Source organism: Fistularia commersonii, chromosome 11, assembly GCF_037954325.1.
Source record: "Fistularia commersonii isolate RoL2024-O1a breed Wild chromosome 11, RoL_Fcom_v1.0, whole genome shotgun sequence".
In the NCBI taxonomy this organism is placed as follows: domain Eukaryota; kingdom Metazoa; phylum Chordata; class Actinopteri; order Syngnathiformes; family Fistulariidae; genus Fistularia; species Fistularia commersonii.
Window position 1 is genome coordinate 13582342 of NC_141294.1, and position 69228 is coordinate 13651569.

The 69228-nt window shown below is 52.8% G+C and overlaps 3 protein-coding genes and 1 long non-coding RNA gene across 5 annotated transcripts in view; 1 reads left to right on the forward strand and 3 right to left on the reverse strand.

Moving 5' to 3' along the window:
• hacl1 (2-hydroxyacyl-CoA lyase 1) overlaps window positions 1-2933 on the reverse strand; it is a 4635-nt gene extending 1702 nt beyond the window's left edge. Inside the window, exons 1-14 of the mRNA XM_086155070.1 lie at window positions 2765-2933; window positions 2491-2595; window positions 2373-2413; window positions 2202-2282; window positions 2050-2122; window positions 1907-1984; window positions 1735-1829; window positions 1545-1657; window positions 1295-1430; window positions 992-1097; window positions 772-855; window positions 588-689; window positions 338-492; window positions 86-244 (exon numbers count right to left, since the gene is read on the reverse strand). Of these exons, the coding sequence (XP_086011196.1) occupies window positions 86-244; window positions 338-492; window positions 588-689; window positions 772-855; window positions 992-1097; window positions 1295-1430; window positions 1545-1657; window positions 1735-1829; window positions 1907-1984; window positions 2050-2122; window positions 2202-2282; window positions 2373-2413; window positions 2491-2595; window positions 2765-2815 (1379 nt within the window). The 5' untranslated portion in view covers window positions 2816-2933. The remainder of the gene's footprint in view (window positions 1-85; window positions 245-337; window positions 493-587; window positions 690-771; window positions 856-991; window positions 1098-1294; window positions 1431-1544; window positions 1658-1734; window positions 1830-1906; window positions 1985-2049; window positions 2123-2201; window positions 2283-2372; window positions 2414-2490; window positions 2596-2764) is intronic.
• A 1140-nt stretch (window positions 2934-4073) lies between these two features.
• On the reverse strand, window positions 4074-20349 carry ankrd28b (ankyrin repeat domain 28b). The gene is made up of 28 exons (XM_086155071.1): window positions 20147-20349; window positions 15819-15902; window positions 15269-15347; window positions 14131-14201; window positions 13789-13989; window positions 12463-12550; window positions 11978-12120; window positions 11576-11788; window positions 10947-11025; window positions 10708-10822; window positions 10448-10530; window positions 10186-10249; window positions 10027-10095; window positions 9798-9938; window positions 9513-9624; window positions 9391-9417; window positions 9198-9272; window positions 8910-9111; window positions 8749-8836; window positions 8542-8659; window positions 8149-8368; window positions 7844-7931; window positions 7674-7757; window positions 7448-7593; window positions 7256-7338; window positions 7073-7155; window positions 6850-6941; window positions 4074-5773 (listed from the first exon to the last, which is right to left on the reverse strand). Exons 1-28 carry the CDS (start codon window positions 20171-20173, stop codon window positions 5490-5492), a joined length of 3159 nt encoding a protein of 1052 aa, XP_086011197.1. The 5' UTR covers window positions 20174-20349; the 3' UTR covers window positions 4074-5489.
• Window positions 20350-30250: 9901 nt separating this feature from the next.
• On the reverse strand, window positions 30251-37364 carry LOC147229568 (uncharacterized). The gene is made up of 3 exons (XR_015106859.1): window positions 37157-37364; window positions 32793-32960; window positions 30251-30570 (listed from the first exon to the last, which is right to left on the reverse strand). It is a non-coding gene; the product is annotated as an uncharacterized LOC147229568 (long non-coding RNA).
• Window positions 37365-38759: 1395 nt separating this feature from the next.
• Window positions 38760-59299, forward strand: hdac9b (histone deacetylase 9b). 2 transcript variants are annotated; one of them, XM_086155072.1, is made up of 11 exons: window positions 38760-39000; window positions 43976-44217; window positions 44332-44536; window positions 45893-46031; window positions 46125-46246; window positions 50067-50198; window positions 51407-51522; window positions 52923-53045; window positions 53538-53715; window positions 53890-54098; window positions 57197-59299. In XM_086155072.1, the coding sequence occupies exons 1-11, from the start codon at window positions 38892-38894 to the stop codon at window positions 57527-57529; spliced, it is 1908 nt and encodes a 635-aa protein (XP_086011198.1). In that variant the 5' UTR covers window positions 38760-38891; the 3' UTR covers window positions 57530-59299. The 2 variants fall into 2 exon arrangements, with proteins under 2 accessions (XP_086011198.1, XP_086011199.1); XM_086155073.1 differs by having other exon boundaries at window positions 45902-46031.
• The last annotated feature ends 9929 nt before the right edge of the window (window positions 59300-69228 follow it).

The following is a 69228-nucleotide window of genomic DNA, read 5'->3' on the forward strand; positions in this document are numbered from 1 at the left end:
CACACACACACACACAGAGTATTCAGTGTGATGGTAGGGAGGGTTTTGTGAGAGTGCTCCAGGAGAGCGGAGCGAGCGGCCCCACCTGCACATGGTCTCCACCTCCATGCCGGAGAAGCCGAAGGCGCTGTCTCCCTCCACGCAGACGACCCTCCTGCCTCCGCCCTCGCTCCTCTGCAGGGCGGCCGCCGCGACGGCGAACCCCAGGCCCACGCCCATGGTCCCGAAGGTGCCGGCGTCCAACCTGCGGGATCAGAGGCCGGGGGGCCCGAGTGAGCGTCAGCCTCCCGGCTCGGTCGCTTCAAGCGGAAGACGGATACGGCGTTGATGCCCTCGCCTGTGTCGGGGGAGGAAGTTGTTGAGCATGGTGCGGCCGATGTCCATGGTGTTGGCGCCCTCGCTGACGATGATGCAGTCGCGGGGCAGCAGCCGGGACATGTGGTGGAACACGGTGTAGTAGTTCATGGGCGGCGTGGACCGAAGCGCCAGCGCCTGCGGAGACGGCGTCAGAAAACAATGCGGTCGCACTCACGGGGCCTTCATGCAGGCTGGACGTCACACGGGCGGATCGGTAGAACTCTGTGGACCTTCGTCATTTCTGAGTTGGCGCTGATCTTCTGCTTCAGGGAGCGCCACCACTCGGTGTCAGAGGGATACCTCCAGCCGTCCGCACGCACACGCGCTCCCAGCTGAGGGGGAACCAAACACAGGAGCTGTATTCGACGGCGGTGCGGCCGGACCGGGCCGGGGGGCCGTGGGCCGACGGAGCACCTGCTCGACGACGGTGTTGATGTCTCCCAGGAGGGCCACGGCCGGCCTCACGTTGTTGCCCATCTCCTCGGGACAAAGGTCCACCTGCAGAGAAGAGGTGTGCTCGGACAGACCGCCCTGGATCACCTGGCTACATGCTCGACCGTGAACGCTTCAGTGGCCTTCTGAATCGTCAACCAATCGTGCGCCGCGCCGGAGACGGGCCGGGTCATCTACTGACCTGGATGAACTTGACGTCGGGGCTGAATCTGGGCGGAAGACCAAAATGCAGGATCCAGTTGAGTCGGGCGCCCAGGAGAAGCACGACGTCGGCCTGCAGGAGAGCCCTTGGGGTCGGGGGCGCCACGGCGGGGAGGTCAGGCCAGCAAGAAACCGGGACATTTCAAACACATTGAATTCTTCTGATATAAGAATGGTATGTTTTTAATTTCAGATGTGTGTGTGTGTGTGTGTGTGTGTGTGTGTGTGAGTGTGACAGACGGGCGGTCCGTAGGGCTTTTCCAAAGCTGGAGGACGGGCTGACCTGGAGCGAGCAGCGGCTACGCAGTGTGGATGATCGTCGGGCAGCACCCCCTTCCCCATGGGGGTGGGCAGGAACGGCAGGCCACTCAGCTCCACCAACTCCTGCAGAGACGCCTCGGCCCGGCCGTACGCCGCTCCTGCAGAGCGCAGCGGCCTTCGTCACCTCTGACCCACGACAACCCACATCCACGGTCACCCGTGGGGGCCGGCGGGGGGTCGGGGGGGTCGCAGTACTCGTCTTTGACGGCTACCTTTGCCGATGATGACCAGAGGTCTTTTGGCGTCTTTTAAGACCGCGACGGCTTCCGCGATGTCACTGCGGCGAGCCAAACTGAGCGGAGGAGGTGGACAGCAGGACACCGCCCTGCAGGGAAACACAGTTCTCTGCTGGATCACAAACCGGGGATTCTTCCAACTCAGACTGGAGGAGCGACTGCAAACCTGACTTTGCTTCTGTCAACTTTAGCGTTGACCATGTCCCCTGCAATGTCCACGTAACAGGCGCCCGGACGCCCGTACATACTTGTGCGCACCGCCTAGAAGCCACCGAGCATCGCCAGAACATCAGTGCCGACCTGTGATGAATTACGAAGGAGAACGGTGGACAGAGTACCTTCTCCACCACTGCAGGGATGGCTTCCAGGCTGCTGGGTCGGGCAGAGAATTTGCTGTAAAGGCGACACGCCTCCACCTGAAGACACAGTTACTACGGTGAGCGATCGTTCGGCTGAAACTCCACTCGAGGTGCGGCTTTACCTGAGGAAACTCCTGGAAGGCACCCGTGGTTTCCTGATTTCTGTCCGAAGAGCCCCCGATGACGACCACCGGCCTGCGGGTCGCAAACACACACCTCATGAAGCCTCGGCGGACCAACGGGGAAAATCACCGGGGGCTTTTTGGAGTCAAACCAGCAGTTGATGTTGGCGTTGGCCATCCCGCCCAGAGCGTGGATCAGTCCGGGTCCAGACACCACCAGGCAGGCACCTGGTCTGGACACACACAGCCACAGGAGACAGCTCCATGGACACACACACACTGACACACCAGCTGCCCTCATCATGTCTGCCTGGCTTCCTTACCTTCCAGTGAGGTATCCGATGGCGGACGCGGCATAGCAGGCCTGTCGTAAAGGAGACATCTTTTAACGCAACAAGGCAGGGATTGCTCAGGTGTGTGTGTGTGTGTGTGTGTGTTTACCGCCTGCTCGTTGCGCATCCCCACATACTTGATGCCCGCAGCCTGGGCTGCCATGGCAACCTCGATGACGGGAACACCCACTATCCCGAACATGAACTCCACTCTCTGAAAAGACACGTCATTCTGCGTTCAGGACCCGGACGGAGACCCTCCAAAGCTGTTTTTGTCTGTCGCACCCGCAGCACAAACGGTGAACTTTGACCCAGTGTCAACATTCACAAGTACATTTCAATCATCCAGAATTGTTTTTTTGTTTTGTTTTACAACTTCATACCTGCGTCTTGAGAGACTCTGCGATCAGCTGGGCGCCTGTAACTTCCTCCATGGTTGTGCAAACTGTCTCAAAAAACACGAAACGACCCGCTGCACGAACGGGTTCCCCACTGTTTACAACCTGGATGCATCACGCCTGCCGAAGTCCACGCCTCGCCCCGGTTGGGTCACTTCCGGGTTGACAGCCAATGACGACTGACGCAGCCTACGTCAGGGCAACGTCATTACGCGTCGAGTGGCAAGTTACCTCGTTGATGTGCTCAGAAATTCATTATTTGGTCGTTTGAAGCATTAATATTCGGATTGCTTTAAAAATAAAATCAAAAATAAATGAATCTAAAATTACTGGTTAAATGATCATGCCAACAGATTACATATTTAAAACGGACAGTGAAAACATACACACATATTTTAAATATTACTGCGTTAATACTCGGATTGATTTAAAAATAAAATCAAAAATAAATGAATCTAAAATTACTGGTTAAATGATCATGCCAACAGATTACATATTTATAATGGACAGTGAAAACATACACACATATTTTAAATATTACTGCATTAATATTCGGATTGATTTAAAAATAAAAGAATCTAAAATTACTGGTTAAATGATCATGCCAACAGATTACATATTTATAACGGGCAGTGAAAACATACAAACATATTTCAAATATTACTGCATTAATATTCGGATTGATTTGAAAATAAAATCTAAAATAAATAAATCTAAAATTACTGGTAAAATGATCGTGCCAACAGATTACATATTTATAACGGGCAGTGAAAACATACACACATATTTCAAATATTACTGCATTAATATTCGGATTGATTTGAAAATAAAATCTAAAACAAATAAATCTAAAATTACTGGTAAAATGATCATGCCAACAGATTACATATTTATAACGGGCAGTGAAAACATACACACATATTTCAAATATTACTGCATTAATATTCGGATTGATTTGAAAATAAAATCTAAAATAAATAAATCTAAAATTACTGGTAAAATGATCGTGCCAACAGATTACATATTTATAACGGGCAGTGAAAACATACACACATATTTTAAATATTACTGCAAGTTTGTTTCTAAATCGATATGAATATACGTATATTTGCAACATGTGTGAGAGTGGAGGTATTTTGTGTGTCCTGCGAACGTTAAATTAACATTTGAGACCTCAATGTTCAATCGCGCATTCGATCATTTCTTGATTTTCATCTTCATGTGCTGTCACTTCCAACTGTAGTCGAAAAAAAGAAAGAAGTCAATACTCCATTGAAAAGACTTGCGTTCATTATTAAATAACTCATTTCTTTATTACTCATAAAATATACAGCAATCTCAGTACTGAAAGAATTCGTTGTGTGGTTGAATTCACAGTCATATTTTCTATGTACATGGTAGTTTCATCCCTCTCAAGAAAAAGCCAGGGAAAGCAAAAGTCTCTTTCACTCCGATGAAGCCGGCAAACGTATTGTACATATTTCCAGTTAAAACAGTGACTCCACAGAAAAACAAAAACAAAAAAAAAACGGTTGTTTTTGAATCAAAGCAGGAGCGAGTGGTTTTCTCTTTGAGTGTTAAAGCAAGCGGGACCTGTCAACAAACCGGCTAATAGCGAGAGAAAAAGAAATCATTCACACAGGAAAATCAACGGCGTCTCGTGATATCATTGGTTTACAGTGTTTCTCGTCACAAAGCTGGGCCTCACATACCTCGGTACTGGATCAGTGCGACTCCTCGCTCACTGTACGCTCACAGCTGCCTCTACAAACCCATGTCTCCTCAGTAACTAATGAAGGCACAAAATAAACACATAAATAGCAACCAAAAGTACACAAATAATTTATTCTTGAAAGTCTAAACCGTGATGGACAGGTGCATACACAGGGGTGAGATGATCCAGCTGAAGACCACCTGGTGTACATGACAGGCTTTTCTTTTTAAATCAAGATTTGAATTATTCAGGTCAGCAAATCTGGTTTCTAGATGAAGTTTAAGACATGGATATTGTTATTTTAAAATATTTCATCTCCAAAACAAAACAAAAAAAAAAAGAAAGAGCAAATCCAAAACCCCCTCCCTCCCGTCGGACCCGCGTGGCCTTGAAGGACAAGTGCATTCTGACAGATGAAGTGTGCGGATTCCCATCCTTTCTGAAACCTGGCAAAAATGTCAAAGGAAACCCTCCCCTGCCCTCCCGTCCCGTCCCGTCCCGTCCCCTGTGCCGATTATCACAAAAAAGTCAATCTCAGATTTCACGTTTTAAAACCGGGTTAAAATGCATCCTTGTCTTTTGGTCCGTGTGGGTTTGGCGTCCTGGAGGAGCCGCCGCCGCCGCCGCCGCCGCCCCTCTCCAGCATCTTATTGCTGTGAAACGGTTCCTGTCGCTCTACGAGCGCGGCTCTGTGCACGTGGGCAGCCGGAGGCGCTGAGGTCCAGGATGGGCTGGAAGGACACCTGGTGCTGGATGAGGTTGGGATGAATGTGGGCCAGCCAGCTCAACCTCCTGCCTCTGCTGCGCTCTGGTGTGTGTGTGCGTGTGTGTGTGTGTGTGTGTGTGTGTGTGTGTGTGTGGGGTACTGTGTGCGTGGGGGGGCTCTTAAGGCTCCTGTGGGGGGCTCGTCTCTTCCTCTGCCGTCCCAAGCTGGCGATGGGTGATTTTTAAGACACGGTGTGTGTTTAAATGCGCTTCATGGTTTCCTCCCGTCCCTCAGTACGTCTCCGAGTCCGAGTCATTGAGCTCCTCGTCCTTGTAGAAGCCGTCCTGGTGGCTGATGTTGTTGAAGCTGCAGTAGGAGCTGTGCTGGCCGCGCAGCGCCGGCAGGCTGTCGAAGGTGACGCTCTTGGAGGGGCTGGTGGTGTAGTGATTAATGGCACTGAAAGGGAGGGTGGGCGCCGGCGTGCAGGGGGACACAGGCATCATGGTGGCCAGGATGAGGGCTAGGCAATCCGCCACATCTTTGTTGGGAGCGCAAGCCAAGGCTGGCGTGTAACCTGAGGCGGGGACAGAACACCCGTCTTCACTCAGAAAACATAGCGACGGCGCTTTCTTAAACGGCGGCCTCGCTCGGTTCCATCCGCGTACTCGTTTTCACCGCATTCCAGCCAGACGGGAACCGGCCTACTGCCATCACATCCTAAGGAACCCACCCAGTTTGACATTTGCTACTTCAACAAGCATATATTCATCATCTACTCCTCAATGTCACTGTGAAGAGATAAAGTGAATCTCGGCTTTTAAAGGGCTGCAATTACAGATCAAGTTCCTGCAACACAACAGACCGTAAATAAACGGGAACAGACTGTCCGCTTGTGATTACCAACAAGTGGCTTCTTGTGTTTAACTTCACATGTAATGGAGCCTCTGCAGCACATTCATAGTTAGAACAGATGAGGAAAAAAAGGGCCTTCAACAAAAAAACCAGGTTGAAGATGCATTTTTTAGACAAGCGTACGATTGGAAGCCTGAAAAGCGGCGACAGAAATAACACCAGAGCCTGTAGGAGTGATTCGGAGATGCGGCGTGGCGACACGCTCGCCTCTCATCGCAAACCCCTGGGAAACGAAATCCAAGAGGAACGGCTCCGTCGGCACAGGGCTCTCCGGGAAATCCCGACCCGATCGGGTCCTCTGTGAGCGGACGGACGGGGCGCCGCGGCAGGCCGGCTGAGCCACACGCCAGGCTGCTGCGGTCAAACGCCTCACCAGATTTTCCAGCGGGAATTGTTAAGTCGCACCGCAAAGCTTTTTCAATCAGATTTGCTTTTCGGTTCCCTTCGTAAAGCCTCTGCGGCGACCGTTTAAAAGCGCAGCCCGGTTGGCCGGGAGCCCGGCGGCGCTGCCCGGGAGGCCTCGCGCTGACGGCCCTGCGTTTCACCCGACCCGAGGCAAAGAGCTGAAACCGGGGGCGCTGAGTCATTCAAACTTTGAAAAATAAAGCTGATGTTTTGAAGGGAGGTTTTGGCCACAAGTAACAGAATCCCGCCACCTCCGTGAGGACGCAGTTTAAAATTCCAGAGGGTTTGGGCGGGGGGCTCGGGGACGGCTGGTATTTGGGGGAACGTACTTACCGTTTTCGTCGACCGCGAGCACACTGGCTCCTTTTGCAAGCAGCTCTTGCACCACCACCGTCAGACCGTTTCTCGCAGCCACGTGTAGAGGCCTTGAGAGAGAAAGAAACGAGGACAGCAGCCAATAAATGGGTTTGTGTAGAGTTTAGCGCAGCAGAGGTCCAACAGCGGAGTCCCTTCATTCACAGACAGACGGACGGACGGACCACGGGCTGATACGTACGTCTGTAAGGCCGCGTTAGTGGCATTAATGAGGTTTCGGTCTGAAATTTTCTCCAATATCAACAAGGCACTGGTTTCATGTCCCTGGACAACACAAGGGCAGCTCGGTGAGTTTGAAAACAACAAAATCCTGTTACTAGCTCCTAAACAGAGCCTCCTCCTGGGCTGGATGGGCTGCACTGACCTTACTGCAGGCCAGGTGGAGGGCGGTGTTCTTCACAGCATCCTGCAGAGTGAGATCTGCTTTTGCGCTGCTCACCAGCAGCTCTGGTATAAAAGTGACGATGGGAGGGACAGAGGGGAACAAATTCATTTCCGAGCCCGTTGAGACGCCGCTCGGAGAGATTTCGCGGAGGGCGGCTCGCGGCGGGCGTACCGACAGCATTGGTCTGGCCGTTCTCGGCGGCCATCATGAGGGACGTCTTCCCCGCCGCGTCCACACTGTTGACCTGGGCGTTGTGGCTCAGCAGCAGCTGGAGACACTCCACGTGGTCTGTGAAGGCGGCGGCATGCAGGGGGGTCCTGCAGCCACAGGCGGACAAGCACCGGGTTTAACACACACACTTCCTTTCACTGGTGATCCCCGTTTCCCAACGCGTTACCTGTGTTTACTGTCTTTGGCGTTGACGATGGCGGGACCCAGGGTGTCTATGAGCATCTCGGCAGCGCCTTCGTTATCATGAATCCTTGAGGCCAGAAAAGAGCTGGGTTACTTCATCCGCCTCCCTGTCGTCACGGTGACGGAGGAAAGAAAGCGAGTGCGGGGTCTTACACGGCACAGTGCAGGGCGCTGAAAGAGTTGCCTTCAGCCTTGTGGAAAACCTCTTGTTCCAGCAGCACCTCCACGCACGTGTCGTGACCTAGGAGACGAGAGCAGTGCACGGCGGTCACGATCCGGGTCTTTACAGTATGACACCCCGGCTTATCAGAGGCTCAACCTTAGACCGCCACGGTGCTGACTTAGATAAGCTCAGGCCTGAACTCCCTTATACTTTGTCGGCAACACGCCCGTCTTTTTAATGACGGCGGGTTTCCAGAAACACTGCAATGATGTTGTTTATTTCTTTTTTTTCGTACCGTTGTAGCAGGCCCAGTGCAGCGGGGTGTAGCCTTGATTGTCCGTTAGGACAGGAAGTGTTTCCACGGACTGGGCGGCGTGCAGCAGACCCCCCAGGACCCCGATGTGCCCGCACGCTGCCGCCAGGTGGATGGGCGTGCGTCCTTTGCAGTCCCGCACCATGAAGTTGGCGCTGTGCTGAAGCAAGGCCTCCACAGACTCCTCGTGCCCGGTCACAGCCTGGGGGCGGGAGACGGAGGGGGTGAGCGTCCTTACCCGTCGCGCCCCGACATCCATTTCAGACGCTCGGACAGGAAGCCCTCCTCCAATCACAGGATGGCATCGGCTAATATGGACGACGGGACTCGTGCACATAAATGAACGCATCATCTGAGCAAAAGCGGTGCACTCACTCCTCGATGCAAGGCCGTCCTGCCCCATTTGTCTTTGGCTTCTACATTGGCTCCCTTATTAAGCAGAGAATATACACAATCCGTGTGTCCGCTCAGGACGGAGAGCATCAGCGGGGTTCTGAGAATCACCAGACCAAAGGTTAAGACATTTCAAACACCTCGCGATCACACCGAAGAGAGAAGAAAACCGGCGCGAGGTGCACTTACTGTCCGTTCCCGTCCTGAATGTCCACCGCACTTTGAAGGTCAGCGTTTCCGATCAGCAAACGCAAACATTCTGAATGGCCGTTGGTCGCTGTGCGGAAGGAACGGACATGAACGACACGCCGACGTAAATGCAACGGGGTAAAACAAGCGGCGGTGCGAACCTGCAGCATGGATGGGGGTTCGCTTCAGGGTGAAGTCTTTGACTAAGATGGAAGCCCCTTGGTTGATGAGGACGTCCACACACTCCACATGGCCTTTGAACGCAGCCAGGTCCAGAGGGGTGCGGCCTTGACCGTTCCTCACATCCAGGTCCAGCAGAGACTGCACCAGGACCTCCATAGCATGGTGGTGGCCATGGTACGCCTGAGGGGTCAAAAGGACAGAGGGGATAAATATGCCGTGTAGAAGACGGGGATGGAGTTTGACTTTGGAAGCTGGCCGTCACTCACGGCGAGGTGCAGGGGGCTGACGGGGGCTCGGACGTCAGAGTCATTCAGGATGTCCGTCCCTGAGGTTTCCATTAACTGGAAAAGTAGGACGGCATTTAGGATCTACCCCCCGTTATAATGAGCTGCCCGGCCTTGAAGCTTAGCAAAACATTCAAAGATAATGTTCTGGGACCCAATCAGTGCGAGAACTCACCACATCCAGAGGGGTTTCGCTCGCGATCTGAAAGACACCGAGGGAAAGCAATTGTGAGTTGGACGGAACTGCGACGGGCAAATAAGAACTTTCAAGCTGCCGTGCGGGCGAGAGTGTCTGACCAGCTCCAGGCAGAGGCGGTGTCCGTACGCAGACGAGTAGTGCACAGCGTTGTAGCCCTGATTGTCTCGGATCCCCGGATTTGCATCGTTGCGCAGTAAATATTCCAGGCACCTGCCGGGACCGGAGAGGAGGATTTCAGGGATAAAGGCCTTTTTCCCAGTGCTTCAGTGAGACGCGCAGGCCTGCGCCGACTCGTCACACAATGACCGCCGAATGTACTACTCTTGTGAGGTGAAGGCTTTTCTGGACGGACGGGGACGCGAAAACATCGAACTCATACTGACTTTCCGTCGGTGTCGGAGGCAGCGGCGTAGTGGAGCGGGGTGCAGCCCCTCTCGTCCAGGTCGTTGACGCTGGCCCCGGATCCCACCAGGGCAAACAGACACTGGTAGTTGCAGTTGGCCGCGGCGTAGTGCAGGGAAGTCCTGCAGAAAGCAAACGCCGCTCAGCACGCCGGTCAGACGGACCCGGGGCGAACCCGGGCTCGGTCCGTAGACCGCGACAGACACCGACCTGCCAAAGCTGTCCTTCTTGTTGAAGTCGGCCCCCGTGTTGAGGAGGAGATTGAGACATTCCAGGTTTCTGAGCGGTTCGAGGAGGACCAACGTGGTTAGGCTCTTACTATAACAACTGGTAATTAGCTTTAATATTCATGCGCCTCGAGCTCCTCACCCTCCAGCGGCTGCGGCGTGTAAACAGGTCCTGCCAAAGTCATCAGGAGTGTCTATGTCGAAGCCTGCAGAGGAGGAGAGGCTGTGAGAAGGACTCCTTTACTCAGGAGCTGCAGCACGAAGCTGGGATGCTGAAAGGGTCAATCAAATAGCGTCTTCCAGAGGAAACCGCCTTATTAAATCTGGACCATCTCAATATTGAACTTTCGCCATTTTGTTCGCTCCGGACGGGAGCGGGTCCGGCCACGGCGACATGTTCTCACCTGATGACAGGAGCTTTCGGCAGCAGTCCGAGAACCCGCTGAGGGCGGCCAAGTGCAGCGGGAACATGCCGTGGACCCCACGTCTGAGGAGACACCACGCCCGCGGTCAACCACTGCCCGGGTACCCGTCGTTTTATGAACGTCACGGGAGGACGCCCGTGACGTTCTTGAATTTAAGGCGAGACAACTTCTGGACCGGTCACATGACACTCAGCTCTATCTCTGCTCCGGTTCATACCAGCGGGAGAAGCTTCACTCACTTAGAGGTGTCAGCTCGGTTGGTGATGAGGGTGTTGATGAGGAGCTCGTGTCCGTATCGAGCCGCGATGTGCAGCGGCGTGTTTCCATTCTTATCCTCGCAGTCAATCTCCGCACCTCCAGGAGAAGAGACACAAAGCAAACACTGAGGAGCCTGGAGTGACACTTCCAGATGCGCCGTCCACGGCGTCCAGCCCGAGGAGCAAACATCCGTCAGGGTCACGCGGTGAGAGAAGCTCACCATTCTCAATGATGGCTTGAGACCTCGAGAACCTCCCGTGGATGGCCGTCATGTGGAGGGGAGTCTTGCCATCCTTGCTCTACAAAGAGCAAAACAACAACAAAAAAAGGAAGTTTGCAAATGTTAGTGGATCTACTTTCAGCAGTGACATTTGACACAAATTAGCTAAACATTTGAACAAAACAGCCAGAGAGAGCGGTTTTATCTTTGGTGTCATGACTCTGTGTGGATCTGCCCTTTCACAGCAGGCACGTTCCCACGTCTGACGCCTCGCGGGCGACGAGTAGAACCCAGATTAGAACACAGAGGCGGGGCGTTTACGGGCCTCTGCTTCTGGAACATTCTGCAGGAAATGTCCTGTTGTGCGGGCGCTATCAGATCGTCATTTAGGCTTTTCACTCGGGACCAAGGAAGGTAAAATGTTTGATATCGGACGTGCCTCGCCCAGGTGATGCCTGGACACACTCGCGGTAACACTGGCTGTGTGTGGACTCACATGCCAGAGGCTACAGGTGTCTGTTTCAAGACTCTACCTTTGCATAGGCAAACCTTCAGTTGTTTTATGGAGATGCTCGCTGAATTAGTAATCGGTGTTAAAACTCAGATGATAGAGTCTGGTTCGGACCCACCTTGATGTTGACGTCGGCGCCGTTGCACACCAGGAGCTCCAGGCACAGGGCGCCGTGGCGCGACGCGGCCGTGAAGTGCAGAGGTGCGAAGCCCTTCTCGTTCACCTGGTTGACGTTGGCCCCGCACTCGATGAGCTCGTTCACCACCACGTCCTGGCCGTTGTAGCAGGCCACGTGGAGGGGCGTGTTGCCGTACGCGTTGGGCTCGTTGATCTGGAGGCCGACGTGACCATGAAGTGGTTAGTTGTCACAGGCTTGCGCTTTTTGGTTGATATTTTGATGCTGATCCCAAAGGCGTGACTACTGGAGTGCATTAGCTTTGTTGCTATAAGTGATATTCTTTCACGCGAGAACAGAACAGATCAGACGGCGTTCACAGAGGAATGACTGAGTGGAACTCACATCCACCCCCAAATCCAGGAGGTATTTGACGACGCTGATCATGCCGCTGGAGGCCGCTGCGTGCAGAGGGGTGTAAGACTTCTTATCTTTGCAGGCCACCTCCGCGCCGTGAGACGCCAGCAGCTTCACCACCTCTATGTGCCCTGAGGACGGACAGACGTGTCTCACTGCATGAAGGTGCCATAGAGACAGAACTGACACGGCCTTTGCCGCGCTGCACGTTCCTCCCGACGACGGACATTTTCCATGTTTGACGTCCTATTCAAGTGCTGGCCTTAAGGCTAATACAGGTCCACCCTGTGGACCCGTTGGAAGGGACGGGATCAGTGACGGCGCCATTCAAAAGGTACAACCAGCACCGTCGTGCCTTTTTAGGAATATAATCCAAAAACATGAGAACGATAATAAATTTGATGGCATTAAATTTCTGAAAATGCGGGGTGTGTCGAGACAGGTTGAGCTGACGGGGAGTGAGCAGGCCTCACCCATGTAGGCCGCCCAGTGAATGGCCCGCCGGTCCTTCTTGTCAAAGGCATTGATGTTGGCCCCTCTGGACAGCAGGAGCCTCACCATCTGAGAGACGTGCACAAAACAAAACGCCGGTGACGACGTCAGAGGCGGCGAGCTAAGTGAACACTTCTTATTCAGAGAGTTTGTGGGAAATAACCACCATTAGGGGACATTGTGCGTGCAGCTTTGTTATCCGGATCAATGTGGCGTCCGCGCCGCCGTCAGCCTCCCGCTTTGATCTGGGCTAATGAATTACGAGCCTCCGCAAAGCTATAAATAAATCCCGCTTTTCAATGACTGACCGAGCGTGGATAGAAACACACCGTGAGCTCGACTCGGGTCGACACCGCAGGGATCCGCAACGTTGCGACACTTGTAACGGTGACGAAAGAGCGCGGTGAGTCGTACATCCGGAGTGTTTACCGTTACACCGGATTACTGCCGCTTAACAAAGAGGCCGGGCCGATCAGCTTATATGCATTACATTTGCATTAATGCCCGATTAAAGGAACCGCACACACAAAAAAACTAAATCACGAGCCAGTATATGCCCGCACTCCATACAAAGACACACTTGTATGGGAGCGTGTGATCGGACCAGAGCCGCACCTTTCGAGAGCCTCCGCCGTTTACGATTGACGGCCGACGGCGTGAAGTGAAGTTGCGTCACTACACAAACAGGTGCCGTCTGTTAAGCTGCGGTTTCTTCCGCATGCAAGTTTGTCGGGGTGTTTAGACGTGCAAACAGCTCCCTGATCAAACAGCCGGGGGGAAATCACGGCAAAGACCGCGAGGGGTATTTCTCCTCTCCGGTTGCTAACGTGACTTTCTGCGGGTCCGACAGTGAGCGCGCTGCTGGCGCGGTTCCACACACGAGGCAGTCAGAAGAGCTAAAAAGGGATATGGAGTTACACATCACCCTTCACTTGGACACCATTGTTCAGTCCTCCATTCAAATGCTGAATACAATGCCCATTGTGTTTGCACATTTATAAGGCATGTATAAACACTTCCTTTCAGAGAGAGGAGAGGATCAGGGAGCTTATATTTATGGTTTGTTTAAAAAAAAAAAAAAAATAAGAGTCGGGCTCTCCCGCTAGTTTGGCAATAAGACTTTGCTGTGGTTTTAAAATATGAGGCAGGATGGACACAGTCAGCACCCGCCATTACTGTTAGGACATGTTTGCTTTCTGGAGGCCTTTCATCCATTTAGGACCAATGAAATCAATACTAAAGGAATTAAAGTGCTTCTTTGGCTGAAGCTCACCGCGGCCCAAACAATGCCTTTGGCCTAATGTTACCTCCAGGTGACCGCTGAAGGCCGCGTGGTGCAGCGCCGTCCGGCCCGCTCGATCTGACACATTCACATTGCTGAGCAGGGGGACCAGCGCTTCGGCGCAGCGGACGGCCTTGTTCGCCGCCGCGATGTGAAGCGGCGTCTGCCAGTTCTTGTCCCGGGCGTTAACGTCAGCAGAGTGTTTCAGCAATACTTGGACAGCCTCCTGCAGGGGAAACAACACAGGAATCAAATCCAGACCATTCACGTCTCTCCAAAAAGGTCCACAGATGTGTGTGTGTGTGTGTGTGTGTGTGTGTGTGTGTGTGTGTGTGTGTGTGTGTGTGTGTGAGGGACGCTCACATACCTCGCTGCAGGAGGCAACAGCTCGGTGCAGAGGGGTGAGCCACTTGTTATCTTTGGCATTTACCCTGGCACCTACCACACAAGGGAGAGGACAACGGCCGTCAGGTCACTAATGGGGTTTCCTGAACTCATCCCAGGATCGCCTTCCGTTTCACAAGGTTTACAAACTCCAGATTAGGACTTCATTAACTGTCAAGGTCAAGATTGCGCGTTCCGCCGTCACATGGAACGCCGAATTTGAACGGACTAAAAGGCTCGGGCTGCTCGGATTCAAATTTAAGCGCAAGCGAGGATTGTAAAGACTCTGACTTACTAGACTCTTACTTTTTATTTTCAAGGTCAAGTCTACAAGTTGTACTTCAATTACGCTGGTGATGTTATTTGACTATTTTATGACATTCAATAGAGTTTTTATGTGTATCGTTAAATGCGTGGAAGGGCGGCTGTGCTCTGCACCCAATGTATTCAGAATATAACCTGCCCCAAATGCAGCTTGGGAAACAAACAGCAGCCTTTGTGACAAACTGCAGATGGGTAAACTTTGCAGAGCTTTCTTTTCACAACATGCCTGCATGACAAGTTTGTTGTTTCATGACAATCGGGGGAGCCAAAGAGTTGTCCCACCGGTGGTGCCGGCGGGCCGCCAGGCCGCCACCTTCAGTCAGCCTATCGCTCGCTGTACACCGTAAAACGCGGATTACGAGTAAACACATTATGTGGCCTCATAAAAACCCAACAGCTTTATATTGGTTTGGATGAATTTCCCGTCAACAGCTCATCGTGTTGCTTTTATTTTGCCTCGGACGGTCAGAAATATGAGACGGGAATGTTGAGGTCTGTCTCAGCAGCGAGAAAGAAAGGACGGGTGTCAGATTGGCCTGAATAAGGTAGACCTGAGATGCAGCGAGGGACACTAGGAGAATATCTGTAAAGGATGTGGCCGGATCAGTCATGGCCAAACCATCTCACAATGCTTTCGATTCAGACAATGACACAAACTTGCCTAGAGAAAAACACACACACGCATGCACACACGCACGCACGCACGCACGCACACACACACGAGATACGGCCATATTCTGACTGAACGGACTTATGAGTGCTGAAGTCCACAAAGGCAATGTGCAGGAACATCCTACCTGAAAGAATCAGAAGCTCTATAATTTCTGCGTCTCCAAGATAAGCAGCGGCATGCAAAGGCGTTCGCTTCTCATTGTCCTGCAATGAGTGGAAGACACCGCTGCGGTTAAAGGACAACCAAAACAAAGCATTTTGCTCCTGGTATTTCTGCGTGGTGCTTAGGTCATCATTTGGCTTCAAAGTCCACATGAAACAGGCCGGTGGTCATCGCTCACTACGAAAAGTGGGTTAAATACAGATTCAGTGACTGAAAATGCTTCCTGATTAAACTCAAGCACAAAGGAGCCTTATTTTGAACCCCCCCCCCCCTCAAAAGAGCAGTTACGACGAGGAATGCACTAAAATGGGCCGAGCCGGCGTGTACAGCACAAACTGTAACTGTGTCGTTATTTACACAACAACTAGCTCGTTGACTAAAGCGCCCGATGAGGCTTATCATGGCCAATTCCACCGGGGGGGTTTGCACTGCGTGGCACTGGATGTCTTGAAAATCAAACAGAACGGGGAGCGGGGAAAAAACAAACAGCGAAGGCGGTCTTTGGGGCTCACCTGTGCGTTTACATCCTCTTTTTTGAAAATGAGTGAGCGCACTTCATCGGGATCCACATTGAAGATGGCTTTCAGCAAAGCAGGCTGAAAGGGAAAAGCAAATCAATCAGATGGCTTTCTATTGATGACACACACGCATGAAATGCATCAGAACTACAACACTGTGAAACACAACTGTCAATTTCAAGTTGATCTTGTTCTGTCTCAGAAAACTTTTCATTCAGACCGTTGGGATCATTCAAAGCAAGCCTCACAATATGCACACACACGCAAACACTAAAAACAACCTGGAATGCCACAGTCCTGTTTCAGAGCAGAAACAACTTATATTTTCCAAAGCAAACCAAAAAAAAAAAAAACCACAAGGCAGAAACGTCCCGACCGGAGGGGTGGCAGGCTGTGGGCCCGGCGGTCCAACACCCACCCTCCTCCATATGGCCCGCCACATGACATCCAATACCGGGTAAAAGCGTGTCCAAATGCTGAGGGATTAAAAGCGTGATATACGCAGCCCGGCCTGGACATCCACAGCTCACACCTGAATGAATCAAAGAGCCGCCGGGGATGCGGCCGTTGCCGACGGTTAAAAAACAGAGCTCGTCCCGAGAGGCGGCGGCCTCCGACTGCGACGGCCTACGCGTCCGCGGGATGCAGACGCTCCAGCGCAACAAAAGCACGCAATCGCTGTCGGAACTGAGGATCCGGTATTGGCGAGCAAATCGCAGCACGCTCTGCAGGCCAGGTGGTGGCGAGGGGATTGCAGTAACATCCGCAGGCGTCGGGGTCGCTTTAAACAAAACAACAACTTCCGGATTGTCAGCGGACGCTTCCACAGGTCAACGCGTATTAGATTTCCCTCAATACTAGTCTTGCTGTGACCCAGGCATTTCATGTAAATTCTGGACGGAAAAGAGGAAAAGCAGTTTGCGGTGGAAATCACAGCAGCATTTACATCCTAAGAACACAAATTCAATTATTTTTCAAAAGACGACCGCGTAATAAACACGGAGACGGATATAGAGCTTGTGCTATTTAATCTGAAGGCAGCGGGGCCGAGCGTTCACCTCCAAATCAGGGAAATTGATTACTCCGGGTGGGTGGATGAGTCATGCCTCCACCAGGGGTTGGATGGTGTCAGAAGGGATTAGTGCATCGCCAATCCCCGTACAAGTGTCATGATAGGACACAAGTTCCTTTTTCTTTCCAAACAAGTGATGTCGTGCTAAATTCGACAATTGGGATTTATAAGAGGATATCAATTCTTGCTTCTTTAATGAAAGACACTTGAGGACAAACAACGGCTGGTGATTTTATAGCACTTCTGTTTCTTAGCAGGTTTACTTGTCGTTCGCTCGATTCCGGTGCAAAAACCAAAACAAAATGCTGTATATTTTTGGCTATTCTGATCAGGCTATTGTTCTGTACAGCCAAGAAGAAGTCAGTAAAGCGGAGCCAGGAAACCTGCTGCGCCCTCTCGTCCCAGGGGTCAAAATATTAGGTGGCTGAATAATGCGATCCCCTTTCCTGCAATATTGATGTACGGTGCACTGTTACACCCTTGATTTTCTGACAGTACGTTGTGATAAAATACCAATGTGGATAGAGTACATATTACAGTTATCCCCAAAAGTATAAAAGTGAAAACTTAGTTAGGCACTCTGGTGTTTTCACATTCTTGAGGAGGGAAAGATTCGAGAGCCGGGCGCGTTGAAATTCAAAGCTCCGGCAGCCGGCTAATTTATCCCGCATCGTGGCAAAGTGCAATTTCCAAATCGTATCCCGCAAACATGCCCACATCCGGCAGAAATAACATATTTCATTCTCAGATTATGTTGATAAAGTTTGAATGCCAGGATTAGTATCCCCAATCAAAGTATGAGTCAGAATGTTTATGTATATGATTTTTCGTATGACCATGTCACTGTGTAAGCGTGTGTATTCGTACCTACAACTGGCCTCGAACAAGCAAAACACAACCACCGAGCAAGACTGGCTGCCAATGAAAAAGGCGCTTCGCTTTTGACCACCAGTTCATAGGAATCATTCATGTTTGTGAGCACCTTTTTCTTCCGACGCACAGCCAAGTTTTTCATTCAAAGTGAGTCACTTGAGAATGATCTTATTTTTAACACCGACCTGCAGGATTCCCTGGGAACAAAGCGTCTCCCCAATCGATGCCGCTTGTTTCTTTCCAAAAAATGCCTGCTTTCGACAGAATGACAAACTTTTGTGCGGTAAAGCGTTGTGACATGGCAGTGTTATGTCACGGCCTGCAGCAATCTGTGCAATTCTCTTTAAAAAAACAATACGTATGATTTGAATTAGTGTTTCTGGGCGGCGATGGAACCGGCAGCACTCCACTGTTCCGCCGTCACACCAGCGCATAGCCTTTGATGGGGCACTTTTGGGCTGCACGTGGGAGGAGGCTGGCATGGGCTGGGGGAACGCTGAGGGCAGGACATCCCATCCACAGGCTGCAACCGGTTACCCTTCAAAGTCCCGCGTCCAACATTCCCGGCCCCACTAAACCTTAACTCTTCTGTGACTTCAGTCTGTTTTAAAAAGATCAAATGAGGCTACAAACAGAGCGGCTTTTATTATGACACGAAAAAACAAAAACCCTCTACACCCAAGCCCTTGAACTCTATGAAATATTTATCAGAATTCTCCCGACAAAACAAGCAAACCGATGTCGTCAATACACACAGTGGGGGATTGAAGATGTTTTTTTGAACAAATCAACTGATCATTCAGGAGCTCCAGTGACTAAACACGACACTTAAATACCGACGGTCTGTTGTTGACTTGGGCCGAACCTTGGCTCGTCCAGGGTGCACGCAGGTGAGAGGTATTTCTCCAAGCGGCTCCGGTGCTGTCTAGCTAGCTCCTGTGCAGCCATGTAGCTAATGAGACTCGGGTATTATGCGGCATAGATCTATAATTCATAATCAAACGGAGTCTCTTTGTGCTGCCTTCCAACAGATACCGCCGCCGACCGCCGCGTCCCCTCACGTTCACGAACAAAAAAAGCAGAGTCGAAAACAAGCGCGACACCCATTTTGTCGCGTTCAGTTGAACGGGGCCGAGCGATACCACTACGAGCTATGAAGTTTGTATTCCCAAAACAGGGGGCAATTCCCTGGTTGCGTAACGGCCGTGAATATCTGCGGGCCGACAGAAGCGACACGGGCCGGGGTCAAACCCGGGGAAACAAGTGGGCATTTGTGCTCCTCTCGCTGTCTTGTTTGGACCATTTCTGAGGAGGAAGGACAAATCGGCATGTTGTTTTCAGGGCTCCAGTCCTGCGCGACTCATGTCGGGAGCTTTGGACGTTTCTCTGTCCTCAGCACAGTGCACATACGAGCCAGCCTAGTTAATACCATCACCATGGAGACAGCTCTTTGGCAACTCCACCGGCTCACAGGAGCGTCCAAGCAAACACACACGCACGTACATATGTTACCAGAATAGCAGCCATGTGCTGAACGAGCACTTGAACGTTAACAGAAAGTTATTCTTGTTGTCACAAGGAGACGGCGAGTGTTTTATTATAGAAAGATGACACATGTCTAATCCTGTCACACGTTTCAGCGAGGCGGCCCGCCTCCGGTCCAGACACCGGAGAGCAACTTTGTAACGTCGTCGAAAAGGGCACGGCATAAAAATCGGGCACTTTGTCCCACATGGTCATAAACTACGCGGCGGTGTTCCGGAGCTCAACGTCACAGTAAATACGGGTGACCGGAGGCAGGGAGACGGTGTGAGGGGTCGCCAAACCGGGTTCATCCCGGTCCAAGGACTCCGTTGGACAGAACGCGGTTCCGAGTGATCGATGCCTCCGAACGATCGAAAGCCACAGCGGCATCACATTAAATATTTCAAAAGGCTCGGGAGTGTCAGACAGCCTCTAGGCCGACATTCTCTCTCATTCTTTGCGGCGATTTCACGGGTGTTCGTAAGCCACACGACCGGGGAGCCCGATGCGGTTTTGTCACGACACACCTAGCGAACCATCACCGGGGCTCCGCTATGGAGGGGGACCCGGCTAACAACCCGAGCGCCCGAGAGCATGTGTCTCGGTGTGAGGGGGATGCGTCCCGATCCAACGAAAACCCATCAGATTCGCCAAACGATCGCACGGCGAGAGCGAGGCCGGTAACGAAAGTCCCGTAAATCCCAGAGGGAAAGACTTCCGTTGCAGCGACTGGCGGCAGATTCTCGGATTTCAGAGCTGACATACGTTGAAATCGGAACAGCTCGGGTTAGCTAAGGCTAGCCAGCCAACATTAGCTTCAACTTGGCTAAGCACTGACATAACGCTTACTTACCTGGTCTCGAATTTTGAGAACCACCATATTTCTGGGATTTTAACTGTTCTCATGCAGATTCATACAAGGTTATTCGTCTCCTTTCGAACTGACGTGTTTGATCTCGGCGCCTCTCCCGCTGCTCCGCTGGAGGCCTAGCGTGACGCTAGCTTAGCTATCCAGCTAGCTTCCTAACCTGATGGCATGAAAGTAGAGAGTAGCGGAAACTCCATAACATTGCCGCCACCATATGCCACCTCTCAAAGCGACGCGACGCGATTGGTCGGCCGTGCCTCGTGTTGCAGTTACAACGCCTTTGATTGGCCGTTGCCAACAGCGCTCCGTATCAGACGCATTGTGATTTGCATCGCTGACGACGCTTGTCATAATATGTATTCTCGTATTTTCACTAGTTATGTAAAACTAATGATGCACTCTCGACCGATTAGCGTCAGGACTTCACTTAAAAATGACCGTACCCTGGCCCCAGTTAACGCCCGTTCAAGTCCAAGATAAACATTTAGATCGAGAAGAAGAATTGGATTCCACGCGTGTACACGCCGAATATGTTTTGGTCCTGTGACCCGACACGGCGCGGTGCGTTGCGGTGCCGCCCTCTCGTGACACTCTTCTGTACTACAAGCTCTTGATCAACACGGCAGGAAGACGACAAAAGATCACTATTGATATCGTATCAGCGGACAGTCGCATGCGTTGGCAACAACTTTGAAGAAATAGACACACAGAGCTGCTATTTGCATTGGGCGTATCGGTGCCTCTGTCTCAGACACTGTGTATTTGGCTTCTAAACGTGTAGCACAAACATGTAAAGTAATATATACACATCTGTATATCCGTCGACTGTAAAAATATACCCGTTATTATAAAGTGTTGTTTCACGTTATAAAACAGAGCACAGCAGAGTCATTGGCTGTGTGCAAAATCGAGATCTTTTGCACATTTATTGCTAATGTAATTACCCTCCCGGCACGAAATAAATCGGTCATGCAGTAAGCCGGTGTATAAAGTGTTACCCGTTCAATAAATAAATGGAATTATCAAAACATTACGGGGAAGACGTTTTCCCGTGGGTGCAAAGTTCCTGTGAAAGAATGCGGCTTATGTTCACAGGCAACCTTCGAGGGTCGTCTCACATTTCAAGGCGTCGGATACGCTGGGGTAGGAGAGCGGGGGCGGGGGGTCACGGCAGCTATGTTGATGATTTTGGGTGTAGATCGGACGCCGCCGCTGGGGGTAATCCTCCCAGATCGGCTCCTAAGCCTTCCGAAGGCCACAGTAACCCCAGTTGGAATACTTTCTCACTAAGGAGGGCCGCAGGAGAGCAGGGTTCCCACAAATTAGAGCTGAGAGGGAGAGAGGCTGCGGACAAAGGGGCAAATCCACAAATGAAGAAAACAGATGCCCACACGCATTCCTCCAACATCTCCTAAACCTGAAATGCACTCTGTGTTTGTGCACGTCCTGCTAGCTTTGTGTCGGACCACTTGTCGGGCGCGGCTCGTGTTAAGAACGGCGGTGAATTCTGCGTTTCCCCCTCGACCTCTCATTGTGCGCTCGGAACACCGAGTACTGAATCGGAGAACTATCCTAAAAGGAGAGATCTCTTTCGCCACAACGTCTTCAGTTTCTCGATAAGCGAGATTCGCGAAAAAAAAAAACCAGCCGCGCATTCATCAGCGGGTCAGACGTCACTGCAGATGGATGGTGTCTTCCGAAGACGTGGGAAAGTCGGAGCGGCCCGTTAGAATGAATCGCTACCTTTCACCTTTGCAGATAAGGAACCCGGCGGAGATGCGAGGCCGACGTCTCCGACAGCCTGATTTCCAGCTCGGGGTGATAATAGTGCCGGCTCTCGTTCTTTCGCCGACATGAAATACGCCGAGGGCACAGGGTCCAGCCGGATAAACCCAGGTGTCCGGCTGTGAAAGGAGTCCTCGGGTGGGCACGCACACGTGGGATGGGGCCGCCGACGCATTTGACCGCCTCCCATGTCTCCCACGACGTCACGATGAGGGATCGCAAACAGCTGGAGGGCCGAGGGCGCCGTCGCAGAGCGGGCGCGGGCCCAGCTGCCGCGGCGTGGAGCTCGCCGCTGCCCGCCGGCGTCCGGTAAACCCGCCAGACACAAGTAATCGGACCCAAATCCCCGCCGTCTCCTCAAAGCCCACGGCGTGGAGAGGCGCACACAGGGCAGAAGCGGGGCATCGCAAACCTGCTCGGAGGTGAGGCGGAGGAGGCCCAGCACCACGCAAAGATCATTCCGGAGGAGATGTGAAGTGATGTGTGGAAACACCTGCAAAGGAGAGGAGAGGAGGGAGCAGGAGGGGAAGACATTTGTCCACCGGGCCAAACAGTAAACCAAGGAGGGGCGGCCAGGAATGCTTTGAAGTGACAAATAAAAATGCGAGACGGCGAACAGCTGTGGATTTACGGCGATGACAGATCTCTGTATAATCTGCGCTAATCTCACGGCCGTCCCTCCTCGGTCGAGATAGAAACATCCTCCCCCCTGTTTTTTTTTTTTTGGAACAAATTCCTCCTTGTGAAAACTCTCGCTTTCTCTCTCCCACAGTTTCAGATTGTGTCTGGGTAGTTTTGAGGCGGGGCGCCCCGTGAAACACGGTTAAACCCTCTATTTAGCCCGACGTCACCGTATATCATCGGAGACAACGACACCTGGGCCTCCGACCCGTTTGAAACAGCTTGAACTTTCTGGATCGGCGAATCTGGAACGCGTGAGAAGCCGGACCAGGAGATGGCGCCGTCTCCATGGTCATGCCAACCGAGCCACAGGTGTTGTTCTAGGACGGGTGTCGGTAGGCTGCGTTCAGCTGTCCTTTGCGTTCCATGTCGGACTCTAACGTTATGCAAGGATAAACAAAAGCGCGTCTCTGCGGCCGAGGGGCCATATTTGTAGTTTGAAAGGAGGATGGCGACACTTCCCTGGCCGGCCTGCGGGGGCTCCGCCGCCCCGAGACACAATATGGGGACACAAAAGGGCTTTTACTGAGTGTGTGGTTTATTTATCTATTTAGTATTTTGCTGTGGGGGATGAAGCCATGCTGCAAGGAGGCCACGCAGCTGCAGGTGTGTGTGTGTGTGTGTGTGTGTGTGTGTGTGTGTGTCGGGGGGGGGGGGGGGGCACTCGGCTGTCGGAGGCCAGCGGGGCAGACGCACCGCCCTGTCTGCCTCCATCTTGGCCAGCCTTTATATCGAATAAGCGGGTCTATTTTTGGCGCGGTCGTCACGCTGACAGGCAGAGACAGCCACCGTGTCCTCAGGGCGCACGCCATCCACGCTTCCGCCGCAGCCATGACGCCTTCAAGTACCCGTCTCAGACTGCAGCTTATCCACGGCCTTAGCCTACTTTCTGCACAATGTCGCTTCTCGATAGAATCAATACACCGCAAACACGTACTTTACCTTTCGACACTTTCCCCCGGAACAGGCGAACCATCGGCCGGTCATGGGCGACCTTTCGCCGTTTCTCTTGTTTTTGCCAGAACGGGTGATAAACAGGAAGCGGGGCGGATGCAGCTGTCGGTGCATTTCACCCCCGGGAATGAGATGACTCAAATACAGAGCTTCTGAGACGGCGGGTGTCTGGAGGTGGTCCACCTGCACCCAGGAGGGTTGGGGAAGTGAAGACCCCGACCTTTGGAGGACCTCCAGCGTTGTCCCGGTACCCAGGAAGGGATGTCCAAGCGCTCCTCTTCACCTCCGACGTCCGGCACAACTCCGGCTCCTGCCACCTCTGGAACTTCTTTGACGACTCTTCCATCCCCAGATGCGTCGACGACGAAGACGAAGAGGAGCTCAGAGGTCTGGTTGCCAGTTTTGTGGAGCGGAGCAACCAGAAACACCTTCTGCTCAACATTTCCAAGACCAAGGAGAAGGTAGCGGCCTTCAGGAAGAATCTGAGGAGACATGTGCCAAACACCATCCAGCGTGAGGAGGTGGAGACAGTGGACTCCCACGAGTACCTTGGGGTCCACAACAACAATAAAGTGTGTGTGTCACATCACACAGATGTCCTCTGCAGGAAGGGTCAGAGCAGGATGTTCTTCCTGAGGAGACTGAGGTTTATTGGGTGTCTGTAGCTCCTGGAGACCTTCCACCGCTCGATGGTAGCCGGCGTGCTCTTCTCCGCCGCAAGCGGCTCCTTCAGCCGACGCTTCAGCAGAACCAACGCTTGGGACGCTCCATCACACAGCGGTGATGGACGGCACGCAAGCTTCCGCGCTCCATCTCACCACCTCACTACATGTCATGTCCTCATTCTCTTGTCTATTTTTATCCTTGTTGTTTTCACTCTGCTATCAATTTTTTATCCTCATTGTTGTTCATTTTCTTATCTATTTTTATCCTTGTTGTTGTCACTCTGCGATCTATTTTTTTTTACCCTTGTTGTTGTCATTCCATTCTCCTCCTGCTTATTTTTATCCCTGTTGTCATTCCGTTATTTGTTCCTATCCTTGTTATTGTCTTTGTCCCTTTAATTGTCTCTTCTATTTATATTGATAGTCATACTTATTGATATTGTTAGTATTGCACTGCTTTGACAAACAAATTTCCCTACTGGGATCAATAAAGTATTATCTAATCTTATCTTATTTTAACCTCGTTGTTGTCCTTCTGTTATCTATTTTTACCTTTGTTGTTGTCTTTGTCCTTTCAATTCTCTCTTTTATTTATATTTATATTTATATTTATATTTATATTTATATTTATTGCTGCCCTCTTGTGACAAACAATTCTCCCCTATGGGATCAATTAAGTATAATAATGATAATCTCTATTATTAATATAGTGTATCATATATATACATATATATATTTATATATATATAATGATCATTATTCATATTAATATTAACAATAACAATAAAAATAACAATAAATTGTAATTATTGTAATCATTATTACTTTTATTATTAAAGTGAGGTGATGTAGCGGTTAGCCCCTCCCTCTCAGAGCCAGAAGGTCCCTGGTTGGATTCTTGCATGAGATCTTTCTGTGTCTGCAGAGGTTCTTCACACAGTCCAAACACATGCAGAACCTAAAACGTCCAGACGTGTGAATGAGAGGGGGACTGATGATAGTGAATGAATGATGGAGCGTTTGAATGTGTCTATGTGGCCCCAAGACAGATCCAGGTTGAACCCCAGCTCTCCAGGACCACCATCACCACCAAACCCATCCACAGGATAAACAATATAGATGATGGATGGATGATCGAAAGGAAGCATGAACGCCTCCTTTTCTAAAAGTCTCACAGGAACACTGTAAGCTGGTTATCTAGGCTGGGATTCAGCTCGTTCATGGTGACCACATGGGTTTCTTTGGGATTCTGCGTTTGGAGAGGCGATCCTGAACCCTCCTCTAAATGTCCTGGATGTTAAATATGATTAAATAATCATCTGGGACTTTTTTTCTGATTAATTCCAGGCGCTTTATCCTCTAAGGGGTTTTTACGGAGGTTTGGGGATTAACAATTCAGTAGAGGGGAATTTAAGATAAGATAAGATAAGATAAGATAAGATAAGATAAGATAAGATAAGATAAGATAAGATAAGATAAGATAAGATAAGATAAGATAAGATAAGACTACTTTATTGATCCCCGTAAGGGAAATTTGTTCGTCACAGCAGTGCAACAATAACAATTATGAATGTAAATATAAATAAGAGAGACAATTAAAAGGGCGAAGACAATAACAAGGTTAAAAATAGATAGCAGAAGGACAACAACAAGGATTAAAATAGATACTAGATTGGCAACAACAACAGGGATAAAAACAGATAAGAGAATGAGAATGGAATGACAACAAGACGGATAAAAATAGATAAACAGGATGAGACTGGAATAACAACAACAACGACAGGGATACAAATACATAAGATAATGAGGACATGACATGTGTGAATGAGTGAGGATGTGAGATGGTGAGATGGTGAGATGGTGAGGTGGAGCACAGATGCTCCACTGGCCGGTCAGGGTTGTGTGCCGTCCAGACTGCTGGAAATATTCAGTCTGATGTCCGTGGGCAGGAAGGAGCGTCTGAAGTGTTGGTTCTGCACTGCGGTGCGACGAGCCGACGGTCAAACAGAATCAGAATCAGAATCAGAACCAGAATCAGAATCAGAATCAGAATCAGAATCAGAATCAGAACCAGAATACTTCATTGATCCCCGGGGGAAACTGGTTTTGTTGAAAGCAGCTCCTGCTACAGACTCAGGTGGGGAAGAATCAAAATAGAATTCTATAGAAAAATGAAAAATAAAGTAGTGAATCATAAAAATAAAGTAAAAAACGGTAAAGATCAAGAGAAAGAAGTTAAAAGTCTGTAAAACATGTGTAACGTGTTCATAAACTGCTCAAAAGGAACATCTAAACAACACATTGTAACTCCAAATCATTCAAAGTGTCCACTTAGGAGGCGACACGGATCGATTTGGACTCGTTTTAAGGACACGACATCGACGCCGGATCGGCCTGGAGTGTGTTTTTACACTCTGAGCTGGGGGGCCCTGGGGGTCCTGGGGGTCCTGGGGGGCCCTGGGGGGCCCTGGGGGGCCCTGGCACCGCCCCGCCAGCACTGCATGGGAGAAGGAGTCTAAATCTACGGGGGAGCGACGGACCCCTGCTGAGACAGGGCTTAGGATCCTACAGAGGGTCTCTAGAAATGCGTATCCACGGCAACACTCTTAAACCATTAAAATATTGGACGGAATCCCGAGGACTTTCTTTTCTTTTACGGTTTTGCCGGGTTGGCAGTAGCAGCTGGCGCCGCCCCTTTACGAGTGGGTCCCACACTGGGCCAGGTGTGCAGAGGGTCAGCGAACGTGCACGCTCGGATTGTGTTGCATAATGGCGTCCTTCACCCAAGGCAACAACAGCTCCGCGGATGGAAGCGGCAGAAAGCGGGCCGCTCCGGCCTCCTCCGGCCTCCTCCGGACCTGCTGACGGCGAGTGCAGGCCTGAGACCAACCCAGGAGAACCTCTGCAGATGGAAGCCGGTCTGATCGGTGCCCCGCTGGGTTTTTGCGTGTTATCATAATCGATTTTGATGCACCCCTGTCTTGACTGACTTTATCGTAGGGGTTGAAGAAGCACACATAGAGCTTCTTCTTCTTCTTCTTCTTCTTCTTCTTCTTCTTTCGGCTTTTCCCGTCAGGTGTCGCCACAGCGAGTCCACTTTCTCCATCTAACCCTATTCTCTGGATCCTCCTCTCTCACACCAACTACCTTCATATCTTCTCTCACGACGTCCATAAATCTTCTCTTTGGTCTTCCTCCAGACCTCCTGCCTGGCAGCTCCAATTCCAGCATCCGTCTACCAATATATTCTCTATCCCTCCTCTGTCCATGACCCAACCATCCCAGTCTGGCTTCTCTGACCTTCTCTCCAAAACATCTAACATGTGCCGTTCCTCTGATAGACTCATTCCTGATCCTCTCCATCCTGGTCACTCCCAAAGAGAACCTCAACATCTTCATCTCTGCAACCTCTAGTTCTGCCTGCTGTCTTTTGGTCATTGGAACAGTTTCTAGTCCAAACATCATCGCCGGTCTCACCACTGTCTTGTACACCTTTCCTTTTCTTCTGGCCGATAGTCTTCTATCACGTCATACCCGACACTTTTCTCCACCCATTCCAACCTGCTTGGACCCGTGTGAAGAAGCACACATAGAGCGGTTCCACGTACACAGCAAATAGCGTGCGGACATCAACTCCAGGTTCAGAGTCCGTTTTTGTAAACATCTGCGCAAACAGCATGTAATCGTACATGTTTCCTGCAAGACCGAGGAATTAACATCGCGTTGCGTGCCGACGTCTCATATGAAGAGAACCTGCGAGCGGATGATCCAGCGTTGGCGGCCACCGGCGCGCCGGCGTGTTTCCACGGTTGCCGCGCGACCACACCTTTCGACCCGGTCTTCCTGCCGCCGAGTCCCTTCCGCAAGAAAAACGCAGGCCGACACGGAGCCGCTCACAGGCGCTCCGGACGACCCCTCGGCCGTCTTTCCACTTCAGAATATTCATGATATTTTTACAGGAGGCCGGTTCTTGGCAGGTTGGCGCTCGCAGATGTCTGCACTGCTCAGATGGCTTGAGGGGGCAGGTCCCATCTGAGCTGTGTCAGGGAGAGAGAGTCACTTCGCAGCACCTTCCACTCAGACCCGCGCATGATTTCATAGTACCAGCCGACGCGTTAATGAGACGAAATGTTTTTCTTCGACGGAACAAAACCTGGCGGGCATCTGTGAATTATTCACCGGAGCTGATAAGACGGCGTGTTCGGCGTGGCGTCCCCCGCTGCGCCGCCACGACTTCAAGCCTCTCCCGTCCTGGACGTGCGGAGAAAACACAATGTCTTCTCTCTTTTTTACACATGAAAGTGATGAATTATGCTTTGTCACTATAGACTTATTTCCTCTGTGTGTGTGTGTGTGTGTGTGTGTGTGTGTGTGTGTGGGTGGGTGTGTGTGTGTGTGGGTGCCATCCTCGTCTGACCGCCATAGTGTGAAGGGAGGTTTCATGACACGCAGCAGAAATTGCACTTCCAAGAATTGTCGTGAACTCGAAGAGGCCTGTGTGTGTGTGTGTGTGTGTGTGTGTGTGTGTGTGTGTATGGTCCGGTCTATGTACTGGTTTGCAGGTGGAACAGTGTAATAGGCAGGGTGACAGTTGGTGGAATATAAATATAAGGATGTCGATGCAAGACTGCTTTTGCGTTTTGGACGAGTCAGACAGGCAGGCGTGGAAAACACGGCGCAGGTCATAACACGCGCCGTCAGCCACCGAGCCGTCATCCTGTCCTTTTGTTCCGACGCCACATGAATAATCTGGTCGCGGCGTAACCCCCGGTTACAGAAACACACGTGTCAGCCTCGCGTCGGCCGCTCGGCGCTCATTGACACCGCCGAGCTAATTTGTGTGTCGTCTGCAGCTCCTTTTATTGGCCCTCGCCGTGTTTTCTGTTCCATAATAAGATGAATCCCCGGTGTAGCATCAGGTTACCAGGCAACCTTGTACACTCCGCTGCTCGCGCATGATTTTCTTTGTGCAGTTTTGATGTTTAATAGAAAGTGACTGCGTGGAAGACGGCCAGAATTAACCACTGTTAGCAGAACTAGCCGAGTCTGATGTGTGTCAGGAGTCATCCGGGCTAGCGGGCTATATTTGGCTGCTATGTTCCCTTCAAAGAGACAAGTTCTAGGTCTGGACTTGACATTTCTCTTAGACTGGAAAAAATGGGTTTGGGTCAGTGAGTTTTCGGAGGGGGAGGGCCGGGGGAGTGGGCGGCGTTGTTGATGCCCAGAGGACGATGCCGGTCTGTGTTCCGCAGCGGCTCATTGTTATCTTCATCTCTGCAGATCGGGAGGTTTAAATGGCAGGAAGGGCCGACGATTACGCGAGCTGGATCGCGATGCCGCGTTTACAGCCGAGGCCGTCATTACCGCGGCGCTGGCTATCCTCGGGGACGGCGCTTCAAGGACCCTTCCCAGATCGGGCGCATCTCCAGAAGCCAAATATCATGATGAGAACATCGGCGTGTCTCCTGAAAGGAAGCCCGCCGGTGAACGTGTAAACCGGATGAAAGTCACAGGTGCCGGCGATGATGCCGACCACGATGAGAGGAAAAAAAAAAAAGAAAACCGGCGGGCACGCGGCCGTGAGCCCGGACCGGCCGGGACGACGGTCTCAGAGAGCCGGTTCACAGGCGAGTCCTTCGAATGAACCTTTCGCTGAGACCGGCTTCGCTTTGTAGACGCAGACACTTGCAAGGTTTGAAGCGGCCGCGGAGGAAAAGGGCGGCGATCGAGGGACCAGGAGCGACCTGCCGCTTCCAACGTGCAGGACAAACACAGCAACTATAAATAAATCCGGAGAAAAAATATCAGAAAGCGAGAGAAAGCGTCCGGGTAACCTACCGGCCAGTGAGCAGCAGGCAGGGGAGGCAGGAGAAGCCGTGCCTCACTTGCCTATCGTGGAAGGAAAAAAATGTCAAATGAAGAAAAGAGTGAAATGGTTCTATTTATTGGTGATTTTTAATTGAACTTCACCAAAAGACAGCAGGCAGAACTAGAGGTTGCAGAGATGAAGATGTTGAGGTTCTCTTTGGGAGTGACCAGAATGGAGAGGATCAGGAATGAGTCTATCAGAGGAACAGCACATGTTAGATGTTTTGGAGAGAAGGTCAGAGAAGCCAGACGGAGATGGTTGGGTCATGGACAGAGGAGGGATAGAGAATATATTGGTAGACGGATGCTGGAATTGGAGCTGCCAGGCAGGAGGTCTTGAAGACCAAAGAGAAGATTTATGGACGTAGTGAGGGAGGATATGAAGGTATATGGTGTGAGAGAGGAGGATCCAGAGAAGAGGGCTAGATGGAGGAAGTGGACTCGCTGTGGCGACACCTGAAGGGAAAAGCCGAAAGAAGAAGAAGAAGAAGAAGAAGAAGAAGAAGAAGAAGAAGAAGAAGAAGAAGAAGAAGAAGAAGAAGAATGGCTGGATTTTCACATTTACTGATCAAATACTGAGAAGAGCTGTGCGGTGAGGCTGCCGACCGCTGAGCCTCAGTGACGGCCGGCGTGCTCTGCGTTCTCTGTATGTGGCTATTTAAACACTTTTGAACTACATTTCCAATGAGTCAACAACTGTGTGTTGCCAGTTTCTTGTGCTGAGCGATCAGAAAACGGCGACACAGAGCCACAAAGTGAGGCATGCAGTTCCCCGGCCTCACGCTAGGGGGCGCCGCTGATCCCAGGGATTCTTGTGCAGACACAGCAAACTAGAGTTGGCCAGTCGATTGCAGCCATCCATTCATTTCACTTTCAAAACGGAGGATTCCATATCCAAACTTAGACAATTTTCAAAATTGGACTCGCATTTATAAGTAAAAGTAAGACCATCATCACATTTGTAAAATTAATTGTGCTCTTTTGAGCGCTACAGTTTGTATGTTGAAGAAACCCGATAGGAGATTTTAAACGTAAGCCGTTAACCGCTGCCAATCAAATGTTGAGTCGGCTCCTCTGCAGGGTTCCTGTGTTTGTAGATGTGATTGTGATGAAGGCAGAGGCTCGGCAGCCTTCAACCTCACCGCACGTCACTGCCGACCACCCGCTGGATTCTCAGTATTGTAATAAGAGCCAAAATGTGATTAGTTATTGCTGTTAATAAGAATAGCAACCGTGATGATGATAATAACCGCTGCTTGTCACTGTGTTTCCCCACGTCTCCTCCAGATCCAGAACTACAGCCGGGCCCCGAGTCCTGCGCGGGGTTCGCGGTCACTCCCTCGCCCTGCCGTCATGTAAAAAGAAATCACGTCATGTTCACGGTGTTATTGCTCTTGGCGGCGGCCGCTCGGCCGCTCGGCAGACAGTACGGACGTAATCCGGGTGGCAGAGAAGCACCGGGACCTGCTTCTGTGGCCGTCCGGTTCAGTAAAAGCACTTTTATTAAATGGAGCTTTCACATAAAAACATTTTATTCAGTCTTTAAAAGCTCTTGACGATGTAGCTAATAAATACAGCAGTAAGTGTAACTCTGCTGCCGCTGTCTGAGAGGCCTTTGCTCGCGGATCCAGATTTAAAGTTGCAGTATTTTGGATTCTGTGTGTTCTGTCGAAAACAACCTTTTGGATATTTTCTCACGACACACCAGGAGGCGGCGACACGGCCGGCAGCGTCAAACATTTTCACCAGACGCCAGACGCAGTCCGACCGGATGCAGACGCGTTTCGTTGGTCCATCCCGGCGTCGGGTCTGCAGGGTGCGGGAGCTCCGGCCTGGCTGGGCCCCGGAGCGCCACGACAACACCAACAACATTCACACGCCGTGCCACTTCTAAACATTCACATGTCGCGGGGAGACATACGACCTCCCCGTGAACCCTCTCGCCCAATCACAGCGCGGACGGGCTCCGAAGAAGAGGGTCGGAAAATGAAGGAATGAATGAATGAATGTGTCTTCTGTTAGGAACCTCCTGAGATGCCTCCTGTTGAAAGCAACTTTTACCCTTTTCCTCGGCTTGTTTCCCCGTCCGTGCAACCGTGCCCGCTGACGGCCGGCGTGCCGAGCTCCCGCCTCCACCCTTCTCCCACCCCTCCACCCCTCCACCCCTTCACCCTCCACCCCTCCACCCCTCCACCCTCCACCCCTTCACCCCGCCCCCCCATCCTGATGGCAGAAACAGACAAGCCTCAGACTTCAGAGAGACATTATCACGGCAGCGTCATGCTACGGCTTCGCTTTGTTGTTCCCGCTCATCCGCGGGTCATCGCCACCTCTGCCGCCGCGTCCTGTGAGTTATTGAACGGCGGGGGGTCACGGCCGCGACCTCCCCCCGCCCGCCGTGAAATGTGCAGAACAAACTGATCTGGGGATTACACACGGATTGGACACACCGGCCGGATATCTAAGAGCAGAGGCGGCGTGGAGTTCTGCGCCGCCACGGAGGCGTGGAAGGGTGAGCGGCCCACCTGTTTCCAACGACCCCCCCTTCGGAGGCGATGACCTCGAGGCTCGCTACAAATTCTGTTGTGCTTTTAGCATCATTATCACGCCGCGCCATGTCCGTGCACTATAATGTTCTTTTTGGAGCAGGAAGTTTGTGTGTGTGTGTTTGTACTTGCTTGCGTTTCTACTTGAGTGTGTGTGCGGCATCTCCTCCCCGAGCCTGCGCTCTCCGGGCGGGTCGTGTTCTTCTGGTTTTGTGAGGGCATCAGGTGCGCCGCCCGCCGCTCCGCCTCGGCCCGCAGGGGGCGCCGCCGTGAGCGGCCGCCGTCTGCCGGGCGGACAAACTGCAGCGAAGCAAAGACGGAAAGGGCCTCGGTCAGGGTTATTTTGGAGCCACGCAACGACGCAAACCGCCGGCCTTCCGCCGGGCGTTCACGGGGCCGATGTGAAAATGAGAGAGGACACGTAACTTGAGATTTAGAGGAAAGCCTGCGTTTGACCGAAACACTTCTATTGTTTTCCCAGCGAACCAGTGATTCAAAGCCGAGGAAAAGGGAAGCGTTTGCCTCCTGCGGGCTCCGCCCCCTCTGCGCCCCCCCTCCGGCCCCCCCGGCCCCCCCGGGGATGGTAAAAGTAGAACATTGTCTTTACTACGAGCCTGGGACTTTGAGTCACAGCGGTAACTTCCACTGCAGAAAACACGATTACCAATCAGTTTTCCTTTCCTCTTTAGACCGCGGTGGAAAAAAATGATTAATGCGGCGCAAATATATCCCGAATGTCAAGGTCATCGGCGGCGTTAAAAATACATCTGGAACACCTCCAGCTTTATGCATATTTAGCAGCGCCGGCTTTGACATTGTAAGCGCAGCGGCGGGCGGACTGCCGGACCTTTCCCGAAATGCACCGCGTCGCCTTAATAATAAGAGGAAGCGCTATTTTTCGGAGGCATTGTTGTGCGCGAGACCTTTGAGACGGTTCGGCAGGAGGAAAGGCCCGCGTCTGGGCTGCGTCTGGGCTGCGTCTGGGCCGCGTCTGGGCCGCGTCTGCGCCGTGTCTGCGCCGCGTCTGGGCTGCGGTCTCGCGCCGAGGCGACCGGCGTAGGTGGAAGTGGTCTGGACAATAAGCGTCAGCCCACCCTTCCCATAGTAAAGTCCATTTCCCCTTTTTTTTCCCTCCCGAGCAGACCTTATAAAATCCATGAATGGAGTTTTGTCTGTCTCTTTAAAGGTTAGTGACGGATCCGCGGATGCAGTCAAGTGCTAACCGCGGCCAATCGTCCAGGACCGCGGCGCAGACAGAAACAACAAAGATGGCATTCTACGGCCAAAAGACAACAGAAAGTCTGCATGTGAGCCGCCGCCGCTTTCAAATATACATATCTGGACGTGGACGTCGTGACAAGACGGTGCCACGGAATCTGGAAGACAAACCAGAGGTGTGACGCCACCATAATCCCTCCGTACGAGGGCCGGGCCGGCAGGATGCGGATTAGAACGACGCTTCTGATAGAGAACCTTTGTTTTTATTAATCCCCCGGGGGGTTTTTAAGGTCAGCTAAGTTTGGCTGGATTCCATCAAAGTCACATGTGGTTATTTAGCCTGTGTGTGTGTGTGTGTGTGTGTGTGTGTGTGTGTGTGTGTGTGTTTGCAGGCGAGGCATCTGACTTTTGCAGACATTTTGGTGACGCAGCCACCGATGCGACGCTTCTGGGACTCGGAGCAGGGAAGGCTGACGTCAAGAAGCCGATCGGCCACGAGATCCGTACGTGGCGTTTGTTTCCGGGGGAGGCGGAACGCGAGGCGGCTCGTCGGACGCGGCGCGGGAGTTGTCGGACGGCAACACGGTCAATTTGATCCGGCGGATCGATGGTTTCCAGCAGAGATGAGCGCATTGATCAGTAAACACGCTGCCTTCTGCCCTCTGTTTCCACAGGGCTTCTGCGCTGCACGGATATTTTTAGAAAGCCTATGGCAGCAGATGAAGGCATGGCGTCAGGCACCTATTCAAAGTTAGAAAGTAAACTGACCTCAAGGTCAGCGCACAATAAGTGGATGCTTTGAAAAATGGCTCCGGAGCGGCGCGTCCGCCCGGTCCGTGCAGAGCCGCGGGTCCGGCCTTTCTTTGCTATCTAACGCCGAGGGTTTTTCCCCAAAAAGGATTTTTTATTTTGGAGAACGGACATCGATCGCCGTCTTTGAATCGTGCCGCTGCGCTCGCTCTCAAAGAGCCGGCCTCCATTTTACTGTGTTATTATAGAGCGCGTTGCCAAAGTTCGCTGGCGGCGCTTCACGATCGGGCCCTGAACACCAACGCCTTTAAACGCTTTCTCGTGTTATTTGATCCAACCTGTTAAGTGCATTCTATATCACCCTGAAAGTCCTGCAGGAAATACCACAGGACGCCAGACAGAGTAACCCAATAAAAGCAAGCGCGCCCGAATCATTAGTGGGGAAACACACGGGCAGAACACATCCAGATGTACGGGCTAATTGGATTTCGCCGTCAAATCAACAGTTTTATTGCCTTTGTGCTTTTACGACACAAACCGCAAGGTGAGCGGAAATGAGCTGTTTGAAGCCGCTGAACTTTACCTGCGGCGCCGAGCGGGTAGAGCGTCCGAGCGCCGAGGCTGCGATCCCCCGCGCAAAATTGATCGGGGGAGTCTTCTAGCGTTAGCGTCGGTGACTCACGAGGAGGTGATGTAAGCACGGGGTGGCGGGGGGGGGGGGGGGGTGAGGTAATTGGTGTGGAGAGTTCATTTCCCTGCGGTGTCAGCGCTGCCCTCCGAGGGGAGGAGATGCTCGGCGGCGTTACATCAGGGGCTGCTGTCAGTACACAGCCCGTCTCCGGGGAGCGACGCCGGCGCCGACTGGAGAATCCACACCTGACGGCGACCTCGGCCCGCATCCGACGCACGACCAGACTCCGGATCCACACGGCCAGGAGAACCCATATTATGTGCGACGCTTGAACCCACTGGGACGCGCATCTCCCTCCACACTGCACTCTGATATACACAACCAGTGTGCGTGTGTGTGTGTGTGTGTTTTCCCCTACTCGGGGAAACAAAGCATTTTATAGCTGAATCAAAAAGTTGGAGGAAGCGTCGTTCTTCAGGCTCACACGTCTGTTGCGCTACGTCACTCCGGCGCCGCCCGTCCGGCTCCCCGCCGGCTTTCACGGTGCACGGCGTGTCACGAGGCAGCGGCGCTATGGCGACGGAGCCGCAGACCTCGGGCTGCGACGGCGGCGCCTTCACAGACGCAAAGAAGAGCTCATAAGGCAGAATATCTGCAGAAGGTGTTGTTATCAGTGCTGCCACTGAGTAATTTCACTTGACTAAGCTACACAATGGCGACACATGCGCGTGCGTGCGTGTGTGTGTGTGTGTGTGTGTGTGTGTATAGAAATTGCTCTTTCACATCGACTTGTAATGGCCTTTCATTTAATTGTGCAAGTCGTTAGCGGTCTGGCCCACTTGTTCTCTCAGACGCTAATAACCCCCCGCACACCCGCCCTCCCTCCTGCATCCCACCATGTTGGTGCTCTTGTGTCAAAACATACACACACACACACACACACACACACACACGTGTGCGTGCACGCCCACGGGCACACATACACCCACTTTGTGCTTGATATGAGGGAGGTGACAGACTGTCAGAGCCCGGCCCGGGAGAGCCGAGCCCAGCGTCTCTCCAGCAGGGACGCTGACTTTCACACTTAAATGCTTTAATAGGACTAAAGCAGACAAAGGCCACCAGTGACGCAGGAGGAGCTATAACGGTCTCGCCACATTGCAGGTTTACCGGACCCTGCCGATTGGACGGGGCTATTTCCAATCCCGCAATCCCTCATCAGCCCCAGGAAGCCGGTTACAAATATATAGTGTAGGTTAATCGCCGCTAACATATTCCGGTAAATTGTCCCGCTCTATTTCGGAGCAGTAGGGCAGGAAGGTGAGCGGTGTCGGCCAGACGTCACCTGACCCAGCAAAGCCCAGGCCGACACCCGCTGATAAATCCGTGTGTGTGTGTGTGTGTGTGTGTGGGCGGCGGGGGGGGGCTTCATTCAAACGACAGCATCTTAATTAGGCTCTTACGTCACCGGCACAAGAATACGACGGCGTCAATTAGACAACGGTGCCTTCTGCTGCAACCGCTATCTCCGGTGACAACGGCACACACACCGACGCACACGGAAAGCCGTGCACTATATGTACATATGGGTGTGCGTGTGTGTGAGGCATGCCAGGGTTAGTGAGAATACGCCTTGCTTTTCAATACAGCCCAGAAAATGAATCCCCTACATCGGGGGAACATGGCGTGCTATATCTGTGCGGCTCCGGGCACCGAGACCACGTCCGACGCTCGGACCGGGCGGGGTTCCGCCGATCGGAGTCGATTTCCGCCCCGCTTCCTTCTGGGATCGATCGGGGCGAGGTCGGCCGCGGCGACAGATGGCGCTCCGGGTGTTTAGCCGTTACTACCTTGGCCTCGAAGGATTTTCAGCTCTCACGCCCCGATCCAAGCTGACCTTTCGGTTTGATGCAAATGCAGACGAACAGCTCCGGCTCCGACGGTGCCTTTTCGTGACGACCGGACTTTTAATCGGGCTTCGCGGCTCAGACCGCATCGAGGCTGTTCCGGTTCTGGCGGCCGAGCGTCCGGGTCGAGCCCGCGAGGTGCGCGTTTCCCGCTCGTCCCGTCGGTCGGGGCGGCGATAAAAGGACGCGGGGGTTAAATGTTTGTCCAGCTGAAACAACACAGTAAAACTCCTTCTCTGTGTGTCTGCAGCCGGTCGGCCGTCAGAGCTCTGCGCCTAAAAATAGCGGCGCTGGCTCCACGCCCCTGGCTGGGGGACAGGTCAAATTATGAAGGAAGATGAAAAATTTAAAGGCACAGGCTGCTTGGCCGCGGAGCCGGCTCTGCCTCAGCGCTCAGACAGAACATTTGACTTGACTTTTATGGGACGGAGTCACATTGAATTCACGGATCTCGCCGGGATGTAATATTCATTGAAAAAGCGGCGGCGTTCCCGAGAGGCGCGTGGTTTCCCGCGTCCGGCCGCGAGAGCCCCCGCCGTGATGCTTTACGTAATTGTGACGGCGCCGTCATGGCATCTTGCAGTTGGCTTCCTTGGCAAGTTAAAAGCATGCTTCCTGAGCGGCGGCCTGGATACACACCGCCCCCCCCCCCCCCACACACACACACCCGGCTAACGTAGCAAAGTTACGCTCACACACGTAAACGACCACGGCGTCCGCTTGTTGACCCACTTGACCGAACACAAACTCTTCCTCTTCTTTTTCTTTCTTGCTGAGATAAATGGCACGAATCACATGCAAGGCAGGCAGGCAGCGGCTTTACGGGGATATACACACACACACACACACACACACACACACTGCCATACACACACACACACCGCATGCACGCACGCTTGCGGGTGGGAATTTACATGGTAAATGTGTCACTTGATATTTGTGCCGGCGTGCCTGGCAGGATAGAATAAAAGACACAAATAGAAGGAGTACGAGAGAGTTGCTCAACAAACGAGGGAAGAGGCGGCGGAGGAGAGGAAGAGGGGGAGGAAGAGGGAGAAGGAGAGAGAGAGAGAGAGAGAGAGAGAGAGAGAGAGAGGGGGATCAAGCCTCCATTTGCAGGGAGGGAGTCAGGAGACATGCCTTCTGGCAGGAGCTGCAGAAGACAGCTGTGTTTGGTGTGGTATTTTTAAACGCATCAATGCTGCTCCAATCCCCGCGCCTCGCCTGACCTATTTTTAGCCGGGGCTGGCTATTGTTCTATTTCTGTCACCTGTGGGCCACGCAGTTGTTGATTCACATGCAAATGAAGCTCGCTCCCTTCCCCGGCTGGCATTACCGCCTCGGCGCACACTCGGCGGCTTCCTGCGGCGAGCCGGCCTCCCGCTCCGCTCGAAGCTCCGTCGCTTCGCTCGGAAACCGGGAAAAAGAAGGAAAGGGAGGAGGAGGAGGCGAGGGACGGGCGTGAATAGGAAGAGGAAGCCGGAGTGTTTGGATCGGACTGACGGCGAGGCTGTGGCAGCCCTGCAGAGAGAGAGAGAGCGAGAGAGCGAGCGGGCGAGCGGCGGGTTGTTGTTGCTCTCCAGCGAGTGCTTCCTTGGAGGAGGAGGCAGAGTTGCCTGCGGCGGCGGCGGCGGCGGCGGTCTCTCCCCCCCCGAGCGGCTGAGGGCTGGCTCTTGGTGACAGGAAACGCACGGCTGGCGATGAGAGCGGTGCGCTGAGCGGAGTATGCTGCAGACCATTTACGAGGGCGAGTCAAGTTTCTCCACAACAGAGCGGCGCGTCGGACACCGGCGGCTCTCCGAGCACGGCAGGATGCACAACGTCAACAACTCAGGTGACCGGCCTCTTCTTCTTCTTCTTCTTCTTCTTCTTCTTCTTCTTCTTCTTCTTCTTCTTCTCTCGACCTCCGTTACTTCCTGTCCCCCCTCCGCCACCCTCCTCCTCCTCCTCCTCCTCCTCCTCCTCCTCCTCTCGCATTCCATTCCCAGTTCTATCTCTGAATTTCTTCCTCCCGTCGCTCTCTCGCTCACTCCAACCCGGCGCTCGCCGCAGCCTCTTCGCCAGAGCTCGTCGGATCGCCGTCCGTCCGTCCGGAACCGAGGTATTTACTTGTCACCGTGACACGCTCGCAATTGTGTTTGGCTTCCTTGCGATGCGTTCAAGGACCGTGCCGTTCATTACAGAGCTGATGTGTAACACTGTCAACAGTGTTTTCCCCCCTTGAGTGTGTGTGTGTGTGTGTGTGTGTGTGTGTGTAAGGGAGTCAAGGCCAGCATGAGAGGGATGTTGTGTTTCCCCAGCTTTCGTGGCGGTGTGCTGCTTTCAGGGAACGGGGGTAAAAACACGGTGACAGAAACACGGCGTGGACGGCCGGAGGCTTCCTCTCGGGGTGTTTACCACAGGGTCGCCGCCGGCTCTATTTTTAGGCCGGCGAATTGAGCGGCAGAGTCGGCGGCCGACATCGGCCGGTGGAGCGGAGATGAGTCACACCTCCGCCGCCCCGGCTCGCCTCTCCGGGTCGGGAGGTTCAGCCTCCGTCGAAGCCGTGCGTCTTGGAGTTTGCGAGGAGACGGAAATGGGCGCGACGGCGATCTCCGCAAAAAGTCCTGCTTCTGGCAGGCGAAGCGGCGGCCGAAGCGGCGGCACGGAGGGCTAAATATGAGGAAAGCTAAAAATAAGCCGGGAGGATGACACATTCTATCAGTGTCAATAGAGCAGGTTGTTTGACCAATGGGCTGCAGCTCGGCCGTCTCAGAGCGCCGGCAGGAAAACAACAGATAGATCCGGCGCCTGGATCCAGCCTCTCTGCTTATTCTGTGGGTCAGCTATTCTTAGCTGGGTTATTTTCAGCTTATGGCATTAGCCCGCTAAGATTAGGCGTCCGCGCGTTATCATTCCATCTTGGCATGTTCCTGATATAACAGCGGTTCCGAGCAGATATTTATAGAGAATTCTGTTTAATTTGTTCTTTCCACCCCGCGGCGGATCATCTGACAGTTAGCTGTCTAAAAGTGCGACTCCGGGTCCGGGACGGGGCGTTCGGGCCTCTTTTCCCGGACCTGCGCCGCTCGAGCAGGAGAAGCGCTAAAAGTCCTCCCGTGCAAACGTCTCGCCGTCCGATACGCCGCTCTTCTGCTTCCGGTGGGCGTCGGAGGAACGCCAAACAACGGCTCCTCCGCCTCCGACCGATGAGGGTCTAACGCAGACAGCGGCGTGCGCGCTCGCTTCGACGCCGACCTTTCAAACAATGCCGTCGCTCCGTCGCTCAAGCCCTCTCCTCTGGAGGTCTGAACCGCCTGATGGGCCTGAAGGGCTTGGAGGGCCTGAAGAGGCCGCGGAGCCGGACGAATGAATGAACCGGCCCCGGTCCGCTTCGGGACGACGTGTCTCCCTCTTCTCGCCGCCGCCGCTCGGCCACATTTGCATCAAACCGAAAGGTCAGCTCGGATCGGGGTTTATGGGTTGTTTTTCCGGGGCTCTCCGAGGCGAGACGCTTCCCGGTGGTCGACTGACTGGGAACGTGATCGGTCCACGGACGCCACGGTGACCACGTGACTTCGGAGGTGAAGAGGAGATGACGGTCCACCGTGTGTCTTCCACCTCCTTCCTCTCATCCTCACATTTGGTTGGGCTTCTTGTCGCTGTTGTTGTTGTTGTCGTCACGCCGGACGGTTTGGCGGCGGGCCGGGCGGGATGCGGACGGACTCCTGGCTCGGCCGGCAGCGCCACGAGCCCCGGGTGATCGGGGTCAGCGGCCGTCGTTAACGAATAGCCTGCAAGCCGCAGCCCTGGCTCAGCTGCAAGGACGAGCCCCGGTCTTAAAAATAAAGACCTGTTTCCTGCTTTAGACATGGCAGCCGCTCAAAATAACAAGGCACTTAATGAAAGATCCAGCGCCACATCGCAGCCCCGAGCATCGGCTTATTTCCGCCCTCAGACGTCTTCTATATCTCATCTCCGCTCCTATTTCTGTTGTGGGACCTGGAACCCGGATCGCTCGCCTCTCCGCCGAAGGCGAGGTGTTCACGCCGAGCACGTTGTCCTGCGTTCGGCACAAACCGGGAAGAAGGTGAAGAACGCGACGGCGCTTCCTGGGTTTTTTCAACCGATCGACGGAGAAAAACCCGACGGAAAGCCGTTCGTCGGAAGCGTAAACGGGGGGAGAGAACAGGAATATAAACATCCGCGTTGTCATGGTGTTCAGCGTGTTCTCCGGTGATGCGTTTGTGGTTCCAGTTCAGGTGTGAGCACCTGTAGGAGCCGGAGGAGTCGCTCTTCTTCTGTCGAGCTCCCGGTATTTCCCGCGTCGACACGCACCGGCGGGATGAAACGCCGCCGCGACGCTGAAAATTCAAAGTGTTCTTTGAAACCCGGACCGACAAAGGCCTCCCCGCCGGCTCCTCGGCCTTTCCGGCTCCCGAGAACTAACGGCGCCGTCGCTCTCGAGGCTCTCGACGCCTCGCTCTGCGAGACCTCCCGGCGGAGGCGTCCGGCTCCGGAGCGCGGTCGCCGGCCGTGACTCACGGGGAGGAATTGGCTGAGAGGACGGGAGCTCGTCGCTCCCGGCGCTAACAACAAGCTCCGTATCTGTCCTTCATAAATCCTTCGTCGTGTGAAAAGCACCCGCTCTCCCGTTCCCCGGGAAAAGCGACGGGCGTCCGGCCGGCGGTCTCAGAAGCGACCCCGAAGTTACATAAACGCAACACTGCGCTTTTTATTTTTGCCCTGCGTTAAATCGAGCAGGCGGTGCCTCACAACTGTGACAGCCTTTCGCACGTCGTCTATATTAAGCCCCTGCTCAGAAAAGCTTTTATATTTAGCCCCGGTTACTGGTGGTTCCGTATTCTCCTCCGCCTCGGGAGTATTTTTACAGCGCACAAACCGCCGGGTGCACTTTATGGCGGTTCCTCTGCGCACGTGACCTCGTCGGATCACCTGCGAATCGGGGCGGCGGACGCTCGGGTTTTAACGGTTTTAACCCGTCCGACTCTTACCTTTAGGATTTCACGATTCCTCTCTGACCGGCGCACCAGGTTGTGTGGTTTCCTCGAGGTCCGCTCGGCCGTCCGGTGCGGCTCGAACCTTTCGCACCGTCCCATCCTGTTAAACGTCTGACGGGGCGGCTCGGCGTGACGCGCCCATCAAAGCGGGGATCCTGAGTGGCGCTCCCGGCCCGGCCAGAGAGGAACCTGAGATGAATTAGAATTCTCTTGGCGGCAGGTGTTTTTGTGGCTATATTTGGGTCCGTTAGACCAGCGTATCGCCGAGGCCGCGGCTCCGACGCTCCTCGGGCCGCTCGCGGCGTCACAGCTGCCCCCGGACGGGGAGGAGTGTGTTCTACAGGTGGCCGCCGCCGCCGCCGCCGCCGCCCTCCTCCCTCGCTGGATGGGAGCTGTTTTTAGAAGCCAGGGAAGATCGGCGGTGCAGGAGTCCCCCTCCAGCGGCCTTCACTCTTTCACTGTGTTTGGTGGGAAGTCATCACATAGCTGCTCAATCTCCACTGTGTGTGTGTGTGTGTGTGTGTGTGTGTGTGTGTGTGTGTGTGTGCGTCTCTGCTGGGGACTCCGTCCTTATATAAGAGCGGAAAAGCTGATATAATAGTCAACATGTCACATCGCCACCGTAGGCAGGAGATGACACGCAGGGAGACTTGATATCCGCAGAACGGGGAGACGTAATTACGCAGCCGGCGTTGCCATGACAGCGGCAAGTTAGGGTGGTGGATACTAGGGTGTGGGGGTTGTCACAGACCAGGATTGCGCCACTTGCTTTTATGTTTCTATTTATAATCATCGCCGCCGCCACATACACATGGAATGGTGGCAATGAGAAGCAGGCGACGTGACGAAACAAGCTCCCCGCAGACGGAGGACGTGAGGACGTGAGGACGTGAGGACGTGAGGACGCTGCTGCCCGACGCCTCCTGTCCCCCCGTTATTTACTTACAAATCTTCAAAAAAGGGAACGTGCACGGCAGCGCATGACAAGATCAGTTTCCCTCCCGTGCGGCGTCCAAACAGGTGGCTCGCCGTGCGAGACGGAGGCGGCGGACGGACGGACGGACTCCACCGGCCCCCGCGGGTCGACGGAATTTCAAGCGAGGTCCGGATTTCATCTCGGGCGTTCGATCGGACCAGACGTGGCCTCCGGCGCGACGCTCTAGGAGAGCCCCACGTTTGCATTCGGTTTCGGCCAAAACAAATAAATTCTTCTGGTGACGGCGAGGAGGACAAAATGAAGTGGAGAACGAAGCGCTCCCGTCTCACCTGGTATTGATTTTCTCCACGGAGACGGCCATATATAGTGCGGACAGAGCAAAGGGACGCCATATCGCAGGCGGTCCTAATTGAAGCACCGGCGGCCGAATCTGCACGGAGCAGCGGCGCCGCAGACCCGACACGGACGTGAATCCACCCGCCGCTCTCGGCCAGAACCGACCCGCAAACCGCTCGTGGGGAATATCGGCCGCCCGTAAGGCGCCGCCGGCGAGAGCGGGAGAGCTCCTCTTGTTTATCAAACAGACGGAAGATAAGATTTGTGTCGGCGCTTGAAAACGACCGCTCGGCCATTTCGTGCCAAACGGCCATTTGGCGTCCGGCGCAGCTGCTCCCGGTGGACGCCCGCTGACGGATGCCGTGTTTATAGGAACCATTAAAACCGCGGTCATCGGAGGGCAGCGGACGGACGACACGGCTCCTCCTTCCGTCTCTCTGGGTCTCCGGTCCGAACGCCGAACCTCCGCTTACGTCCCGGCGCCTGCGCTGGAAGGTTTGGTTTAAAGCTCGGCCGTCCGCTCTTCTCTTTCTCAGTGGACATCAAGCCGGACGCGCCGCCGGCCGGGGATCCTCTGTCTCCGCTGGATCTGCGCACGGACCTGAGGATGCTGGGGCCGGGCTCGGACCCGGGGCTGTGGGAGAGGCAGCTGCAGCAGGAGCTCCTGTTCATCCAGAAGCAGCAGCAGATCCAGAAGCAGCTGCTGATCAGCGAGTTCCAGAAGCAGCACGAGAAGCTGACCCGGCAGCACCAGGCCCAGCTCCAGGAGCACCTCAAGGTCAGTGTCGCCGCCTCCGACGGAGCGGGAGGGCCGCCGAGCTCCCGGTCAGGGTCGGGGACAGGCGGGTACGAGGTTTTCCTCGTCGGTGACGGCGGGCCCGCTCGTCCCCAGCTCCAGCAGGAGCTCCAGACCATGAAGCAGCAGCAGCAGGAGCTTGCGGAGCTGGAGCGCCGTCTGGAGCAGCACAAGCAGCAGCAGCAGCAGCAGCAGCAGCAGCAGCAGCAGCAGAGCCAGCAGGAGAAGGAGCAGGAGAGGCACCGGAGAGAGCAGCACCTCCCCGGCCTGAGCGCCAGGGGCAAAGAGCGCTCCAGAGAGAGTAAGAGCTCGGCACCGGCCCGTCGCACCACAGTCGGGACTCAATTACTCATTTCTACGGCGAAGGAAAGCGCCGGGAGGCCTCGGATGGCGATCCTCCACATTCATTATGCGTCGCCCCAGAGCGGCGCCCGGCCATGTATACACGGGACGGACGGCAGGGCGGGGATGCTTTACCGAGACCGTGCAGACGCTGCGCTCGTGAGCGTAACTACCGTCCCATATTCGGACGTGGAATACAGAAGGTTTACGTCCGGGTTGGTGCGATTTCCGCCACGAGAACCACGGCGGGCGCGGGGCGGAGGCGGCGGCCGGGATCCGGGTAAACACGGCCTCGTAAGCAGATTAACGATAATTCCAAAAGATTTAGTCGAGAAAACAAAAGAAAAGCGAATTAGCGAGTGAAGCCGGCTCGGGGCGGAAACGTACCTCGGCCCGGTGCATTATCTAACATTATCTAACATTATCTAACATTATCTAACATTATCTAACATCATCTAACCTACTTCACGTTCACAACCCTAATAGCTATCGGCCTCTTCCTGGGAGCCACGCAATAAAAGCATTTATGAGAATAAGATCGATACTGCTTTCCTGACCAGATACCATTAAGGTCACATTGTGCAATGATATTGTGTGTGTGTGTGTGTGTGTGTGTGTCAGATTTAGGCGAGTACACTGGGCTGCTCACACTAAACCCATTGCATACTGATTTTTAAGAACTGGCTTGAGAAGGCAAGGGAGCTTTGCAAAGCTGCAGACCAGGATGGAGGCGCCGGTGGCTGCACACACACACACACACACACACACACACACGCGCGCGCAAACACACCACACACACGTTATCATTAGTTAGTTATTCCGACACGTCCATAATTGCAAACAGACACCAAATACGGCGGCGTCTCGCATCTTTTACCGCTTCATGTCGACGGAACGACTAAAACTCAGATGAGAAATGTAAGCGCTGACAAAAGGTTGGCATGTGCGGCTTAAAGATTACAATTTAGGAGAAAATGTCTTTAAATAGTGTGGAGAAAATAGCCCGGGATATAGTATTTCACCCCTGTTTTTTGGCTACGACTAATAATAGCCGAGATTCATGTCGGTGTCAGGTCAGGTATTTCGAAACTGCGCTCCTCATCCGTGACCCTCCGGTGGGACCCGGCGTCTCTGGTGCTCTCGCACCACTAGGGGGAGATCTTCTTTCATAAGTGGCTGCCGCGCTCACACGCGACCCGACGGGATTGTTTTCGCTCGGGGAAAAGAGACCGTCAGAGGCGGCCAAAGAGAGGAGACGTCGGCGTCGGGACGTCCGGCCGTAGGTTAACCCCAATCTGTGTCGTTGCGTCTCTTGGTCTGGCAGGCGCCGTGGCCAGCACCGAGGTCAAGCAGAAACTCCAAGAGTTTCTGTTGAGCAAATCGGCGAAGGACCACGGCGGGGCCGGGGTCGGCGCCGGGGCCGGACAGTCCTTCATCCAGCACACCAAGCTCTGGTAAGGACTCGTAGCGTGGCGGGACACGGCGGGACACGGCGGGACACGGCGGGACACGGCGCCCTCCTAAATCTGGGATTCTCGCCCCAAAAGGTCCTCCCACCACACATCCCTGGACCAAAGCTCTCCACCTCTGGGCGGCACGTCCCCCACCTGCCACTACATGCTGCCGTCGCCCATAGAAAGCAAGGACGACTTCCCCTTGAGGAAGACAGGTAGGTTCATTTCCACACACACACACACACACACGCACACTTGGCATATTAAAATGCACTTATAAATGTAGGCGACACATCATTTCTCGCCGACAATGAGTTTGTTTCTCGGGTTGCGAAGAGGGGTGTCGGAGCGGGCCGGTCTTTCCCGAGGCCGCCGATGACCCGCTAATAACGGCGGTTAGACTCGCGCCGACCTCTGACCTTGGCTCGCTCCTTCAGGCCTCCGTCCCAAGACCTTCCCGAGGGCCGACGAACCCTCCCTTTTATTTGGGACCGATCCCGTTTAACGAATCAGCACAAACTAATTGTGTTTTCACTCCAAGGTTATGTTGGTCATTATTTGTGCTGAAAATACCGAGGCGTTTTTTTTTTTTTTTTTAACAAGAAACCGCATTTGTCTCTGCATTTCCATCATAAACCGCGCTCCCCTCTCCAGCTTCCAAAAAGGAGGCATTCCAGCAGATGAGTTTGTCCTGAGTTATGAGCTTTAGAAGCCTCTTTGAAAGGACACAGGTTCCCACAAAAAAAGGAAAAAAAAAAGAAAAGCGGCTCAGGTTTGTTGGTTTAAAGCCGGAGGAGCCCTTCGGGACGGGCTGTATAAATAGGAATCATTCCTGCCCTTCGCTTTGCACGAGCACACGAGCGAGCGCCGCTAAAAACTCATAATTTTGCAATGAGGTCAGCGAGTGACATTATGTTCCTTTCCCCTCCGCGTCCCTGCGCATTACACGGGACAACAGTTATTGCTGTTGGATGATTGGGCGACAGGTCATGTGTGCGCATCTGTGTGTGTGTGTGTGTGTGTGTGTGTGTGTGCGTGTGTATTCAATTCACACATCATTCAGAGGGATTACACCAATGATTCCCAAGCTATTGTCTGGTGGCAATAAATAGCAAGGAAATCCATGGGAGACGGTGGAGCTTCTGCTCCGAGGTGTATTTAAATGAAGTTTTCTGCAACGGGAGCGTTTGTTTAGAGCGCTGCTTTTTCGCCGCGGACGACAAGGAAATGACCGGATGATAAAACTCATCTCGCTCAGACGTGACTTTCCTTCACTCGAGCTGATAAAAGTGTTTCTTGCGCCTTGGATTCCTGAATCTGTATGTGGTCATTTCCTGCTCAGGCCTTCCTCCCCCACTTCCTGTCTGTCTTCATTAAAGTCCTCTGAGATCGCGGCACGCGAGGTGGTGGTGGTGGTGGTGGGGGGGGGCGGACAGGACGCACAAAGGTAGCGTTGTTCCCGGGGCCGCCGCCTGTCACCGATAGCTGATTGGCAGGTGCCGGGCCGAACCGCCGCCCCTGTTTGTTTAAGCGGCGATAGCTTGAAAACAAAGCGGTCTCCTTCTCATTCTAAACTTTAGTTTTTCCTCGAAATACAAAAAGAATTTCCCGCACACTTGGAAACCACGTCCAACAGTGGTTGTGAATTTGAATTTTAAACTCATTCAGCCTTATCGCACGCGGGAGCAGGATTACGGCGGCACCTCTCTATCTGGAATAAACACACAAATCCAAAACCTGCTGACAACTATTTCTAATATGAGCTACTAAGTACAGGAAAAGCTAAATGTGGGCTCCCATTAGGTGTCCTCTTAATAGCAACATTATCCTTCATAACAGGATCGCCGCCATGCCCTTGACTTTCTTTCCCTCACCGGAAAAGCAGTTTAAGGCATTTCACGTGATTAACCCTTTTACCCGCGCACCTCTTTGTTTTCCGCGTACTAGAAAACCGGAGCCGCCGCCGGCGCCATAAGTCAGTTTTAAGAATAGACGCGGCTTATCGGTAAGAAGAGCGGCGCCCTGGCCGGCGCTGACCCACTTACCCAAAGTGTGCGTTCGGCAGGTGCGGGGCAGATTTTCGCAGGTAAATCCGAAAAGCCGCGGAGCGTGTCGAAATTCGGGCGCCGTTAAAAAACAAGCGGCTCCGATTTTAGGCGGCGTTAATAGTTAATGACGCGTCGAACCGGGCTGAGGGCGAGAGCATCATTCCCTCCTTCTCGGCATCTCCTGCACGCCGACGCACGCCTCGCGCCTCGCACCTCGCGCCTCGCGCCTCGCGCCTCGCCACGGCGGGGTTACCGTCAGAAAGAAGAAACAACCCACTCCGCATTTGATGGGATTGATTTTCGGCCTCCCGCTTCCTGCGGAGGCTGAGCGGGCCGGACCCAGGTGTTCTCCTCCTCTCTGCCGCCATCCTCGCCTCCTGTTGCACCGCACGGGCTTTTTTTTTTTTTTTTTTTTTTCCATGGAGACCAGCGAGAAAGTGTTTGTTCCCATGCGCCTGTCTGGCGTTCCCGTGGCGACCAATTGGGATGTGTTGCTTGGTGGCGGCGAGGTGTAAAAATAGAAAGCAATCAAGGCAGCGGGGCGTGAAGCGGATTCATACGACTCCCGGCAGCGTTTTCCCTCCATTTATCTCTCCTGCCTGCCTGCTTTCTTCTTCCCTCGCTGGCTTCCATTCATCCCCTCACCCGCAGGATTAGAGGTCTGCGCCGTGCATTAGGGGAGAGACTTTTGCTGTTTTTGACAAAAGCCAGAAATAGCAGCATCCGGCCCACTCTCCCCGCCGTGGCCGTGGCCGTGGCCGTCTCGGCGCCCCCCGCAGAATACACTCCCGCTCGGAGCCCCGCTTCCCCACGCGCAGCTGTGTTTCCACACATGGCGGAAGCCCCGCGTCAATTATTGATCGCGGCTAAATAATTGAGACGGGTTGTCTGTTGTGTAACAATAGGTTTGCGTCACTCGAACGCGCCTTTCTGGACGCGCGTTTGCTAAAAGATCAGATTATTTCTGGGGTCGGAGGGGGCGGGAGGACGGGCGGCGGCGGAAACGACCTCGTGAGTGACGCCGACCGGCCCGGAGGAGAGGCCGGCGGCCGTGAGACCCACGCAGATGTGTTTCCGCGTGACGGCGTTCCCGTTTGATCCGGCCGCCTCGCTGCTCTTTGAAACGCCGGCGCTCGCCAACGGCTTGGGAGAGATGAAGCGCCGCGGGTCGGGAAAGACGTCGCTCTCGAATGTGTTCCTTCTTCAAAGCGGGCGCCGCCGCCGCCGCCGCTGTAAAACACTCAAAAGGGATGGTAATCGTCGGACGTGCGCGCAGGAGGCGGTTGCGCGCGCTGCGTTACCGCTCGCTAAATCCACCTGATTAAGCACCGCTGTGAAAATAATTCAGGGATCTGGAGTGAAACGGGATGCAAATGTTGACAAATAGCCTGCGAATCCATCATTAACGGCGGCGGCGGCGGCGGCCGCTGAAGGTAATCTGTCTAACGTGAGCGGCGTTACGTCAGCGCTCCTGTCAGCGGCGACGGCCGGGATCCCAAAGTCTGGACGGGTTCAGGGCGACTTCGGAGAGCGTTCGGAAGCTGTATATTCTGTTTTGCATTAGGGAGGGGGCTGGGTGGGGGGGGTGCTAGTGGGGGGGGGCTGTAACATCTGCCATGTTTTTGTGTTAGTTTAACTGTTGCTACTGTATCAGACTGTGGTCACTTGGGCGGCAGGTAGCGGAGTATTTCACTTAGAGCCGGCGTGTTGCTCAACCTAATTTGGTCCAGATGAGGTGGAAAAGGGCCCAATCCTGACTCATTTCATTTATCAGAAACTCGCTCAGAATTGAACTGGCAAGTGAAATTGTTGAGGCGTGACAATAATTCTCAACGTCTTCTAATATTCTCTTATTTTACGATGATATTTTCTTTAACAGTGTTCACCGCACTTGGGGGACAACAGGATACCGTTTGACTCCGTCGGACGATGGAGTCATTTTGCCGCGATCCTAAGAATTGAGATTTCCCATCCTCTCTCCCTCCAGCCTCTGAGCCCAACCTGAAGGTACGATCCAGGCTGAAACAGAAAGTGGCGGAGAGGAGGAGCAGCCCCATGCTGAAGAGGAGAGAGGGGAACATCATGACGCCTTACAAGAAGAGGGCCCTGGAGCTGATGGGTGAGCGGCTTCCCGGCCGATAGAGACGCCTCGGAGTGATCAAATATCTCCTCCTGAGCCGCGCTGACGTTTTATCATGATTGGGAACCCCGTCGAGCATCGCGTCGAGATTGAAACTCGGCTGACGTGAACATCCGGCGACGCGGAGCGGCCACGTGGACGTTTGGCCGCGTGGCAGATGACTTGCGGCGCCGACCGAACGTCCAAAGCATTCGTCCGGTGGCCGAGAAACAACCTGGTCGGACCGCGGCGGCTACGGGCCGAAGTAGAAACTCAGACGGCGGAACCTTGACTTACGAGTGCGTCGTTTTCTCAAATCTGACCCGTCGTTCAGTCGGTTTTTCGCTTTGTTTGATCGGCGCTCAGATCTGAGTTAGGAGCGAGCGGGGTGGACGTTGGATGCCGACGTGGCAAAGCGGCGTTTCAGCTGGTTAGACCGAAGAAAATCATGACCACGGAAAAAGACGAGCGAGGCGTGCGTGTCGTGGACTCGCCCGTGAACAGATGAAGATGAAATGGGGAGCAGCGTCCGTGAGAAGGCGGGATTCAGTGCGTCCGACGGCGGGAACGTGACGCCGTTCAAAGCCGGTTGGAGACGTTTGGATGGTTTCAGAAAGAGGAGCGGCATAAATGGAGTTTAAACATAAAGTGGAGCAAAGCTACGTTTAGCATAGCATTGTAGCGTTAGGTGTGGAGCCAGTAAGTTAATCTAGTCTCGTCTTCAGGGGAAATGCACTTCATAAATGCACTTTATTTCTTTACATTCTCCTTTATTATGTTTTTTTTTTTTTTCATATAGTAGATATTTCTTCTGTAAAAACGTGAGAAAACCGTGAGTCTGGAAGGATGGATAGCGTTTCCATTCATAGTGATGGGGAAATTAAATCCGACATCCGAGCAAACTGAGCCACGAGCTCGTTCACGCGGCCGATTCCGCTCCTGAGTCAAGGTTACGCCGGCCCACGTCGTCCGACGAACGTCTGCGCCGCCGTTTCGCCGCCGCTCGCCGGACAGATTATCTGCATTGCGGAAGCGATCGCCGGCCGATAAGCGGTCGGTGCAGAACATCCTGCTATATTTAGCGAGCCGTGGACGTCGGACCGGCGAGGGGCCGCGGGAGATATTCCGAGTCGTCGTGTGTGTGTGTTTGTGTGTGTTGTGTGGAGAGCGAGCGTGCGTTCTGAGTCTAACTCCTGGATGTTCTGTAGACTCTACGCCCACTAACAGTGCCCCCGGCTCTGGCCCCAGCTCTCCCATAGGGGCCTCTAGTGCCTTGGGGGCTGAAAACGGACCCTCCTCTTTGCCTACTACCACAAAAACTGAGGTACGTGTGTTCGAATCCAGCACCGCTATTTATTTACCGAAACAAGTCCAGCGAAGAGCTTTTAACCGCATCAAACATATCATTTAATGTGTGGGAACAAAAAGCAGGTTTGCCCTTTTGTTTGCAGCGGCGATTAAAGAAACCTACGGCCGATCGTCCGCCGGCTTTCCCGCGCCGCCCGCGTGGACATTTCAGAGGCTCACTCTGACCCGCGCCGGATTCCGGCAACCGACGGCGCGCACGTGGGCGTCCGAGCGCAGGAGCCGCTCGCAGACCCGAGGTTTACGAGCGCGCTCGTTATAGGCGAAAGATTTTTCATCCAGATGTGCTGCGCGATCAGCGTTCGGTTCGGGGGGGAAAAAAAAGGACACATCCCCCGTTGGGCGGTGAGGTTGCTGTTGGCCTGTCACCGCCTCTCTGTCATTGGCCTGGACCGGCGCCCGCGCAGAGTTGCTCTGAGGTGTTTTCCAAGAGATTCAAGGTTGAGTTATGGAGCAGAACTCCCCTCGGACCCGGCTCACAAAGAAGACCATTATGGAGGGTGGCAGATATGACACATCCCCGAACAATCTCCGCAGAACAGCTGTGTTTTGCTAACCATCGCTGTTTACTCTCCCAGGAACCTCCAGTGACAGCGAGCGGGGAGAGACGCCCCGACATCGGGCCGAAGGTCGGGGCTCGGGGAGACGGATGAACTGCCGAGTCTAATTGATATCCCGGGCGCTGGTAGCCAAAGACACCCGCACGCTAACAACATAAACACGCGGGATCGCTATTGTATCGGGCCGGGCCGAGGCTCTCATGAAAGCCGTCGGCGGGCCGCTCCGCTGCCCGGGGACCTCATGCCTCTTGCGAAAGCAACGCCTGTTTATGCACCGTTACATTAGGTATCCTTTTTCAGAGGGAACGGGTCCCTCGGGTCAAATACGGGCCGGATATCCACACGCAGGTCACCGAGCGCCGGTAGGGGTTGGAAGGATAAACAAGGCAGTTCCAAAACCACATGCTGGTCCGCCGCTCTGCTGGGTACAGGAAGTGTGCCCCGGTGCCGATGTCCTCTGAGAGCGTAGCCTGAGGAACGGGCTCCGGGCCAACCGGGGACCGAGGGCCCCGGGGGGAGGCCGGGGATTCAGAGGCTTCGCTCGTGTTTTATTGGGAAAAACGTAGAGCGGGCGGCCCGGGGCGCCGGCCGCCGTCCTTTCCTGGAGACGCTCGCCGCCTCCCTCCCCTCCGTCGTCGCGAACGCTCGTCCCGCTTTGGGTTTCGGGCCGCGGCGCCTGCGTTTCGTCGTCCGGCGTCAACAGATATGAGCCTCCTGAAATCGTCCACGGCGGGATTACAGAACGTGTCACCGCCTCTTAAATCTCCCTGTTTTTTCTCCTCCCCTGTGTTTGATTTAGAGATGGCCTTCGCAGCCCAGGCTGTTCCGACCCGAGGGCTCCGTGTCAGTGCTGAGTTTATACACGTCTCCGTCCTTACCAAACATCTCTCTGGGGCTTTCGGCCGCATCCTCGCCCATCAGCGTGAGTGACCGTCTGGACGACTCGCCCTCTGAGCGACTTAACGCACGGCTCGGGAGACGCCGGGTTTTCCAAACTCGGCGGGAAACCCGGCGTCGGTGGCCGTGCGGATTCTCGGCGCGACCGCGGGTCGCGACCTGTGGCCCCCGGTGATTTTATCGCCCTTAGATAAATATTGTTCCGCAGTGTCTTGTGCCAGGCATGCTGTTATCATCCTCTATTACCTCATTTATCACCGCTTTTAAAAAGTCCAAGTCCGCCGGAGCGCCTTGATAAGGCAGCACCTGATATATCATCTTTTAGCGCTGACACATTCCACAGAGGCCTTTTGTTATTGGCCTCCGTGAGAGCGTTTCTATTTTTAAGTCCCGAGAGCAGCGGTAACAAGGCGGACCGGCCGGTTCCGGCCAAGCGACCGCGGTTTCGCCCGAGCCGCCGTGGGTTCGGCCGCGGGCGGCCGGGAATGACGTCGTCCTTTCTGTCTTCTCCCGGCAGGCGGCCATGGGGCTGAAAGACAGATCGACGGAGATTAAGCACGGCCTCCCCGGGCAGCTCCTGGGCCCGGTGCCCCTCCAGACGGGCCTGGAGTCCAAGGTGAGCCCCAGTCACCAGGCTCTCCTCCAGCACCTCCTCCAGAAGGAGCAGATGAGGCAGCAGAAGATGCTCTCCTCCGGTAAGCCTGCCGGACGACCGCGGCCTCGTCCGGACGCCGAGCTCGGGTTGCCGACGGGCCGCGACGGCCGAGCCGTTTTTGATTTTTCAGGCTCCGATTTTTCGTCCTTCTGCCGCGAGCCCGTTCTAGAGGGAACCTAATGCCTCGGGGTTTTTTTTTTTCGGTTTCGCCCAGGCTCCGTGTCTTCACACCCCCAGTCCCCCCTGGCTATGAAGGACCGCCCGTCCAGCGGTCGCCCCAAACTACCCAAACACCGGCCCTTGAACAGGACCCAGTCGGCGCCGCTGCCTCAGAACACGCTGGCTCAACTGGTCATCCAGCAGCAGCACCAGCACTTCCTGGAGAAACAGAAACAGTACCAGCAGCAGGTCCATATAAATAAGGTATTGTGCCCTTCATCGATATTCAATTCACCGGGGAGGAGTTTGACTTTCAGATTGCTTTTTGCCGCGTTCTCTCGTTCCCGAGCCGGTCTCGCGAGGCCTCGTTCCGCCGCCGGGAGTCCGATTTAATCATGTTAAGCACACAAACGCGGATCTATTTTTAACCTTTTGTAAAAGCATCGGCGGTAGCTCAAGTTTACGGGCCCGGGCCGTCGTCCGCTCTTCCCTGGAATCCCGGTGTTATTTCTGCGAAGCGAAAACTTCTGCCCGACTTCAAATGGGGAAGAAATGCTTCCCCTGCACTAATTCTGTTATCATAGCTTAAAGCATCAGTGCTGTTCACATGCTAACGCTGTGAAATTCAATTCAGCTAAGTTCAAATGAAGGAAAAAGTGCCCAGAATACATTTTGTTCCTCTGTGGCAATATTTGTGTTTCTGCGAGCTGGCCGAGGTGACCTCGCTATACACAGAGTGTAATTATTCTGGTGAGGGACGTGTGTGAGGTGGCGGACGCTGTGAAAGGCGGCATTGTGTGAGCTCCCGTACTGATGTGTCCCGACGCCGGGCCCCGAAACAGCCACGGGAACCTCAGAGCGACCCGGGGAAAAAAAAAACGCAAAGCGCCGCGGGAAACGCTACGCTCGCCGAGCATTTCCGCCCGAAGTCGGAAGCTGCGGGACAAAATCGTATCGCCCTTAAACGTCCGGCCGCTGTGATTTGAAGGAGCCCGGGCGCCGGGGCGACATATTGTCCAGACGTGCGTGAACAAGCGGCGCTCTGATCGCTCGGCCCAATGAGATCACAAGTAAAGCCACTTTAAGCGGAGGTTATAAATGGCCACTAATCGCGGATGAGCCATCGGTGTTCATTGACAGGGATCTGCGGACCATTGCCCTAATTAATTTCCGAGCGGAGGCTCGGCTGAGGTTTTTATTGTCGAAAAAAACAGAAAAACAAAAACACAAACCCACCCTTCAGTGTCTGCAGCAGCAGGGGGCACGCACCGAAATTCACAAGAGCTTAGGGCTTTGAGGAAGACATGAACAGCATTTACTAATGCCACGCTAAAGAGGCTAATTCCTTTAGCTGGCGCTGGGGGGGAGGGGTGTGTATATATATATATATATATATATATATATATATATATATATATACCTATCTATCTATTAACAGCCGACATTCTTGCAGACGCTAAATATGTTCGGATCAGATTCATCCTGTTGCTGGTCGGCATCGCGCCGGTCGTGATTCAGCAGGGAAATGCGAGAGGGAAACATCAACCTGCATGGAATTTATACGGGCCGGTTTTGGCGACCAAAGTTTTTTGCAGCTAAAATCGCCCTGTTTTCTCCATTAGCCCTCCGAAATGCGAGGTTTATAGATGATTACCTCGCTTCTGATAATCATATTTTATGGTTTCAGAGACACTTAATTTCAGGCTCTCTTGTAAAGCGGCGTGGAGAATTTGCGCTATATTATATAACAATACCCGATGTTGTTAAAACGTATAGAGTCCGGTGCCATTAGCGGATTCTGGCTCCGTCAGAAATCCTCATTAGGGAGCCCGTAAAATAACGGGCACCTTTTCTGACGCCACCGCTCCGACGTAATAACCCGGGAGTTAAATTATTGACACTAAAACATGCTTGAGCAAAGCGGCGTTGCACGCGTGCATCAAAACCAACTGCATGCAGGAAAATAAAGCGCCGAACAGCACAATTATTATGCGATCATATTACCGATGAGGCAGCACATTACTGATGCGACCGCAGAAGGGCAAGACAAATAAGAAAATATGTGCACCGAAGGCCCCGGCTTCGACTGTGGCCTTTCACCGCGCCGCGCTCCCGTGTGAGATTGCGTCACTTTTGCTCCGGTTTCTTATTTGCCCGCGGGCAACACGGACAACACGGCCTCCGGACACGACAAGAGCCCGCTTTAGGATGACGTGGGTCTGAGAGGCCGGGTCGTGTCCTTCTCCTGCTCCTGTGCGACGCCGTAAATTTCGTGGTGATTTCTTCCGCCTTCGCCGCGCACGTTTCGCCTCGGAGTCGCCGCATATTTGCTCTGACGGGTCACTGTTTTTGTAAGAGAGCAATAAATCCCGCCGCTTCCTTTTAATTTGTATCCGTCCGCTTGTAATTTGCGGCGTACGAGAAGGGCAGCACGATGCTCTCCGGCATAATCGGCGGCTACGGGATGTCCTCGACTCATATATAGAATCATAAGCATCGCTTTCCGATCGCCGCGGCTACACAAACGACACGTGATTATACATTTCAGAGGACGCCGCCGTCCGTTATTCTCTCGGTAGAATAACGGAGGAACGGCGGCCCTTTAAAACTCGGCGGTGGGGGCTCGGGTGCGGGGGGGAGACGTTTATTAATAGGCAAGGTAACTTGGCTCCGCACGCTAAGCCCAAAGCTAAAGGTCTCAATATCGTTTGGGAATCAAATTAAAGCTTTGAAGCCCTTATTAGGAAAATGAGCGGGACAGCATTCCTCCGTCTGATAAATTTAGCCACGGGAAGAGCGGGCTTAACAAACGCGCGAGGCGGAGAATTTGATTCATGCTTTCATTACTCGCAGGTTCGCGTTCACCGACGGGCCAGAGGCGGCGGATGAGAAAACTCCCGGGCCGACTTTTCACAAAGTGTTGGAACAGGGAGAGGACGTCGCTGCTTTCCCTGCCGCGTCGCTCCGTCTCGCTCGTTCTAAACCAGCCTCTTCGTCGCACAAAACCTCCCTTTTCTGACTTCAGATCTGCTCGTCAGACCGGGGAAAAAACCCCGGTGTCGTCCCAGAACGAGCGCCGCCGATGAGTTCCGATAAAAAGTACAATTCCAGACGATGCCCGGTTGCGACGCACGGGGACGATTCGTCACTTTAAAAAAAAACAACCAAAAAACAAAAATGACAGATCTACTTCCGCGAGCCGGCGCTTTCTGTGTGCAAAGTGTTGTTTTTTTTCGCCATTGTTTGTTTTGGAAGGTCCCGGCGTCCCCCCCTCCCCCCTCCCCCGCCCCCCAGCTGCATTTAATGCATGAATGGAGCTGTATAAATAAAGTGGCTATTTTTATTTTAAATCTATTTCGCAGCTGTTGTCCAAGTCCATCGAGCAGTTGCGTCAGCCCAGCGCACACCTGCAGGAGTCCGAGGAGGAGCAGGAGGAGCTCCAGCACCGAGAGCCCGCCGAGAGCATGCAGGAGGACAGGCCGCCCCCTGGAGGAGTCATCCGGAAGCACACGCTCGGAGGCGGCGGCGGCGGCTCGAGCGGCGAGCTCCCCGACGGCCGCTACGGGGTCATCAAGGTCAAGGAGGAGCCCGTGGATAGCGAGGACGAGGCCCTGACCGGTCAGAGTTTGGAGGCAGAGCAGAGCACCTACCTTCACCAGGTCAAAGGGAGACTGGTGATAAGAGCCGTGATCTGAGAGGGCGAGAGGACGAGATCACACACTCCGACATTCGCAGATAAACAAGTCTCGACAAATATGTGCATCTACATTCTTGTAGTTTATGTACACACACACACACACACGCGCACACACACACACACACACACACACAGATACAAAGAGCAGCCGTTGCACTGTAGGCCTGCTGTCCCCGTCACCGCAGACGGCCCGTCCGGGTCGCCGCAGCCTCGCTCATCCCTCACTCTCAAGACTCTGCTAGTGATCCTTGTGTAGTGATCTCTGTAAAATATGTACCTTACATTTTTTGGTGTAAATAACGCAATGACAAATTGCCGTAGGAACGTCTTTTTAAGAGCTGCTTTGGTCGTCTCCGGTCCGCTCAACTGAGAAAAAAATATTGATGTACACGGCCGACGTACATTTACTGTGGATTTAGCATTACTGGTGATTTCTGGAGGGCGTTTGGACAGGTGTACAGTTTCAGAGAGACGACTTTCGCTCCCCCCCGTATACGTTCTCGCCGGAAAAATCTGCGGTCGCGGTCGGAAATCATCGCGAATCGAAAGGAGTCGAAAAAAAAAAAACCCGACGACGATACCGCGCGTTCTGCGTTTGTTCTCGAAAACCCGTGACGTTTCTGGCTAAGTGGTCTCCGGACTGAAATAACGAACATCTGCGAGCGCGTATTCTTAAATCCGAACAGAGGACGCTCCTCTGGGGCAGACTTTTGCGCCGGGAGAGCTATTGCCATTGGAATACGGTCCACCGCTCATATTGCAATTTGAAGGATAAAGCACTAAATCCCCGCTTGGGTGTACAGGCACCTCCCAACACATCTCCATGTCTCTCTGGCGGAGCGGCCCCAGAGCCGGGGCCCTCTGTTAGCCCGGCTCTCCTCCCTCTCTCCCACTGGGTCTAAAATCAAAGCTCGGCTGGGTTCCTGCCCAGCTTTCAGCAGAGGAGTCAGACAGAGAGAGAGAGGAGAGAGAGGGCCGGGCAGGAAATGCCTTCTAGAAGCCAGGAGTTGGGGTGATTCATGTGTGCAGGAATGTTAAGAGAGGAGGACCTCGGGTTGGAAGAGTCCGAGGGGCCAGGCTTGAGAATTGATTTACTGTCAAGGCGAATTACAAAGTGAGTGGGAATATGGTTAAGGGACTCCTATATATGGGAGATCACTTCCTTTGTATTCCCTCGTGGCATGCTTACCTCGACATGCAGGTTTGATGTAACTTCAAAAAAAAAAAAAAAAATTAAAAAAAAAAAAATAAAAAAAAAAAATTTAAAAATAGTCAATTAAAAACCCCGGACGGGACCTCGCTTCTTTGTTTTTAAATTATTTTTTTCTTTTTTTTTACGCGAGCCTACTTTCCCCTGGAAGTGCCCGTTGCAACATGTATAGTCCGTCTTGGAGTGGTGGGTCAGATGTATTGGGTAGCCGTGAACCTTCCCGTTTCATTTGTGCCGTCGGCCGCGTGTTAAACCGGTAGTGAGGTTCGGTGTTTGGATCCCCGTCAAAGTCAGAGCCGTCCGTCTTCTGCTGTACATTCAGACCGTCCCGTTTTAATGTTTCAATGTAAGTCGACGCAATCGGAACAATGTGAGTCTTGTTCTCTTCGTCTTTTGATCGGGTTGTAACGAGAACCCCCGCGCTGTCGGCGGGGGGGCCGAGGGGGTCCCGAGGTCCTTTTCATGGCGATTTGCATTTCTTCTTTTTCTTTGCCTTGTGTGGTATACTTCTTCTTTTTTTTTCTTTCTTTTTTTAAATAAAGTTAATTTACCTTTAAATGTCCGCGTCCTGCCGATCATTGAAGCATGAGGTGGTTACACGCGAGCGCCGCCGAGGCTTTCCTTCGCATCTCGATTCGCCAATAACACCCTTGATGATTGTGGCCCGAACCTCCCGAACGGACGGACGGTCTAAATCATTAGCCCGGCTCGCTTTTCCCACAGCGGTTCCTGTAACCCGGCTCTTTACTTCGGGGCTCCGTGTCGCCCCTTAAAGGGAGCTTAGGGGGCTTTCAAAACATTTCTTTGATGTGAGCAAGCAAGGCTTATTGTGGCAGCGTCAGGCCAGTCGAGATAAGGTGAGCTGCGAGCCGCTGATATATGACTTGCGCAGATACTTTCAAACCCAGCTTAAGCAATTTCACAGCAAGCTTAGTCCCTAAGACCGGCTTGATATGCTATACACGCAACGCCGGTTTTACGTTGCTCCGCAGGAACGGCGCTAAAGAGAGCGTTAATGAACGACAGCGGAAGTCGCTGCGGGCGATTGTCGGCGCTCCTTCCATATCTTGTGCGGCGCGAGGAAAAGAAAAGCCCAGCGTTTTCATGGCGCTGTCACAAGAGCTACTAACATATTTTCACAAAGGTGTAGAGTTACTTGGCATTAGGAAGTATTTCAGCTAAATTAGACCCTGGCTCTTTCTTAAGTAGATTCCGCCCCTCTCGGGCTCCGGGCCCCCGCGTCTGAGCCGTTACCGAGGCAGGAAAAGAAATAACGGGGCCCGAATCCATCCGCGCTGCCCCTCGCCAGCTGCAAACAGAGCCGGTCGTAAAAGCAAACAAACATTTTCAAAGGTGTAACCAAGAGAGGACGACAGAAGAAAACATATTTCAGTAACACACTCATGTTACTCTGGCGTCGCCGTGCGGGGCTCTTAAAAGAAACCAGAACAAGACAGAAAAAAAGACGCAAGTAATAAAATTGGCATTTGGCAAGCTTGCAAAAATGCGCAACGGAGGAAAGTCATGATGAGTTTGCAGAGGAATTTCAATTGCTTTGTTTCTACTGCGTGGAGATCAACAGGAAAACACACATGGGGCCGTAAAAAGCCTGCCAGACCCTGAGAGGAATGACTTCATGCTCAGAGGTGAGTGAAAGTAGCCTGCTGGCATCGAGGCTGGGACGCATATCAGGGACGAGGCTGAGACGTCGCTATTCGGTCTCCATAAAATCACCGCGTGCATCATCACATTCCTGGGCCGACTTCCTGTCGGTGACGGACTGCCGCCTTCGGAAATATTCATCTTTGGGACGCGGCAGGTTCTTGTAAATGCACTGCCCTGAGTTTAAGGGTCACTCGGCACGCCGGCCTTTAAAACGTGGATCGGGATTAAGACCATCGCAGGACGCCTTCGTGATGGCCGCTCCGGCTCGCCCGTCCAGAGCGCCGACTCACCGACAATCCCGTTAAAACAGACGGCGCCTCCGGATGAGAATCGACTCAAAGAAAGTCGTCTCCGGCGTCCTGCGGGATGCGAGTCATCAAAGGTTGCCTTTGACGTCATCGGATCGATTGCGTCGTCAATAATCAAGAGGAGTAACTAAGTATTAAAGGTTCGGGCCTCGGAGTCGTTCTTATCTCAAGAAGCGCACGTTTCCACCTCGACGTCCGCTCGTATTCTAATTTGCCGTTGATAATCACCTCTGGCTCGCTGCGCATCGGAGAGTCTTTAAGAAATGAATCACTCTTATTTCTCATCATCTGATATCCTTCGGGATGTCAAATGTTTCGCCATCCATAAAGACACAGGTCAGATTACGGACAGGCTCGTGAAGATAAAACAATTCTTTCTTCATTATCGATAATCGGCGTCATCGCTCCGCTTTGATAACCGCGCTCCATCTTTTTCCGGCAGCTATTCGTGGACAGGCGCCGCCGCCGGCCAAGCGAACCCGAGTATTCCGGCGTCCCCGTCGCCATGGCGACGAAGCCGCCCTTCACAGGGAGCCCGAGGTTTCCCCGTCCAGACGGATACGTCATCTCTCCGGTGTGTTCCGACTCGGACAGCTCGGACGTACCTGGAAGGCCTCTGGCGGCTGGCGGCTATCCTTTCTGACACTGCGGGGAGGAGGAGGAGGAGGAGGAGGAGGAGGAGGAGGACGACGTGGACGTGGATGTGAAGGCTGAGGCCGGACGCCCTGCGGAGGAAACTCATGTCAGAGACTGGTATTCTGGTATTCTTCATTGCGTCGCGCCGGTCGCTGCCCAGAGCCGGAGACCGGGGAGGAGGGTCGGAACATAAACGGACCGTTAAACGGTGACCTTTGACCCGCCGCTTTTCCTCCGCACGACAGACCGATGAGGTGATGGCGACGCGACGCGAACCGCCTCCACGAACCCCCGGGAAGATAAGGAGGCTGAGAAAAATGGATCCGGCAGGGAAAAAGCAGGCCCAGTTGCAGGGCGGCCAAGCGGCTTTTCACTTGATGGACTCCTGGTGGCATCCATGGGTGGGTTCTCCTGATGTTTTATGGGCCGTGGAGGTCTGGGGTACCGGGGTCGCACCAGGAACCATCTGCTCTCTTTTTAACGGCTGTGAAAGCCGCGTGGGTGTTTTTCCCCGACTCCGTCTCCGAGGGCGGCCGGAGGGGGGGGGGGGGGGCTCGCGGAAGGCATCGGGACGGCCTCTCCTTCTTCTGCCGGCCTCGCCCGTGCCGTCACCTCCGCCAGGTTCTGGAAAGTTCTTGCAGCCGATTCCGAGGCGCAGCGACCCGGCGGGAGGCGGCTCGTCCAAGCCGGAGCCCTTTGGTCCTCGGTGGGAAAATAGCGGAAAGCCCCGTCCAACTTGGACCGGAGTCGCTGCCCAAAGCGTAGGAGTTTAACTGCCTCGGCTTGATAGCCGTAATCACCGCAAGGATCGCCAGGAATATTCACCGAAACCCTGGCGGATCAAACGCTTGTAGCTTTCCTCGTGGATCACTTCATCGATCTGTCGCCGCCACTCGGGGAGAAGACCAGGCAAATAAACAAACAAATAAATGAGTGAATAAAACGGGCTGCGTCTTCGATGAAGCCGATGCGACACGCAATCACGGGAAATCCAGAAAAGCCAATGTTCTCAGGAGAACTCTAGAGATATTCTATACGGTCATTACCGGCTCTTTCTGGCCGATTTGCATTCTTGAATGTTCAAGTCATTTACGGTGTTATTGCAAGAGCTTTTTTTCCTCTCTAAATAAAGTGGGACTTTGGCTCGGCCATTTGTAATTTTCACCATCATTACACCGTAATATGACTGACATTAACCCAAACTCTCGTACAATAGAAATGTCACATATTGTGGTCTGCGGTCTGTTTCGGTTCTGTTTTCATGTCATTCAAGAATCAATATTTGCTTTTATTGCCCTTTTACGGGCTCGTCAGCTGTCGGCGGCGAAAGCGTGATTGATCGACGTATACAAATCTATCCCGAACGCGCCGATCCAACCGGGCACCGTCTCCGGAGTCGATCGTTAGCCAATAAACTGGTTTCCTTTATCCAATAAGTACCTGCGGAAGAAAAAATAATCTGGTGCAGCTGCATCATAAAACAGGTCCATTATTTGTCAGTGATTTCAGCAAAGAGATTTTGAAAGAGGGTTAGTTTGCACCAATGGGTATATTGTGTGGCGCCGTTTAAATAAACAAGCTATTTTGATGGACATTTAATGTGAGCTGTCGACACGTCGTCAGCTTGTTGGTGCCACAAGACTCCCGATTACAAATGACGGCGTGTCGTTTCGTGACCGAAACTCTCTTGCAAACAAAGCCGTTGAAAGGAAAAGCAGAAAGCAGACGGAGGCCAGACGAGGATGCTTGGCTCCGCTTTCCGAGCGCATTTCTGGAGTAATCCTGGGAAACGAGAGTTATGAAGGCGATAGTAAGGTTAGCGTCAAAAAGGAGGCCGGCCGAAGCCTCGTTTTTCTTCCGCGGCGTCTTTGAACGGAACGCGACTCGTGATTTGTCCTTTACGTAAAACAAGATTCGGACAGAACCTGCGGCTCGTATACGAGCTGAACAACCGGGCGCTTCATCCGGACGCTGCCGATTGACGGACCAGAAACCTGACTGTGCGGAGGACAAACACCTCCAGCCAGAAGCCGAGGGCAAATGTCTCAATTCACCGCTTGATACCTGCCGTTCTACAGCAGACGCATCCACGCGAGAGGACGCTTGGCCTCCTGTCGCTCACGCCGTGGCTCAGTGTTAGCATCATGAGCCTCCAAGGATGGACACCTCATGTGTCCAAGTGACTTCATATGTTAAAGCCATGCTATTCAGCTCATTTACAACTTTAATACTGCACCCTTTTGGAGACTGAAAGATTTGTTTTAGCAGGTGAAACTGATGCGCGGCAGGTTCTTTGAGAGTACACATGGTTTCACGGTGCGTTTGAACTTCTTGTTGTAATATGGAACTGAATTCATTTCTTTGGCAAATTTTTATACCTATTTAATTTCAGTTGATTTGAAAACTCTCCAGAATAGTGGTTCAAGTATACGGGCCTCGAATCCAGTACTGTTGTACAATTCAAAAAACAGGAAAAAGTCTTGCACTAAAATTTTGGAACTGCAGGTTAAGCTTAAAATAACATAATTGTGTCACAAGATAAGATAAGATAAGATAAGAATACTTTATTGATCCCCATAGGGAAAATTAGTTTGTCACAGCAGCGCAACCATCACAATATCAATGAATATGAATATAAATAAGAGGCCATTAAAAGGACAAGGACAATAACAAGGATAAAAAATAGATAACAAAATGACATCAAGGATAGAAAATAGAGAGCAGAATGACAACAAGAAGGATAAAGTAGATAAACAGGATGAGAAAATAAAAGCGCCAATAAAAAGGATGAAAACAACAAGGATAAAGACAGATAAGAGAACGAGGAGATGACGAGTGAACGAGTGAGGCGGTGGTAGAACAGATCAACCTCCGGTCAGCGTTCTGACCACTGAAACGGTGCACATGGACTTATCTGGCATTCGGTGATGACAAGCATGATAAAAACAACTTTGAAACATGTGTTTACATTAAAAGTGGAACGGCAGGCATTCCGATGGCGACCGGGCAGAAAGGCTTAGAAGCAGAAATATTTCCTCGCCGCCGCTCGCGATCCACGAACCCAAATTCTCGGAATCGCCGATCACAAGCGAAACGTGTCCGGCAGTGTTTCCGTCAGAAAAGCACCTCCCCTCCTCCTCGGCCTCCCAGGGCCTCGGGACTGAAACGCCGGCCGGCCAAGACGACGACGGACGACTGACGGTTGGTTCCCCGGGCCGGCTCGCCGTCGGCCCCGGGAGGACGGCGAGAGAAAACACAGGTAATTAAAGGGAGCGGTTACTAACGGGAAAAATGATCCCGCTTTCCCCCTTGCAACAGTTTTAAAGGTTTACGCCGCCCCCGAATACTACTTTCCCCCTGTCATTACTGTTTTACAGGTTTATTCCAACCAAATAGTACTTTTTCACCTTGTCATTATAGTTTTAAATGTTTATTCAGACAAAATATCCCCGCTTATGTTGAAACCCCAACGGAGGGGGGAGTCTCTCCAACGGAGACCCTCCTCTACGGCAGCTTGTCATTCGTTAGCGGAGGACGAATCGTCGTCGGCTACAGATATACTGATATACTGATATACTGATATACTGATATACAGATATACTGGATGGTTTCTGTGGAGCGCGGCCATCCTGTGAAATCGGGGTAAATGAATGACACCCCTTTCTGACGCTATTTGTTTTCTATCTGTGCCGCTGCTGCTGCCTGCCGGTACGGAAGATCGTCTTCATCTCCCGCGCCGGCGCCACGGCCGCACTGGCGAGGCCGGACGCAGTTGCGGCGCAATGATTAATCGTGGCCTAATCGCGCGATGCCAAATAAGATGTTGGCAACATGAGGCGGCGGGTCTAAAAATACCTTTCCTGATAAATGTACAGCGAAGAAGGGACATAAAACACGGGGTGTTTTCTTTCTCGAGTGGCGCTCCCTGCGAGATGACCTGATTATCTATCCCGATCTGTGCGATCGAATAACATTTTGAAAGCCTCGAGGAGCAATAAGATGAAATCATTTTATTGTCATTTAAGTAGACAGGAGCTTAACCCAATGCAAACAGAGGAAATCTCTGCTGCACTTGATCTGTGGATCCCACAACCTGGATGATTAAAAGCAGAAGTCTACCCATTTTTTATTGTATCGTATACCGCTGAGCCGCTTCTCACAGAAACACACCCCAGACGCCCCACCTCCCAATCCGGTTCTGGTTATAGTACACATGCACGGCGGGCGTGTGAACACACATGCCAGTTGCTCTGCGGCCGCCATCCGTGCGGTTTGTCCGAGGGACGTGAGGCGGCGCGGCAGGTGGTCTAAACCTCCGCGAGTTACTTGTCGTCAATGTGGCGTCTTAATCCCAAGACACGACGACACTGGTGGCTCGGCCCGGCCGACACATAATGGACGGCCGGCGGCGCCATTAAACGTTTAACGAAAATGTTAAATGTTAACTCGCAGGGCTTTCGGCTTGAATAGAAGTTTACACTGCAAGAGAACACTCGTCGAATAAACGCCATCTTGATTATCTTGCGACGGCCTGCGACGCATCCACGGTGTCGGCCGCGTCCGCCGACCGGAGCGTGTTTCTGCCGGACGTGGCACCATCGCTAATGTGTGCTATGCTAATGTTCCTCATAAGTTGAGATAAATGAGGAAGCCGACTAAATCCTGCCCACCAAAGTAGAAGATGACAGACGGCGAGAGCGGCGAAGGAAATTTTCCAGCTTTCCTGCGTGCATGTCAAGATTTGTAGGAATCTGGCATCTAGCGGTACGACGTGGTGTTTTTCTTTCCGTGCGCTCAAAGTGTAGGACAGTGCAGTCCTGGCAGCCAAAACAGGGAGAGGGTTTTTGTGTCCCGGTGTGAAAAAGTGCACCTCTCAAAAAGAAAAGGAGGAAAGAGAAGAAGAAAAAAACACCCCGATGTCAGATGAGTGTGCCGTCGGCGTCTGCTGGATTCCTTGCGGCTCGTGATGTATAGGCCCGGCCCGAGCCAAAGCGTCCGTCTTTGATGGTTTGTGTGCCTGTCATTTCACATTAAATCATAAATCTCACAACCTTAGTGCATCTCAGACTGCATTTAAAGTATAAAAATGGACTTCAGCGAGCACTTTGAAGCGTGTTACAGTCTCTGATGTCAAGGTATGTGTTTTTCTTCTTCTTCTTTTTTTTTTTCCTCCCTCCAGAATCAAGCCGAGCCGACGGACGCGACGGAGGAAGAAAAAAAAAAAAAACAAAAAACTTCTTCCTCTCCGGAGCGGATCTTTGTCTCTTGTCGAGTGAGATAAATCACGGATGACCCGGCAGAGATAACGTTTCTATTAGCGTCAGTCTCCCTGACCGGTGTCATCCACGCTGTTATCTTAGCCTTTCTGGGATTAATATGCCTTTTCAAATTTAATGAGATAAGAGAGCTCGGGGAGCGGCCCTGCTGTGTTCAAAGAGCGCCGGGCCTGAGAAACACCTTTATCTCAGCTGCCGATCCACCTGGCTGATACTGAGGATCCACGCTGACCCGAGCGGGGTGGAAGCCTCTGCGCTCAGGAAACGAGACGGGCAAACTCGGCCTCTCCCGTTTTGCCAGAAACTCACCGGCGGCGCTCTTCGGCGCCCCTCGGACGCCGCCTCCGCTCTTTGATCGCCGCGACCAGGCACCTCGACTCGCCCGCCTTCCTCACGCAGTCCGATCCAAAGCCCGTAAAAAGCGGTCCGCCGCTCTCCGAACGGTCGGACGGGACGCGTTTGTAAGCGCTGCCGGGATGCACCGCCGGGTGAAATGACACCCCGAGGGCTCGTAAGACGTGTGATTTCTTCTGCGAGCCCACGCCAAAAGACCATTATGAGTTCCAGCTCGGTTCTCCTAAAATGTTGCCATTTGTGGCTCGAGTCCACCAACAACTGGGCTTCGCCTTGTGATCTATACCACGTGGAAGATGATATGTGTTAACTCAGGACATAATCATAAGGGAAGCAAAATAGTGAAACATCATCGCCGCCGCCGCAGAATAACCTGACTCTTTAGGAATGCTTGAAAAACATTTAGATTGACGTGAAAACCCCCCAAACCAGAAAACCCTAAATAACAAGCACATCATCATGCAATAAGTAAATTATCACCGAAGGCACATTATCACTTTGATCGTATCATGGAAAGAACTGCGCAAGGGCTTTTTGCCGCTTCATCTGCTGTATTTCACTGGTCGTCGGGCGGATTTAAGACACAAATACAATGCGGGAAATACGTCCCGAGCGACAATCGATCCGCACGACTGGCTTCCCCGGGGAGGCGAGGGTTTTCTCATTATCACCGCACGCAGGAAGGACAAAATGAGGCCCCTGTAAACGCTCCCTTCCATCTGCATGCAGAGGAGTCGATTGCACTTCACGCTAAACACTATATCACGGGTGAATCTCGGTAGGAAACATCTGCGTGCATACATGACTCACATATTGGTGCAAATACAGCAGACCGGAGACGGCGAAACATCAGAACTCCGAGCCCCATAAAAGCTGCTTTTGCCATGTTTGCTCATCTGTGCGATTTCCAAATAATTTAATTTCATGCATAATGTTGGATACAAACGAAATGCCCCGCTTTAAATTTACTGCCAGGATTTCAAGTGCGGCGGTTAAAGGGAGAGGAAATATTCATTTCCATCAAAAAGGAATTCATCCAGAGGAACTTACACAAAAGCTTGTATCCACATTCTTCAAACTTGAATTATTTTATTTTCCTTTTACATTGGGATCGCCGGGGCTCTGCTCCAATTCCAAACCTCTCCTGTTGAAGCGTCTCCGAGCAAAACGCTGAAACCCCAAGTGCTGCTCAGGGACTGCCTACACCGATATTTACATTTGCACTTTTATTTATTTTATATACGCATATGTTTATAACAACAACAACAACAACAACAACAACAACAACAACAACAATAATATGTGCAAGAGTCTTCTCTACGTTAGCTTTGCCATCCCTTTAATAACTTCTCCCCAACATTTTACATTTTATTTTCTTTTTTTTTTTTCCTCCACGAGCGGGTTTCATGTCAGACAGTGTTTTCATTGTCCGGCCTTAAAGTTATTAGTGAGAAGCGGCAGGAAACACGGTGATAAACCCTGCATGGAAACCAAAGAAAAGAACATCAACAACGCAACTCACCGGGGATCCGCGGCGCTGCGCCGGTCGCGATCAACGCATGTTTCAAGTCGGGCTCCCTTATTTTAAATGCAACTTTTTTTTGTTTGTTTTGAAAGTCTTTTTGTCCTCTTTGGTCTCATTTCCGACCACTGGTTTCAAAGAATGACGTCCGATAATCGCCTTGAAAAACAAACAAACGCATAAACAAACAACTAGCGAGAATCCCGGAGGCGAGCTTCCGGGTTTCATGTGTCACGTGACCTATGTCATCCTTGCGCAGATAAACTCGGTTTTTAAAAACACAAACAAAACAGAAACAAACACACAAACTAAACCTTTCGCACTGTGTTAATTCATAAAATAATATATCTTATTTATTCCGTTTGCGTGAAGTAAAACCCACATTTTTGCGGCGGGTCACCGGGTTACCGGGTCACCGGACTGACCAGAACTGAGTCGCTCAACCTCTCTGTTTACAACGACACAAAACTGTATATAAACTATTGAAACGGGCTAGGATTCATTGCAGGGTGCGTCAGATAAATAAAGCGGTTGCGGGGCGAACCGAGGTAGCTAATGTTAGCATACGAGCCTGTTAAAGTCTTCAGCGCAAACATGATTAGCGTGCGAGTCTGCTAAAGTCATCAGCGCTAACGCGGTCATGTTGGCCATTGTACACTTTCAGCCATGTTTTCCTCTTTTAGCGTGATACGCTCACCGTCAAACAAGAAATACCGCATGTGCAAT

Excerpts from the sequence above, each read along its gene's own strand:
- ankrd28b (XM_086155071.1), bottom strand. The coding sequence starts at position 20,173 with ATGGTGGTTCTCAAAATTCGAGACCAG. Across the intron at positions 9,625-9,797 it reads GCCTCCGACACCGACGGAAA|GTGCCTGGAATATTTACTGC; the intron begins GTCAGTATGAGT and ends CGGTCCCGGCAG. Across the intron at positions 7,758-7,843 it reads AGCGCCCTGCACTGTGCCGT|GATTCATGATAACGAAGGCG; the intron begins GTAAGACCCCGC and ends TCTGGCCTCAAG.
- hdac9b (XM_086155072.1), top strand. The coding sequence starts at position 38,892 with ATGCTGCAGACCATTTACGAGGGCGAGTCAAGTTTCTCCACAACAGAG. Across the intron at positions 44,537-45,892 it reads CAAAGAGCGCTCCAGAGAGA|GTCTGGCAGGCGCCGTGGCC; the intron begins GTAAGAGCTCGG and ends TTGCGTCTCTTG. Across the intron at positions 53,716-53,889 it reads GCAGAAGATGCTCTCCTCCG|GCTCCGTGTCTTCACACCCC; the intron begins GTAAGCCTGCCG and ends GGTTTCGCCCAG.